Here is a 71,736-nt window from a genome sequence, read left to right as displayed (position 1 = left end):
GTGGACTCACCCGTTCCCTCGGGGCGATTACAATGGACTTTCATTATTACACTTGTTCCCCCCCTCTCTCCTCTGTGGACTATAATTGGAGCCCTGAGTCGACCAGAACATCGAAGACTCCCCCGACACGACAGACGGATCCCCATCGTCCGGAGCACTGAGGATCTCGCCTGTGTTGGTAGCTATTCCCATATCCCTCTTCTCTCTCTAACCTTTTATCTCCTTTCAGATCCCCACTATCGCGTTTACTGTTTTGGCCCCTACTAAAGGTGCATTTGTTGTGATTAACTGATAGTCCCTTGTTGTTTGCCTTTGTTGCACTTTTGGGATGGGTGAAAAGAACCATCACGACACCCCGGAAGAAGCGGATCGTGACAGAGGCGGGCTGGTTACCCCAGACCTGCTAAGCGAGAGCGGCAGTCTCCCATGCTGCGTTTCCGTCTTTTTCGCGAGAAAAGCGGCCAGTAAAGAGACGAAGCGAGTAATAAAAAGAGTGAGAGAACCCCCCTGGGACTGGGTCTCAGAGAAAGAGTGGGACCCCTTGGGGGGGGGGGGGGGGGGAGTAAAATGTAATTTATTAGAAAAAAAAATGAATTAAAAGGTAAAAAGAGGGTTTTCTTGGCATAATCTATTGGGGAAAAATAAAAGGTAAAATGTGTAGGAGGGGCCCCTAAAAATTCTGCTGGATTGAGGGATAAGAATGCCCGAGAACATCCAAGATCAAACCTGCTGGATTGAGGGATTAATATTCCAAGAGCATCCAGGGTTGATTCAAACCTGCTGGATTGAGGGATTAATGTTCCAAGAGCATCCAGGGTTGATTCAAACCTGCTGGATTGAGGGATTAATGTTCCAAGAGCATCCAGGGTTAAGTCAAACCTGCTGGGTTGAGGGATTAACATTCCAAGAGCACCCAGAATTAAGTTTGCTGGGTTGTTGAGAGCAGCCAAGATTGAGTAAAAATTTTGCCAGTTTGAAGAGAAGTCTGACAGGATCTAGAGTTGGGAACCACACAGCTAGATTGAGGGGTATCCAAGAACACTGGGACTAGCCAGGGACACCTACAAGTGTAATAGGTGTGTTGAAAAAGAAAAGGTACCTTGTTGTTGTGGTTGTTTTGTTATGTGTAAGAGTAAGTAAAATAAAGTTAAGTGAATGTAGACGAAGGAAAGTATATGTATGCATCCTGCCCTGTTAAGCAGCCTCACTGTGCTTCCCTGCTGTCACCGACAAACACAAGTTACGAACCCTCAGAACTGAAAAAGTTCCATCAAATATTGCTTCCATTGATGACCATGATATTGTCTATAATACCTTGTTCCAACTTATGTTATGTAAGTGTTAATACCCCTATCCTACCAGTTGGTAAACCTGATGGGTCATACCGGTTAGTACAGGATCTGCGGGCCATAAACAAGGTCACTGAGGATCTGTATCCTGTGGTGGCCAATCCCTACACGTTATTAACTTGCTTAACCCCCGAGCTAACTTGGTTTACCGTTTTAGATTGAAAAGATGCCTTCTTTTGCCTTCCTATCCACGAAGCCAGAAAATTTTTGCATTTGAATGGGAAAATCCTAAGAGCGGGCCAAGAACTCAACTGACATGGACCAGACTCCCACAAGGATTCAAAAACTCACCCACTTTGTTTGGAGAACAACTTGCAAAAGAATTAGAGACCTGAGAAGCCCCTCCAGAGGAAGGGAAGTTGCTAGAGTACGTAGATGACATCCTGATAGCCACACGGACAAGGGAAGCATGCACGGCCTGGACGATAAGCCTCTTGAACTTTTTGGGGCTCCAAGGGTACCGAGTATCAAAGAAAAAAGCCCAAGTAGTAAAACAGAAAGTAACTTATCTGGGTTACGAAGTCAGTGCTAGACAACGTACCTTGGGCCAAAGCCGGAAGGAGGCAATATGCCAGACCCCAAAACCTCAGACGGTAAAGGAACTACGAACTTTCCTGAGGATGACAGGGTGGTGCAGGTTATGGATCTGTAACTATGGACTGTTTGTTAAGCCCTTCTATGAACTGATTGCAACTGAAAGCAGGAACATCCAAGAGACAAAGGAAGCTACGCAAGCTTTCAACCAGCTGAAAAAAGCCCTCATGTCAGCTCCAGCCCTGAGATTGCCGGACGTGAGTAAGCCTTTCCTTTTATTCTCCCATGAGAAGCAAGGAATCGCCTTAGGAATACTAGCACAGGACCTGGGCCCATATCGGAGAGCAGTGGCTTACTTCTCTAAGCAATTGGATACAGCAGCTAAAGGGTGGCCTGGGTGCCTCAGAGCTGTTGCAGCAGTCGTCCTGAACATCCAAGAGGCACACAAATTCACCCTAGGCCAGAAAAGAACTGTGCTAGTGTCTCACACAGTGTCTGCAGTGCTAGAGGTAAAAGGTGGGCATTGGCTTTCCCCACAACGGCTCCTGAGATACCAAGCTATCATAGCGGAGCAAGATGATGTAGAGATAGTAGTGGCTAACATTGTCAATCCAGCCTCCTTCCTCAGTAGAAACCAAGGGGAACCAGTGGAACATGACTGCCTGGAGACCATTGAAGCCACCTACTCCAGCTGCCCTGACTCGAAGGACACCCCTCTCGAGAATGCAGAAGTCTCGTTTACTGATGGAAGCAGTTATATCATCAGTGGAAAACGGCACGCCGGCTAGGCAGTTCCAACGTGCAAGGAAGTAATATCATCTGGGCCCCTGCCAACAAATACCTCTGCACAGAAGGCCGAGATAATTGCTCTAACTCGGGCCCTAGAATTGGCAAGAGGGAAAGAAATAAACATATACACGGACTCAAAGTATGCATTTGGAGTAGTGCATGCTCACAGAGCCATTTAGAAAGAGAGAGGACTGCTGAAGTCTCAAGGGAAAAATATTAAAGATGCATCAGAAGTACTGCGACTTCTAGCAGCAGTCCAGTTGCCAGAGAAAGTAGCGATCATGCACATTAAGGCACATCAGAAGATCAACTCCGAATTGGAAGAAGGAAACGAGCTGGCAGATAGGGAAGCAAAAGAAGCAGCAAGACGGGCAAATTTCCCCTAAAGGTAAGCCAAGATACAACAAACCAGAAAAAAAATTAATCTATGAGCAAAAAGGAGACTATAACCAAGAGGGATGGGCCACCATAGAAGGAAAATTAGTTCTACCCTCCTATTTATGATGGTCCCTAATAAAGGAAGAACACCAGAAAACCATTGGGGTATTGATGCTCTAGCATAACTAGACATTTACAACTCGACAATGTGACCTTTGCCTCCAGACCAACCCCAAAAATACTCCCAAACCAAAGCTTAGCCAGATTAGGAAGGGTCATGGGCCGGAGCAGCAATGGCAGATTGATTGTACAGAATTGCCAAGAAAAGGGGGGTATAAGTTTTTCCTGGTGCTAACAGATACCTTTTCAGGATGGCCAGAAGCATTCCCCACCAGGACTTCTAAAGCTCAAGAAGTAACTAAGGTATTGGTACAAGAAAACATACCACGCTTTAGAGTCCTGGCCACAATCTCCTCAAATAGAGGACCACATTTTATTGTAAAATTCGTGCAACAAGTTAGCCAATACTTGAACATAGACTGAGAACTTCGCACCCCATATAACCCACAATCAAGTGGTCAGGTAAAAAAAATGAATCATTTGATCAAACAACAAATTGTACAATTGGGACAAGAAGCTAATTTGTCATGGACTCAATCCCTCCCATTAGCACTACTGCAGATCCGAACCAAACCCAAGAGTAAAGAAAAGCTAAACCACTTTGAATTGCTTTATGAAAAACCATATGGGGTGCGAAAGAGAATGTCTACCCAAGACATGTCACTAACCTCCTGTATGTTAAGTCTCTTAACTTGGTGTATCCAGCACCAATCACTAGCTAATAAACACAAGTCATAACTAGTGAAATACACTGTTTAGAAGACTTTATGTCACCCAATTATAATCCTATTAATTTTAGTTACTGTAAGTTTAATGATGTCTACTTTAACACTCATGTAGAATTCGAGGATGTTAAAACACATGGCCAGTCTGACATCACTCTCTACAACTCATAGAATCTTACTGAAAGAGGACGGTCATGATAGTAGATCAGAATTTAAATCAAGACCCCTGTAGTAAAAGAATTTAATCTATTTTAAGAAAAGGGGGGACTGAAGCAGAGATTTTTAGAGTTAGGTTAACAAAATGAATGAAGCATTTCTAATTTAGCTTGTAGAGTTATCTGTTGAATTTTCAACCTTTTACTTAAGAAACCTCTGCCTAGTACAAAGGGCATAGGAAAATGCAAATTTCTGAAGCTTCTTGCATAGAGAACAATACCAGAAGAAGGAAAGAACCCAGATAAAGAAGCTCCTCTGTCTCCAAGCCTATCAAGACTGACAGACGTACTCAGATAAGCACCAAAGGACCAAAAGCGCACGCGCAGAGAGGAAAAGTTCAAAAGTTCAATCATGAGGAAGACCACAATCTTCAGCCTCAGGACCACCAAGAGACCCCCGTACGACCACCACAGCAAACCACGCATGCCCAGAAGGGCGTGGACTTACTTCGCATGAGAAGCGAGGACAGGCGGGGCAAGGGGTGGAATATGCATGAAAATGTTGTGCAATGTATTGCATATGGAACGTCTTTAAGAATAAAAGTGTGGGTCAGACTGAGGCTCGGGGCACAAGTTTTGGAGAGCTATCTCACTTGTGCCGGGCGCTGACATACGTACCCGCTTCATAACTACCCCAGGTTATGGAGTCTATTGATTTCTTCCGCGTATCGTTTCAGAGGTTTCTTGCCTTCGCCAGGCTGCAACGTGCCCGCTAGTACCAAGAACTGGGCAGGAGTGGGCAGAGAGCACGGCCATCTGCCAGCAGGTTGCAGCTTGCCCAGGAAAATGCAGTGTCCTTGGAATGTGCAGCAAATCTTATTTCCTGGCAAGGTCGGGCTAAGTGAGCAGTGCTGGTACACTTTCTCCTTGAGAACTGGAGCGGAAAAGCTTTTCGCTAAGATGTAGGCGACTCGAGAGGCAGAATACGGAGCTCCGCAGCTGGCCGAAAGCAAGTGCCGCTTCCCGGCGTCTTTCGGCAAAAGCGGCGCTTCGGAGCGCACCGCTGCCGCTCCAGTCATCTGTGCGCGAAGTTGCCGCTTCTTCGCCTCCGGCAGCCGGAGATCGCGGTAGCTTGCAAGAGGCGAAGAACGAAGCCGCGAAGAAGCCGGCTTGTGTGCGAAACTCGCAGACAGCTGCAGGACGGTGGCTGCCGCTCTCCTGCCTCTTGAATTCACTCTTGGCATGCCAATGGGAGGTGTTCCAGGACAACCTTCCTGAGTTTTTATTTTAGTTTTCATGCATCCCACCTTGGAAATTCTTGTTGCTCCCCAGAGGCTCCGAGATGCAGAGAACACGGTGGCAGCTGCTGAGAAGAAGGGCAACTGTGAGTTGGTCAAGAAGCAAGAACACAGGCAGTTGACTGTGCTTGGCGAGGAGCAGCTGCTGGATTCTTGCAATTGCCTTCAGTGCGCACAGAAGCCCGCTGCTCTGCTGCTTGGTTTTTCGCCTTCAGTCAATTACACACTGCTGAAGTTGAGGCAGGCAGTTCAGCTTTGCTGCTTTTCAGCATCTCAGCTGCTTTCTGCTCTGTGACAGCTCTCGAGGTGAAATAGAGATTTTTAGAGTTAGGTTAACAAAATGAATTAAGCATTTCTAATTTAGCTTGTAGAGTTATCTGTTGAATTTTCAACCTTTTGCTTAAGAAACCTCTGCCTAATACAAAGGGCAAAGGAAAATGCAAATTTCTGAAGCTTCTTGCATGAAGAACAATACCAGAAGAAGGAAAGAACCCTTTCCTTCTGAATTAAAATAAAGAAGCTCCTCTGTCTCCAAGCCTATCTAGACTGACAGACGTACTCAGATAAGCACCAAAGGACCAAAAGCGCACGCGCAGAGAGGAAAAGTTCAAAAGTTCAATCATGAGGAAGACCACAATCTTCAGCCTCAGGACCACCAAGAGACCCCCGTACGACCACCACAGCAAACCACGCATGCCCAGAAGGGCGTGGACTTACTTCGCATGAGAAGCGAGGACAGGCGGGGCCAGGGGTGGAATATGCATGAAAAAGTTGTGCAATGTATTGCATATGGAACGTCTTTAAGAATAAAAGTGTGGGTCAGACTGAGGCTCGGGGCACAAGTTTTGGAGAGCTATCTCACTTGTGCCGGGCGCTGACATACGTACCCACTTCATAACTACCCCAGGTTATGGAGTCTATTGATTTCTTCCGCGTATCGTTTCAGTCGGGGCTTGCAAAGGTGCTTTAGGCGCGGCCCAGCTGATAGCGCAGCGGGCGCGCGGGCACAAGCCGCGGTTTGAGGAGCTGCTTTGAACGCCGCTAGCTGATAGCGCAGCTAGTGGGAGCGTGGTACAAGCTAGGAGTTACAAGCACCGCTTACAAGCATCGCTAGTTGGTAAAAAGCTTGCAAAAGTAGCCAGCGAGCCCGGCTGGGCTAAGAATTAAGTGTTTGTTATACAATAGCACTGCCCTTCAGTGTTAAAAGCTGTCACTGGTGCAGGGGGAGGGGTTGGGGAAGGCAGTCTAGGGTTGCCATGGGAAACAGCAGTTGTATGAGTTCTCCACCCCCTTTCGGAAGAGAATTGTACCCTCCCCCTGTCCTGTCAGTTGTTGTTCAAGTCTGCCCCTTAGCCTAGAATCTTCTCTGTTCCACGGTTCTTCCACCAAGAACACTCCTTTCCCTTTTCCCCACTGGTTAATGTTACATTTCCCCTCCCTTTAGCCTTCTCCCGATTGTACCCTCGAATGCTAAACCCTCCTACCCCTACGCAGTAAAAGAATCCTCACCCCGCCCTTCGGGGCTCTCGGAATCTGCCTCTCTACTGCTTCGTTGTCTCCCTGTTTGCCCCTTCTGCGACCCTTCAATCAACGAGCAGGATTTCAGCAGCCCGAGTGTCCCTCCCGTTCTTCTGGTGGACCCTCAGATGTACCAGCTACCCGAGCTTCGTGCCGAGCGGCTAAAAGCCCCCACGGCTCGGCAACTGGGAGATCCTTTGCATTACAGGGCGAATAAAGGGGGGATGAATGTGTGTGAATGCGAGGCTGTAAGAGCCCGTCAGAAGCCCCTCATTTTCCATTCTGCCTTCCGATTGCCACAAGAAAGAATCCCTTCCCCCACTGTAGTTCCGGCTTAGAACAGGACACAGCACAGGTGGGACCACTGAACCGTCATGCTGGCTGTTCCCAACAAGGCCTGGTAAGAACTTGGCAAGGAGTTGGCAAGGACTTGGCAAAGACCTGACATGGAGCCAGCACGGGACAGCCTGATGCGCGGCCTGCTTCTAATCTCCGTTCTTAAGCCAAATGAACTTTTGGGGTGACTCTCGCGGTCCTTCACTGAAGACCCCTCATCTGCCTCGTTACCACTGTGACAAAGAAAGAATGAGAACCCTCCTCCCAAGGACTGAGACTGAGACCCCTGCTATAGGGAGGAGGGGAAATTGGTGGTCTGACCACTAATGACATGACCTGTTTCCCTTCAGTGATTCAAATGGACTTATTCTTCATTGGATTCGTCTTGCTTTGGTGGTTTCTGTGGACTCACCCGTTCCCTCGGGGCGATTACAATGGACTTTCATTATTACACTTGTTCCCCCCCTCTCTCCTCTGTGGACTATAATTGGAGCCCCGAGTCGACCAGAACTTCGAAGACTCCCCCGACACGACAGACGGATCCCCATCGTCCGGAGCACTGAGGATCTCGCCTGTGTTGGTAGCTATTCCCATATCCCTCTTCTCTCTCTAACCTTTTATCTCCTTTCAGATCCCCACTATCGCGTTTACTGTTTTGGCCCCTACTAAAGGTGCATTTGTTGTGATTAACTGATAGTCCCTTGTTGTTTGCCTTTGTTGCACTTTTGGGATGGGTGAAAAGAACCATCACGACACCCCGCAAGAAACGGATCGTGACATTAAAATTGGCGTCACGGACAGGATTTCTGTCTAGACAGAAGGGTTGCAGCTGAAAAGGCACCCATACTGTCTTTGGCAATTCATAAAGGATCCCTTAGTGCAAAGGGCGGGACACTGTTGTTTTGTTGTTGCTGTGTGTATGTGGTCTGGGAAGGAAGGGACAACTTGAAGCAACTAAGCAGAGCCTCCCAGGCAGATGATTGTCCTTTCACCCAGCCAGGGAAGCGAAGGGCGACACAGCGAGGGCTGTGTAGTTTTGTGGAACTTAAGTTTGTAGCTCCCTGTCGTGGTTTTGGTCCCTTCACAAAATGAGTGACAATCTTAGCCTTGAAATTAAAGCTGAATTTTATGCACTACTAGCCAAACACAATGCCAAACCTTCTACAGAAGGAGAAAAATGGGCACAGAGTAATTGGTTGAACTTAGAAAATGTTATTGATAGAGTGTGTTCATTACAACATGAAACAAAATTCAAACTGGGCAAAAATAAAACTATCTTCTGCTCAGTTTTGGGAGCTTGTCTTATGGCAGCTATAGAAAATGGCTTCGAGCGAAGAAGTGAGGAACATGCTATAATAGACTCCCTTCAAAATCTAGTTGAAATTTTGCAAAAACAGTTCTATGAAGCAAAAAAAATGTGATCTATGCATTGCGAGCTGCCTTAACAGAGGAACATATTAACAAATCACATCATGCTGATTCCTCTACAGAGCTTGAGGAGAAGGAAACTCCTCACATTAAACAAATCTATCCTCATCAAGAACTTGAAGCAGCAAGTAATTGTGGGGAACATTGCTGCCATCACTTGAGACCCTTGATTAAAACAGAGTAGAACTATCTCAGTGATGATGATCTGGAACCTCACATCACAACCAAACGCATACCATCACAACTAAACACGGCCACCGAGCTAGCTAAGCTTAAAAGGGAATACGGACAGCCTCCACATGAATCAGAAACAGAATATGTTTTCCGGGTGTCCCTCACTGGTGGTGATCAAATTCAATTCACTGAACAGGAAGCCAGTGGATATTGGGGACATGGTGTCTTCTTAACAACGGGAGAGAAAGGTGACACATGGTCCCTGACACAGCGTGCAGCTTTTTGGGCCGGGGGAACAAGCCCCTTGGAAAGGGGAGATCCCATAGCTAGAATTAGTACCCCCGACCAGCTCTTGGAAAATGTGCACAAAGCTGCTTGCCTGCAAATGACTCACAAAAAGAAATGAATTCCTGGCTTTGAATCCCTGATGCAATTACCTGTGAAGCCCAAGATAATGACCCCTTGAATTTGTGGGCTTCCAGAATCACTCAAACCTACAGCAATTCTCCTTCCAAAAACGATAGCAGCTGTATCTCCTGTAGAAAGACCAGACAGATTTCCTAGTCACTGGAACGACCCATTTGTTCCCCTTTATGACTTGTTGAGGAAAGGGGTGAAATGGGATTGGAGTCTTTCTCAGGAGTCAGCATTGCAATTGCTGATTTTTGAAGCAACAGCTCATCAAGCACTGGGCCCTATCCATCCTACAGATCCTTTCCAGGTGGAATGGGCATTTGCCTCCTCAGGGCTGTCAGTACACATATGGCAGCGGGGTCCTGAGGCTCCGACAAGACCTGTTGGTTTTGATTCCCGTGGTTCCAAAGATGCTGAGAAAAGATACACTACCTGGGAAAAAGGATTGTTGATGGTTATCTTAGCTTTCCTAGAAGTAGAAAAAATTGCACAAAAACAACCAATTGTATTGAGAGGCCCCTTCAAGGTTATTAAGACAGTCACTAGTGGGAGTCCCCCTCCTGACGGGGTGGCCCAGAGGGCCTCAGTGAGAAAGTGGTATGCTCAGGTTGAACATTACTGTAACTTCTTCTCAATGACAGAAGGAGCTGTAAAAACTTTAGCAATCCAAGAAACGGAGAGCTTGGACAAACCTGCCTCTGTAATCAAAGTAACCCCTCCTTTCTGCCCCGAACAATCAGCAAACTCTTGGTTTACTGATGCTTTTGCTAAAGGGGAAGGAAAAGGATGGAAATCTAGGGCAGAAGCCCTCCACTTTTCCTCTGGTGAGCAAATGATTACAGAGGGAGAAGGTAGTACACACAGTGGGGAGCTGATAGCTGTCTGGAGTATTTTTCAACGAGAAGCACAGAATTCCTCTTTGGTCTGCATCTACACTGACTCCTATGCTCTGTACCAAATGATCCTAATAATCCAGCTCATGACCCTGGCCAACCTGTTCTGGTGGACCTCTCTTACTATAGGACTAGTAGCACTTGTGCTAAAACCCCCTCTGAAGAAATATGCATGGGAATCCTCTGGTGCTCTAGGGAAAGAGCATTGGACAAATACATGCTGGATAATTCCATCATTCTAACTTTTCTGCCTCTCGGCGGCAGAATTCTGTTGTGTTTACTTTCTCAGAAGAACTCCGAGGGACATGAAGACCACCTAATCCATGATAAAACTGGTAATACTTTTCTGCATCCTACCGCAACCCCATGGCCAGAAAGCAGCTGAGTGACCGTGGTCTGAACTAATTGTGGTAGCATGCAGAAAAAGTGAAAGGATCTCTTGAAGCACAAAAAGGTTTGTACGCAGCCAAGCATACAGGATTGTTGGCACAATTTCACATGAACACAAACTGTAGAAGTAGTTTGGTTTTGGTCCAAAAATACTGAAGCACTTTTTTTTTTGTTTTGTTTTGTTTTTGTTTTTGTTTTTGTTTTTTAAGTTGAAAGTATTGATTCAAATACTGGAGTAGGACTTGATGTTAATGTTGTGACACCTACCACCCAACCACTGGTTACACTTAGCCCGAAAATTTTTGAAATTGGACCATGTAGAATCAGGAAAACTGGCCAACAACAGATATTGTTTAATCTGTTATGGTCTCTTAAACAAGTCAAATTGCTGATGCAAAACAATATCTGAGAAATACAACCAGCTTGTTCACCCTTTTTGCAGACCTCTTTTCAGGCTTGGACAACCTGGCTGCGACAGTGGAAGCCTCCTAAAAACCGGCTGCCAAGAGACATAACTGGTCTTGTGGGAACAGGATTGGGAATCCTAAATAGTATTGATTCAGAAGTATGAATGAATAAATTGGCTTCCACAACTAAAGATTTAACCAAAATACAACAACCACTGCAATCGTCCTTATCAGCCTTGGGAACACATCAGTGGTTGCTATCAAACATTCTAGCAAATTGGGAAAAGATAAATGTAAATAATAGCAAATTGATCATTGATGCACTTAATGCCACACAAAGCAACGTTTCCTTAGCTCTTAGCCGTATCCAGGCTCAATGATGGATGCAGTCAGTTGCTGCCTCAATTATAAGAGAAGGTGAAGAAGGCACTTTTCCCACTGAAATGAGGAAAATAGTCTGGGACAGTGCCACTGACTTTGAAAGAGATTTCCAATCCTGGTGGAATTTAGTGAATTTTACCTATGACCCTAACACAAACACAGCCACAGCATTTGCGTTGACCATAAGAAATGCCTCGGTGCATTTGATATTCCCTATCATTGCACTAGGATTAAATCATGATGGACCCACTTTCTATCCTTCTGAACATAGAGAATGGGCCCGTCAAATTGATGACAAATGGCAAACTGTCAATTTAGAGTCCTGTACCATCTGAGAACAACTAGGGTTTATCTGTGAAGGTAATGCAATTGTAGCTCAAGATATTTGTCTGGAGACAGAACAAAATAGCTGTCATTTTGATATTCATCCTAACGAGACTTCTGAAACAGTCCTTGTATCTACAGACAATGGGTGTGCCTGCTTCAGAACCGCTTGGGATACTGTGTTTATAGAAAGTACAGTAGTAGCTACTAAAAATCATTCCAATTTTTGTGCTTGCAACTTTACTAAAATTGCAGGATGTGATTTTTCTTTTGTAGCTCCAGTTACTTCACATGAACTTTTAGAATCCAATCTCACGTTGATTCACAAGCTACTGCCTACTGCCATTGGGATGAACCTTTCTCTGGTAAAGCAATTATTACTTCATCAAGATCTAATAGAGATCCTAGGAAAAATCAAGGGGAATGGACAGAAAACTCTGGTAACTGTTCATCATCATGTGCAAGAAATACATCGTGTTGTAGAAAGGGTGAAAAGTGATGCCGAGCACAAGTGGTGGGATACCCTTTTCGGGTGGTCACCCACCGCCACCGGTATCCTGAAGAAATTGTGTCATCCCATTGTTGTTCTTCTGATTTTAGTTATGATTGGTTTTGTTTTATCAGTAATCTTGCTTATTGTAAATTGGAGAATGATGAAACGATGAACAAAATTAACATCTATAATTAACGCACACCACTTGGCCGACATCCTTTACACTAGAGATGTTCCCAGGACAGTAGACACAAGAAGATGATAAGGTTAGAAGATATGTTTTACATCATTTTCTTTTATGATTTGTTCTAATCGCTGTTTTAATTATTTTTGTTTATTGTTTATAAAATTGTACTGAGTAATATCGATTATACTAGGTTTATTACTTTACTGTTTAATATTGATGATACTGGTTTATTATTTGATCAATTTATTGTTTAATTGATTCATATTGATTATTATTTAAATAACTATTATTGATTTACTAATTGTATTTTGCTTATTGTTTAATTATAATTTGTTGTGATGACTAATATGTTGTGATTGTTTTAGTTTTCCTGTTTTCTCTTTCTTTCCCTTTTCCTCTTCTCTTTTCCCTGGGACCTGCTGCCAACACTTGACGAGTCCTGAAGACTCCACGACGACACCATGGAATCCTGCTGATGAAGATCTTTCGAGGGCAATCGTCAGTCACGGGGTGGTGTAAGAGCCCGTCAGAAGCCCCTCATTTTCCATTCTGCCTTCCGATTGCCACAAGAAAGAATCCCTTCCCCCACTGTAGTTCCGGCTTAGAACAGGACACAGCACAGGTGGGACCACTGAACCGTCATGCTGGCTGTTCCCAACAAGGCCTGGTAAGAACTTGGCAAGGAGTTGGCAAGGACTTGGCAAAGACCTGACATGGAGCCAGCACGGGACAGCCTGATGCGCGGCCTGCTTCTAATCTCCGTTCTTAAGCCCAATGAACTTTTGGGGTGACTCTCGCGGTCCTTCACTGAAGACCCCTCATCTGCCTCGTTACCACTGTGACAAAGAAAGAATGAGAACCCTCCTCCCAAGGGCTGAGACTGAGACCCCTGCTATAGGGAGGAGGGGAAATTGGTGGTCTGACCACTAATGACATGACCTGTTTCCCTTCAGTGATTCAAATGGACTTATTCTTCATTGGATTCGTCTTGCTTTGGTGGTTTCTGTGGACTCACCCGTTCCCTCGGGGCGATTACAATGGACTTTCATTATTACACTTGTTCCCCCCCTCTCTCCTCTGTGGACTATAATTGGAGCCCCGAGTCGACCAGAACATCGAAGACTCCCCCGACACGACAGACGGATCCCCATCGTCCGGAGCACTGAGGATCTCGCCTGTGTTGGTAGCTATTCCCATATCCCTGTTCTCTCTCTAACCTTTTATCTCCTTTCAGATCCCCACTATCGCGTTTACTGTTTTGGCCCCTACTAAAGGTGCATTTGTTGTGATTAACTGATAGTCCCTTGTTGTTTGCCTTTGTTGCACTTTTGGGATGGGTGAAAAGAACCATCACGACACCCCGGAAGAAGCGGATCGTGACAGAGGCGGGCTGGTTACCCCAGACCTGCTAAGCGAGAGCGGCAGTCTCCCATGCTGCGTTTCCGTCTTTTTCGCGAGAAAAGCGGCCAGTAAAGAGACGAAGCGAGTAATAAAAAGAGTGAGAGAACCCCCCTGGGACTGGGTCTCAGAGAAAGAGTGGGACCCCTTGGGGGGGGGGGGGGGGGGAGTAAAATGTAATTTATTAGAAAAAAAAATGAATTAAAAGGTAAAAAGAGGGTTTTCTTGGCATAATCTATTGGGGAAAAATAAAAGGTAAAATGTGTAGGAGGGGCCCCTAAAAATTCTGCTGGATTGAGGGATAAGAATGCCCGAGAACATCCAAGATCAAACCTGCTGGATTGAGGGATTAATATTCCAAGAGCATCCAGGGTTGATTCAAACCTGCTGGATTGAGGGATTAATGTTCCAAGAGCATCCAGGGTTGATTCAAACCTGCTGGATTGAGGGATTAATGTTCCAAGAGCATCCAGGGTTAAGTCAAACCTGCTGGGTTGAGGGATTAACATTCCAAGAGCACCCAGAATTAAGTTTGCTGGGTTGTTGAGAGCAGCCAAGATTGAGTAAAAATTTTGCCAGTTTGAAGAGAAGTCTGACAGGATCTAGAGTTGGGAACCACACAGCTAGATTGAGGGGTATCCAAGAACACTGGGACTAGCCAGGGACACCTACAAGTGTAATAGGTGTGTTGAAAAAGAAAAGGTACCTTGTTGTTGTGGTTGTTTTGTTATGTGTAAGAGTAAGTAAAATAAAGTTAAGTGAATGTAGACGAAGGAAAGTATATGTATGCATCCTGCCCTGTTAAGCAGCCTCACTGTGCTTCCCTGCTGTCACCGACAAACACAAGTTACGAACCCTCAGAACTGAAAAAGTTCCATCAAATATTGCTTCCATTGATGACCATGATATTGTCTATAATACCTTGTTCCAACTTATGTTATGTAAGTGTTAATACCCCTATCCTACCAGTTGGTAAACCCGATGGGTCATACCGGTTAGTACAGGATCTGCGGGCCATAAACAAGGTCACTGAGGATCTGTATCCTGTGGTGGCCAATCCCTACACGTTATTAACTTGCTTAACCCCCGAGCTAACTTGGTTTACCGTTTTAGATTTAAAAGATGCCTTCTTTTGCCTTCCTATCCACGAAGCCAGAAAATTTTTGCATTTGAATGGGAAAATCCTAAGAGCGGGCCAAGAACTCAACTGACATGGACCAGACTCCCACAAGGATTCAAAAACTCACCCACTTTGTTTGGAGAACAACTTGCAAAAGAATTAGAGACCTGAGAAGCCCCTCCAGAGGAAGGGAAGTTGCTAGAGTACGTAGATGACATCCTGATAGCCACACGGACAAGGGAAGCATGCACGGCCTGGACGATAAGCCTCTTGAACTTTTTGGGGCTCCAAGGGTACCGAGTATCAAAGAAAAAAGCCCAAGTAGTAAAACAGAAAGTAACTTATCTGGGTTACGAAGTCAGTGCTAGACAACGTACCTTGGGCCAAAGCCGGAAGGAGGCAATATGCCAGACCCCAAAACCTCAGACGGTAAAGGAACTACGAACTTTCCTGAGGATGACAGGGTGGTGCAGGTTATGGATCTATAACTATGGACTGTTTGTTAAGCCCTTCTATGAACTGATTGCAACTGAAAGCAGGAACATCCAAGAGACAAAGGAAGCTACGCAAGCTTTCAACCAGCTGAAAAAAGCCCTCATGTCAGCTCCAGCCCTGAGATTGCCGGACGTGAGTAAGCCTTTCCTTTTATTCTCCCATGAGAAGCAAGGAATCGCCTTAGGAATACTAGCACAGGACCTGGGCCCATATCGGAGAGCAGTGGCTTACTTCTCTAAGCAATTGGATACAGCAGCTAAAGGGTGGCCTGGGTGCCTCAGAGCTGTTGCAGCAGTCGTCCTGAACATCCAAGAGGCACACAAATTCACCCTAGGCCAGAAAAGAACTGTGCTAGTGTCTCACACAGTGTCTGCAGTGCTAGAGGTAAAAGGTGGGCATTGGCTTTCCCCACAACGGCTCCTGAGATACCAAGCTATCATAGCGGAGCAAGATGATGTAGAGATAGTAGTGGCTAACATTGTCAATCCAGCCTCCTTCCTCAGTAGAAACCAAGGGGAACCAGTGGAACATGACTGCCTGGAGACCATTGAAGCCACCTACTCCAGCTGCCCTGACTCGAAGGACACCCCTCTCGAGAATGCAGAAGTCTCGTTTACTGATGGAAGCAGTTATATCATCAGTGGAAAACGGCACGCCGGCTAGGCAGTTCCAACGTGCAAGGAAGTAATATCATCTGGGCCCCTGCCAACAAATACCTCTGCACAGAAGGCCGAGATAATTGCTCTAACTCGGGCCCTAGAATTGGCAAGAGGGAAAGAAATAAACATATACACGGACTCAAAGTATGCATTTGGAGTAGTGCATGCTCACAGAGCCATTTAGAAAGAGAGAGGACTGCTGAAGTCTCAAGGGAAAAATATTAAAGATGCATCAGAAGTACTGCGACTTCTAGCAGCAGTCCAGTTGCCAGAGAAAGTAGCGATCATGCACATTAAGGCACATCAGAAGATCAACTCCGAATTGGAAGAAGGAAACGAGCTGGCAGATAGGGAAGCAAAAGAAGCAGCAAGACGGGCAAATTTCCCCTAAAGGTAAGCCAAGATACAACAAACCAGAAAAAAAATTAATCTATGAGCAAAAAGGAGACTATAACCAAGAGGGATGGGCCACCATAGAAGGAAAATTAGTTCTACCCTCCTATTTATGATGGTCCCTAATAAAGGAAGAACACCAGAAAACCATTGGGGTATTGATGCTCTAGCATAACTAGACATTTACAACTCGACAATGTGACCTTTGCCTCCAGACCAACCCCAAAAATACTCCCAAACCAAAGCTTAGCCAGATTAGGAAGGGTCATGGGCCGCAGCAGCAATGGCAGATTGATTGTACAGAATTGCCAAGAAAAGGGGGGTATAAGTTTTTCCTGGTGCTAACAGATACCTTTTCAGGATGGCCAGAAGCATTCCCCACCAGGACTTCTAAAGCTCAAGAAGTAACTAAGGTATTGGTACAAGAAAACATACCACGCTTTAGAGTCCTGGCCACAATCTCCTCAAATAGAGGACCACATTTTATTGTAAAATTCGTGCAACAAGTTAGCCAATACTTGAACATAGACTGAGAACTTCGCACCCCATATAACCCACAATCAAGTGGTCAGGTAAAAAAAATGAATCATTTGATCAAACAACAAATTGTACAATTGGGACAAGAAGCTAATTTGTCATGGACTCAATCCCTCCCATTAGCACTACTGCAGATCCGAACCAAACCCAAGAGTAAAGAAAAGCTAAACCACTTTGAATTGCTTTATGAAAAACCATATGGGGTGCGAAAGAGAATGTCTACCCAAGACATGTCACTAACCTCCTGTATGTTAAGTCTCTTAACTTGGTGTATCCAGCACCAATCACTAGCTAATAAACACAAGTCATAACTAGTGAAATACACTGTTTAGAAGACTTTATGTCACCCAATTATAATCCTATTAATTTTAGTTACTGTAAGTTTAATGATGTCTACTTTAACACTCATGTAGAATTCGAGGATGTTAAAACACATGGCCAGTCTGACATCACTCTCTACAACTCATAGAATCTTACTGAAAGAGGACGGTCATGATAGTAGATCAGAATTTAAATCAAGACCCCTGTAGTAAAAGAATTTAATCTATTTTAAGAAAAGGGGGGACTGAAGCAGAGATTTTTAGAGTTAGGTTAACAAAATGAATGAAGCATTTCTAATTTAGCTTGTAGAGTTATCTGTTGAATTTTCAACCTTTTACTTAAGAAACCTCTGCCTAGTACAAAGGGCATAGGAAAATGCAAATTTCTGAAGCTTCTTGCATAGAGAACAATACCAGAAGAAGGAAAGAACCCAGATAAAGAAGCTCCTCTGTCTCCAAGCCTATCAAGACTGACAGACGTACTCAGATAAGCACCAAAGGACCAAAAGCGCACGCGCAGAGAGGAAAAGTTCAAAAGTTCAATCATGAGGAAGACCACAATCTTCAGCCTCAGGACCACCAAGAGACCCCCGTACGACCACCACAGCAAACCACGCATGCCCAGAAGGGCGTGGACTTACTTCGCATGAGAAGCGAGGACAGGCGGGGCCAGGGGTGGAATATGCATGAAAAAGTTGTGCAATGTATTGCATATGGAACGTCTTTAAGAATAAAAGTGTGGGTCAGACTGAGGCTCGGGGCACAAGTTTTGGAGAGCTATCTCACTTGTGCCGGGCGCTGACATACGTACCCACTTCATAATTACCCCAGGTTATGGAGTCTATTTATTTCTTCCGCGTATCGTTTCAGAGGTTTCTTCCCTTCGCCAGGCTGCAACGTGCCCGCTAGTACCAAGAACTGGGCAGGAGTGGGCAGAGAGCACGGCCATCTGCCAGCAGGTTGCAGCTTGCCCAGGAAAATGCAGTGTCCTTGGAATGTGCAGCAAATCCTATTTCCTGGCAAGGTCGGGCTAAGTGAGCAGTGCTGGGACACTTTCTCCTTGAGAACTGGAGCGGAAAAGCTTTTGGCTAAGATGTAGGCGACTAGAGAGGCAGAATACGGAGCTCCGGAGCTGGCCGAAAGCAAGTGCCGCTTCCCGGCGTCTTTCGGCAAAAGCGGCGCTTCGGAGCGCACCGCTGCCGCTCCAGTGATCTGTGCGCGAAGTTGCCGCTTCTTCGCCTCCGGCAGCCGGAGATCGCGGTAGCTTGCAAGAGGCGAAGAACGAAGCCGCGAAGAAGCCGGCTTGTGTGCGAAGCTCGCAGACAGCTGCAGGACGGTGGCTGCCGCTCTCCAAGCCTGTTGAATTCACTCTTGGCATGCGGGTGGAAGGTGTTCCAGGACAATTTTCCTGGGTTTTGACGTAGTCCTGCTACATCCCTCCTTGGAAATTCTTGCTGCTCCCCAGAGGCTCCGAGATGCAGAGAACACGGTGGCAGCTGCTGAAAAGAAGGGCAACTGTGAGTTGGTCAAGAAGCAAGAACACAGGCAGTTGACTGTGCTTGGCTAGGAGCAGCTGCTGGATTCTTGCAATTGCCTTCAGTGCGCACAGAAGCCCGCTGCTCTGCTGCTTGGTTTTTCGCCTTCAGTCAATTACACACTGCTGAAGTTGAGGCAGGCAGTTCAGCTTTGCTGCTTTTCAGCATCTCAGCTGCCCTTCTGCTCTGTGACAGCTCTCGAGGTTTCTTGCCTTCGCCAGGCTGCAACGTGCCCGCTAGTACCAAGAACTGGGCAGGAGTGGGCAGAGAGCACGGCCATCTGCCAGCAGGTTGCAGCTTGCCCGGGAAAATGCAGTGTCCTTGGAATGTGCAGCAAATCCTATTTCCTGGCAAGGTCGGGCTAAGTGAGCAGTGCTGGGACACTTTCTCCTTGAGAACTGGAGCGGAAAAGCTTTTCGCTAAGATGTAGGCGACTAGAGAGGCAGAATACGGAGCTCCGCAGCTGGCCGAAAGCAAGTGCCGCTTCCCGGCGTCTTTCGGCAAAAGCGGCGCTTCGGAGCGCACCGCTGCCGCTCCAGTCATCTGTGCGCGAAGTAGCCGCTTCTTCGCCTCCGGCAGCCGGAGATCGCGGTAGCTTGCAAGAGGCGAAGAACGAAGCCGCGAAGAAGCCGGCTTGTGTGCGAAGCTCGCAGACTGCTGCAGGACGGTGGCTGCTGCTCTCCAGCCTGTTGAATTCAATCTTGGCATGCGAGTGGAAGGTGTTCCAGGACAATTTTCCTGTGTTTTGAGTAGTCCTACTACATCCCACCTTGGAAATTCTTGTTGCTCCCCAGAGGCTTCGAGATGCAGAGAACACGGTGGCAGCTGCTGAGAAGAAGGGCAACTGTGAATTGGTCAAGAAGCAAGAACACAGGCAGTTGACTGTGCTTGGCTAGGAGCAGCTGCTGGATTCTTGCAATTGCCTTCAGTGCGCACAGAAGCCCGCTGCTCTGCTGCTTGGCTTTTCGCCTTCAGTCAATTACACACTGCTGAAGTTGAGGCAGGCAGTTCAGCTTTGCTGCTTTTCAGCATCTCAGCTGCCCTTCTGCTCTCTGACAGCTCTCCAGGTTTCTTGCCTTCGCCAGGCTGCAACGTGCCCGCTAGTACCAAGAACTGGGCAGGAGTGGGCAGAGAGCACGGCCATTTGCCAGCAGGTTGCAGCTTGCCCAGGAAAATGCAGTGTCCTTGGAATGTGCAGCAAATCCTATTTCCTGGCAAGGTCGGGCTAAGTGAGCAGTGCTGGTACACTTTCTCCTTGAGAACTGGAGCGGAAAAGCTTTTCGCTAAGATGTAGGCGACTAGAGAGGCAGAATACGGAGCTCCGCAGCTGGCCGAAAGCAAGTGCCGCTTCCCGGCGTCTTTCGGCAAAAGCGGCGCTTCGGAGCGCACCGCTGCCGCTCCAGTCATCTGTGCGCGAAGTTGCCGCTTCTTCGCCTCCGGCAGCCGGAGATCGCGGTAGCTTGCAAGAGGCGAAGAACGAAGCCGCGAAGAAGCCGGCTTGTGTGCGAAGCTCGCAGACTGCTGCAGGACGGTGGCTGCCGCTCTCCTGCCTCTTGAATTCACTCTTGGCATGCCAATGGGAGGTGTTCCAGGACAACCTTCCTGAGTTTTTATTTTAGTTTTCATGCATCCCACCTTGGAAATTCTTGTTGCTCCCCAGAGGCTCCGAGATGCAGAGAACACGGTGGCAGCTGCTGAGAAGAAGGGCAACTGTGAATTGGTCAAGAAGCAAGAACACAGGCAGTTGACAGTGCTTGGCGAGGAACAGCTGCTGGATTCTTGCAATTGCCTTCAGTGCGCACAGAAGCCCGCTGCTCTGCTGCTTGGTTTTTCGCCTTCAGTCAATTACACACTGCTGAAGTTGAGGCAGGCAGTTCAGCTTTGCTGCTTTTCAGCATCTCAGCTGCCCTTCTGCTCTGTGACAGCTCTCCAGGTTTCTTGCCTTCGCCAGGCTGCAACGTGCCCGCTACTACCCAGAGCTGGGCAGGAGTGGGCAGAGAGCACGGCCATCTGCCAGCAGGTTGCAGCTTGCCCGGGAAAATGCAGTGTCCTTGGAATGTGCAGCAAATCCTATTTCCTGGCAAGGTCGGGCTAAGTGAGCAGTGCTGGTACACTTTCTCCTTGAGAACTGGAGCGGAAAAGCTTTTCGCTAAGATGTAGGCGACTAGAGAGGCAGAATACGGAGCTCCGCAGCTGGCCGAAAGCAAGTGCCGCTTCCCGGCGTCTTTCGGCAAAAGCGGCGCTTCGGAGCGCACCGCTGCCGCTCCAGTCATCTGTGCGCGAAGTTGCCGCTTCTTCGCCTCCGGCAGCCGGAGATCGCGGTAGCTTGCAAGAGGCGAAGAACGAAGCCGCGAAGAAGCCGGCTTGTGTGCGAAGCTCGCAGACTGCTGCAGGACGGTGGCTGCTGCTCTCCAGCCTGTTGAATTCAATCTTGGCATGCGAGTGGAAGGTGTTCCAGGACAATTTTCCTGTGTTTTGACGTAGTCCTACTACATCCCACCTTGGAAATTCTTGTTGCTCCCCAGAGGCTCCGAGATGCAGAGAACACGGTGGCAGCTGCTGAGAAGAAGGGCAACTGTGAATTGGTCAAGAAGCAAGAACACAGGCAGTTGACTGTGCTTGGCTAGGAGCAGCTGCTGGATTCTTGCAATTGCCTTCAGTGCGCACAGAAGCCCGCTGCTCTGCTGCTTGGTTTTTCGCCTTCAGTCAATTACACACTGCTGAAGTTGAGGCAGGCAGTTCAGCTTTGCTGCTTTTCAGCATCTCAGCTGCCCTTCTGCTCTGTGACAGCTCTCCAGGTTTCTTGCCTTCGCCAGGCTGCAACGTGCCCGCTACTACCCAGGTAGTAGCTACTATCCAGCTTGCCCAGGAAAATGCAGTGTCCTTGGAATGTGCAGCAAATCCTATTTCCTGGCAAGGTCGGGCTAAGTGAGCAGTGCTGGTACACTTTCTCCTTGAGAACTGGAGCGGAAAAGCTTTTCGCTAAGATGTAGGCGACTAGAGAGGCAGAATACGGAGCTCCGCAGCTGGCCGAAAGCAAGTGCCGCTTCCCGGCGTCTTTCGGCAAAAGCGGCGCTTCGGAGCGCACCGCTGCCGCTCCAGTCATCTGTGCGCGAAGTTGCCGCTTCTTCGCCTCCGGCAGCCGGAGATCGCGGTAGCTTGCAAGAGGCGAAGAACGAAGCCGCGAAGAAGCCGGCTTGTGTGCGAAGCTCGCAGACTGCTGCAGGACGGTGGCTGCTGCTCTCCAGCCTGTTGAATTCAATCTTGGCATGCGAGTGGAAGGTGTTCCAGGACAATTTTCCTGTGTTTTGACGTAGTCCTACTACATCCCACCTTGGAAATTCTTGTTGCTCCCCAGAGGCTCCGAGATGCAGAGAACACGGTGGCAGCTGCTGAGAAGAAGGGCAACTGTGAATTGGTCAAGAAGCAAGAACACAGGCAGTTGACTGTGCTTGGCTAGGAGCAGCTGCTGGATTCTTGCAATTGCCTTCAGTGCGCACAGAAGCCCGCTGCTCTGCTGCTTGGTTTTTCGCCTTCAGTCAATTACACACTGCTGAAGTTGAGGCAGGCAGTTCAGCTTTGCTGCTTTTCAGCATCTCAGCTGCCCTTCTGCTCTGTGACAGCTCTCCAGGTTTCTTGCCTTCGCCAGGCTGCAACGTGCCCGCTACTACCCAGGTAGTAGCTACTATCCAGCTTGCCCAGGAAAATGCAGTGTCCTTGGAATGTGCAGCAAATCCTATTTCCTGGCAAGGTCGGGCTAAGTGAGCAGTGCTGGTACACTTTCTCCTTGAGAACTGGAGCGGAAAAGCTTTTCGCTAAGATGTAGGCGACTAGAGAGGCAGAATACGGAGCTCCGCAGCTGGCCGAAAGCAAGTGCCGCTTCCCGGCGTCTTTCGGCAAAAGCGGCGCTTCGGAGCGCACCGCTGCCGCTCCAGTCATCTGTGCGCGAAGTTGCCGCTTCTTCGCCTCCGGCAGCCGGAGATCGCGGTAGCTTGCAAGAGGCGAAGAACGAAGCCGCGAAGAAGCCGGCTTGTGTGCGAAGCTCGCAGACTGCTGCAGGACGGTGGCTGCCGCTCTCCTGCCTCTTGAATTCACTCTTGGCATGCCAATGGGAGGTGTTCCAGGACAACCTTCCTGAGTTTTTATTTTAGTTTTCATGCATCCCACCTTGGAAATTCTTGTTGCTCCCCAGAGGCTCCGAGATGCAGAGAACACGGTGGCAGCTGCTGAGAAGAAGGGCAACTGTGAGTTGGTCAAGAAGCAAGAACACAGGCAGTTGACTGTGCTTGGCTAGGAGCAGCTGCTGGATTCTTGCAATTGCCTTCAGTGCGCACAGAAGCCCGCTGCTCTGCTGCTTGGTTTTTCGCCTTCAGTCAATTACACACTGCTGAAGTTGAGGCAGGCAGTTCAGCTTTGCTGCTTTTCAGCATCTCAGCTGCCCTTCTGCTCTGTGACAGCTCTCCAGGTTTCTTGCCTTCGCCAGGCTGCAACGTGCCCGCTAGTACCAAGAACTGGGCAGGAGTGGGCAGAGAGCACGGCCATCTGCCAGCAGGTTGCAGCTTGCCCGGGAAAATGCAGTGTCCTTGGAATGTGCAGCAAATCCTATTTCCTGGCAAGGTCGGGCTAAGTGAGCAGTGCTGGGACACTTTCTCCTTGAGAACTGGAGCGGAAAAGCTTTTCGCTAAGATGTAGGCGACTAGAGAGGCAGAATACGGAGCTCCGCAGCTGGCCGAAAGCAAGTGCCGCTTCCCGGCGTCTTTCGGCAAAAGCGGCGCTTCGGAGCGCACCGCTGCCGCTCCAGTGATCTGTGCGCGAAGTAGCCGCTTCTTCGCCTCCGGCAGCCGGAGATCGCGGTAGCTTGCAAGAGGCGAAGAACGAAGCCGCGAAGAAGCCGGCTTGTGTGCGAAGCTCGCAGACTGCTGCAGGACGGTGGCTGCTGCTCTCCAGCCTGTTGAATTCAATCTTGGCATGCGAGTGGAAGGTGTTCCAGGACAATTTTCCTGGGTTTTGACGTAGTCCTACTACATCCCACCTTGGAAATTCTTGTTGCTCCCCAGAGGCTCCGAGATGCAGAGAACACGGTGGCAGCTGCTGAGAAGAAGGGCAACTGTGAATTGGTCAAGAAGCAAGAACACAGGCAGTTGACAGTGCTTGGCGAGGAACAGCTGCTGGATTCTTGCAATTGCCTTCAGTGCGCACAGAAGCCCGCTGCTCTGCTGCTTGGTTTTTCGCCTTCAGTCAATTACACACTGCTGAAGTTGAGGCAGGCAGTTCAGCTTTGCTGCTTTTCAGCATCTCAGCTGCCCTTCTGCTCTGTGACAGCTCTCGAGGTTTCTTGCCTTCGCCAGGCTGCAACGTGCCCGCTACTACCCAGGTAGTAGCTACTATCCAGCTTGCCCAGGAAAATGCAGTGTCCTTGGAATGTGCAGCAAATCCTATTTCCTGGCAAGGTCGGGCTAAGTGAGCAGTGCTGGTACACTTTCTCCTTGAGAACTGGAGCGGAAAAGCTTTTCGCTAAGATGTAGGCGACTAGAGAGGCAGAATACGGAGCTCCGCAGCTGGCCGAAAGCAAGTGCCGCTTCCCGGCGTCTTTCGGCAAAAGCGGCGCTTCGGAGCGCACCGCTGCCGCTCCAGTCATCTGTGCGCGAAGTTGCCGCTTCTTCGCCTCCGGCAGCCGGAGATCGCGGTAGCTTGCAAGAGGCGAAGAACGAAGCCGCGAAGAAGCCGGCTTGTGTGCGAAGCTCGCAGACTGCTGCAGGACGGTGGCTGCTGCTCTCCAGCCTGTTGAATTCAATCTTGGCATGCGAGTGGAAGGTGTTCCAGGACAATTTTCCTGTGTTTTGACGTAGTCCTACTACATCCCACCTTGGAAATTCTTGTTGCTCCCCAGAGGCTCCGAGATGCAGAGAACACGGTGGCAGCTGCTGAGAAGAAGGGCAACTGTGAATTGGTCAAGAAGCAAGAACACAGGCAGTTGACTGTGCTTGGCTAGGAGCAGCTGCTGGATTCTTGCAATTGCCTTCAGTGCGCACAGAAGCCCGCTGCTCTGCTGCTTGGTTTTTCGCCTTCAGTCAATTACACACTGCTGAAGTTGAGGCAGGCAGTTCAGCTTTGCTGCTTTTCAGCATCTCAGCTGCCCTTCTGCTCTGTGACAGCTCTCCAGGTTTCTTGCCTTCGCCAGGCTGCAACGTGCCCGCTACTACCCAGGTAGTAGCTACTATCCAGCTTGCCCAGGAAAATGCAGTGTCCTTGGAATGTGCAGCAAATCCTATTTCCTGGCAAGGTCGGGCTAAGTGAGCAGTGCTGGTACACTTTCTCTGTGAGAACTGGAGGGGAAAAGCTTTTCGCTAAGATGTAGGCGACTAGAGAGGCAGAATACGGAGCTCCGCAGCTGGCCGAAAGCAAGTGCCGCTTCCCGGCGTCTTTCGGCAAAAGCGGCGCTTCGGAGCGCACCGCTGCCGCTCCAGTGATCTGTGCGCGAAGTTGCCGCTTCTTCGCCTCCGGCAGCCGGAGATCGCGGTAGCTTGCATAGGCGAAGAACGAAGCCGCGAAGAAGCCGGCTTGTGTGCGAAGCTCGCAGACTGCTGCAGGACGGTGGCTGCCGCTCTCCTGCCTCTTGAATTCACTCTTGGCATGCCAATGGGAGGTGTTCCAGGACAACCTTCCTGAGTTTTTATTTTAGTTTTCATGCATGCCACCTTGGAAATTCTTGTTGCTCCCCAGAGGCTCCGAGATGCAGAGAACACGGTGGCAGCTGCTGAGAAGAAGGGCAACTGTGAGTTGGTCAAGAAGCAAGAACACAGGCAGTTGACTGTGCTTGGCTAGGAGCAGCTGCTGGATTCTTGCAATTGCCTTCAGTGCGCACAGAAGCCCGCTGCTCTGCTGCTTGGTTTTTCGCCTTCAGTCAATTACACACTGCTGAAGTTGAGGCAGGCAGTTCAGCTTTGCTGCTTTTCAGCATCTCAGCTGCCCTTCTGCTCTGTGACAGCTCTCCAGGTTTCTTGCCTTCGCCAGGCTGCAACGTGCCCGCTAGTACCAAGAACTGGGCAGGAGTGGGCAGAGAGCACGGCCATCTGCCAGCAGGTTGCAGCTTGCCCGGGAAAATGCAGTGTCTTTGGAATGTGCAGCAAATCCTATTTCCTGGCAAGGTCGGGCTAAGTGAGCAGTGCTGGTACACTTTCTCCTTGAGAACTGGAGCGGAAAAGCTTTTCGCTAAGATGTAGGCGACTAGAGAGGCAGAATACGGAGCTCCGCAGCTGGCCGAAAGCAAGTGCCGCTTCCCGGCGTCTTTCGGCAAAAGCGGCGCTTCGGAGCGCACCGCTGCCGCTCCAGTCATCTGTGCGCGAAGTTGCCGCTTCTTCGCCTCCGGCAGCCGGAGATCGCGGTAGCTTGCAAGAGGCGAAGAACGAAGCCGCGAAGAAGCCGGCTTGTGTGCGAAGCTCGCAGACTGCTGCAGGACGGTGGCTGCTGCTCTCCAGCCTGTTGAATTCAATCTTGGCATGCGAGTGGAAGGTGTTCCAGGACAATTTTCCTGTGTTTTGACGTAGTCCTACTACATCCCACCTTGGAAATTCTTGTTGCTCCCCAGAGGCTCCGAGATGCAGAGAACACGGTGGCAGCTGCTGAGAAGAAGGGCAACTGTGAATTGGTCAAGAAGCAAGAACCTAGGCAGTTGACAGTGCTTGGCGAGGAGCAGCTGCTGGATTCTTGCAATTGCCTTCAGTGCGCACAGAAGCCCGCAGCTCTGCTGCTTGGTTTTTCGCCTTCAGTCAATTACACACTGCTGAAGTTGAGGCAGGCAGTTCAGCTTTGCTGCTTTTCAGCATCTCAGCTGCCCTTCTGCTCTGTGACAGCTCTCCAGGTTTCTTGCCTTCGCCAGGCTGCAACGTGCCCGCTACTACCCAGAGCTGGGCAGGAGTGGGCAGAGAGCACGGCCATTTGCCAGCAGGTTGCAGCTTGCCCAGGAAAATGCAGTGTCCTTGGAATGTGCACCAAATCTCATTTCTTGGCAAGGTCGGGCTAAGTGAGCAGTGCTGGTACACTTTCTCTGTGAGAACTGGAGCGGAAAAGCTTTTCGCTAAGATGTAGGCGACTAGAGAGGCAGAATACGCAGCTCCGCAGCTGGCCGAAAGCAAGTGCCGCTTCCCGGCGTCTTTCGGCAAAAGCGGCGCTTCGGAGCGCACCGCTGCCGCTCCAGTCATCTGTGCGCGAAGTTGCCGCTTCTTCGCCTCCGGCAGCCGGAGATCGCGGTAGCTTGCAAGAGGCGAAGAACGAAGCCGCGAAGAAGCCGGCTTGTGTGCGAAGCTCGCAGACTGCTGCAGGACGGTGGCTGCCGCTCTCCTGCCTCTTGAATTCACTCTTGGCATGCCAATGGGAGGTGTTCCAGGACAACCTTCCTGAGTTTTTATTTTGGTTTTCATGCATCCCACCTTGGAAATTCTTGTTGCTCCCCAGAGGCTCCGAAATGCAGAGAACACGGTGGCAGCTGCTGAGAAGAAGGGCAACTGTGAGTTGGTCAAGAAGCAAGAACACAGGCAGTTGACTGTGCTTGGCTAGGAGCAGCTGCTGGATTCTTGCAATTGCCTTCAGTGCGCACAGAAGCCCGCTGCTCTGCTGCTTGGTTTTTCGCCTTCAGTCAATTACACACTGCTGAAGTTGAGGCAGGCAGTTCAGCTTTGCTGCTTTTCAGCATCTCAGCTGCCCTTCTGCTCTGTGACAGCTCTCCAGGTTTCTTGCCTTCGCCAGGCTGCAACGTGCCCGCTAGTACCAAGAACTGGGCAGGAGTGGGCAGAGAGCACGGCCATCTGCCAGCAGGTTGCAGCTTGCCCGGGAAAATGCAGTGTCCTTGGAATGTGCAGCAAATCCTATTTCCTGGCAAGGTCGGGCTAAGTGAGCAGTGCTGGTACACTTTCACCTTGAGAACTGGAGCGGAAAAGCTTTTCGCTAAGATGTAGGCGACTAGAGAGGCAGAATACGCAGCTCCGCAGCTGGCCGAAAGCAAGTGCCGCTTCCCGGCGTCTTTCGGCAAAAGCGGCGCTTCGGAGCGCACCGCTGCCGCTCCAGTCATCTGTGCGCGAAGTTGCCGCTTCTTCGCCTCCGGCAGCCGGAGATCGCGGTAGCTTGCATAGGCGAAGAACGAAGCCGCGAAGAAGCCGGCTTGTGTGCGAAGCTCGCAGACTGCTGCAGGACGGTGGCTGCTGCTCTCCAGCCTGTTGAATTCAATCTTGGCATGCGAGTGGAAGGTGTTCCAGGACAATTTTCCTGTGTTTTGACGTAGTCCTACTACATCCCACTTTGGAAATTCTTGTTGCTCCCCAGAGGCTCCGAGATGCAGAGAACACGGTGGCAGCTGCTGAGAAGAAGGGCAACTGTGAATTGGTCAAGAAGCAAGAACCTAGGCAGTTGACAGTGCTTGGCTAGGAGCAGCTGCTGGATTCTTGCAATTGCCTTCAGTGGGCAGAGAAGCCCGCTGCTCTGCTGCTTGGTTTTTCGCCTTCAGTCAATTACACACTGCTGAAGTTGAGGCAGGCAGTTCAGCTTTGCTGCTTTTCAGCATCTCAGCTGCCCTTCTGCTCTGTGACAGCTCTCCAGGTTTCTTGCCTTCGCCAGGCTGCAACGTGCCCGCTAGTACCAAGAACTGGGCAGGAGTGGGCAGAGAGCACGGCCATCTGCCAGCAGGTTGCAGCTTGCCCGGGAAAATGCAGTGTCCTTGGAATGTGCAGCAAATCCTATTTCCTGGCAAGGTCGGGCTAAGTGAGCAGTGCTGGTACACTTTCTCCTTGAGAACTGGAGCGGAAAAGCTTTTCGCTAAGATGTAGGCGACTAGAGAGGCAGAATACGGAGTTCCGCAGCTGGCCGAAAGCAAGTGCCGCTTCCCGGCGTCTTTCGGCAAAAGCGGCGCTTCGGAGCGCACCGCTGCCGCTCCAGTCATCTGTGCGCGAAGTAGCCGCTTCTTCGCCTCCGGCAGCCGGAGATCGCGGTAGCTTGCAAGAGGCGAAGAACGAAGCCGCGAAGAAGCCGGCTTGTGTGCGAAGCTCGCAGACTGCTGCAGGACGGTGGCTGCTGCTCTCCAGCCTGTTGAATTCAATCTTGGCATGCGAGTGGAAGGTGTTCCAGGACAATTTTCCTGTGTTTTGACGTAGTCCTACTACATCCCACCTTGGAAATTCTTGTTGCTCCCCAGAGGCTCCGAGATGCAGAGAACACGGTGGCAGCTGCTGAGAAGAAGGGCAACTGTGAATTGGTCAAGAAGCAAGAACCTAGGCAGTTGACAGTGCTTGGCGAGGAGCAGCTGCTGGATTCTTGCAATTGCCTTCAGTGCGCACAGAAGCCCGCTGCTCTGCTGCTTGGTTTTTCGCCTTCAGTCAATTACACACTGCTGAAGTTGAGGCAGGCAGTTCAGCTTTGCTGCTTTTCAGCATCTAAGCTGCCCTTCTGCTCTGTGACAGCTCTCCAGGTTTCTTGCCTTCGCCAGGCTGCAACGTGCCCGCTACTACCCAGAGCTGGGCAGGAGTGGGCAGAGAGCACGGCCATTTGCCAGCAGGTTGCAGCTTGCCCAGGAAAATGCAGTGTCCTTGGAATGTGCAGCAAATCTCATTTCCTGGCAAGGTCGGGCTAAGTGAGCAGTGCTGGTACACTTTCTCCTTGAGAACTGGAGCGAAAAAGCTTTTCGCTAAGATGTAGGCGACTCGAGAGGCAGAATACGGAGCTCCGCAGCTGGCCGAAAGCAAGTGCCGCTTCCCGGCGTCTTTCGGCAAAAGCGGCGCTTCGGAGCGCACCGCTGCCGCTCCAGTCATCTGTGCGCGAAGTTGCCGCTTCTTCGCCTCCGGCAGCCGGAGATCGCGGTAGCTTGCAAGAGGCGAAGAACGAAGCCGCGAAGAAGCCGGCTTGTGTGCGAAGCTCGCAGACTGCTGCAGGACGGTGGCTGCCGATCTCCAAGCCTGTTGAATTCACTCTTGGCATGCGAGTGGAAGGTGTTCCAGGATAATTTTCCTGGGTTTTGACGTAGTCCTGCTACATCCCTCCTTGGAAATTCTTGCTGCTCCCCAGAGGCTCCGAGATGCAGAGAACACGGTGGCAGCTGCTGAGAAGAAAGGCAACTGTGAGTTGGTCAAGAAGCAAGAACACAGGCAGTTGACTGTGCTTGGCGAGGAGCAGCTGCTGGATTCTTGCAATTGCCTTCAGTGCGCACAGAAGCCCGCTGCTCTGCTGCTTGGTTTTTCGCCTTCAGTCAATTACACACTGCTGAAGTTGAGGCAGGCAGTTCAGCTTTGCTGCTTTTCAGCATCTCAGCTGCCCTTCTGCTCTGTGACAGCTCTCCAGGTTTCTTGCCTTCGCCAGGCTGCAACGTGCCCGCTACTACCCAGAGCTGGGCAGGAGTGGGCAGAGAGCACGGCCATTTGCCAGCAGGTTGCAGCTTGCCCAGGAAAATGCAGTGTCCTTGGAATGTGCAGCAAATCTCATTTCCTGGCAAGGTCGGGCTAAGTGAGCAGTGCTGGTACACTTTCTCCTTGAGAACTGGAGCGGAAAAGCTTTTCGCTAAGATGTAGGCGACTCGAGAGGCAGAATACGGAGCTCCGCAGCTGGCCGAAAGCAAGTGCCGCTTCCCGGCGTCTTTCGGCAAAAGCGGCGCTTCGGAGCGCACCGCTGCCGCTCCAGTCATCTGTGCGCGAAGTTGCCGCTTCTTCGCCTCCGGCAGCCGGAGATCGCGGTAGCTTGCAAGAGGCGAAGAACGAAGCCGCGAAGAAGCCGGCTTGTGTGCGAAGCTCGCAGACTGCTGCAGGACGGTGGCTGCTGCTCTCCAGCCTGTTGAATTCAATCTTGGCATGCGAGTGGAAGGTGTTCCAGGACAATTTTCCTGTGTTTTGACGTAGTCCTACTACATCCCACCTTGGAAATTCTTGTTGCTCCCCAGAGGCTCCGAGATGCAGAGAACACGGTGGCAGCTGCTGAGAAGAAGGGCAACTGTGAATTGGTCAAGAAGCAAGAACCTAGGCAGCTGCCTGTGCTTGGCGAGGAGCAGCTGCTGGATTCTTGCAATTGCCTTCAGTGGGCAGAGAAGCCCGCTGCTCTGCTGCTTGGTTTTTCGCCTTCAGTCAATTACACACTGCTGAAGTTGAGGCAGGCAGTTCAGCTTTGCTGCTTTTCAGCATCTCAGCTGCCCTTCTGCTCTGTGACAGCTCTCGAGGTTTCTTGCCTTCGCCAGGCTGCAACGTGCCCGCTACTACCCAGAGCTGGGCAGGAGTGGGCAGAGAGCACGGCCATTTGCCAGCAGGTTGCAGCTTGCCCAGGAAAATGCAGTGTCCTTGGAATGTGCAGCAAATCTCATTTCCTGGCAAGGTCGGGCTAAGTGAGCAGTGCTGGTACACTTTCTCCTTGAGAACTGGAGCGGAAAAGCTTTTCGCTAAGATGTAGGCGACTAGAGAGGCAGAATACGGAGCTCCGCAGCTGGCCGAAAGCAAGTGCCGCTTCCCGGCGTCTTTCGGCAAAAGCGGCGCTTCGGAGCGCACCGCTGCCGCTCCAGTCATCTGTGCGCGAAGTTGCCGCTTCTTCGCCTCCGGCAGCCGGAGATCGCGGTAGCTTGCAAGAGGCGAAGAACGAAGCCGCGAAGAAGCCGGCTTGTGTGCGAAGCTCGCAGACAGCTGCAGGACGGTGGCTGCCGCTCTCCTGCCTCTTGAATTCACTCTTGGCATGCCAGTGGGAGGTGTTCCAGGACAACCTTCCTGAGTTTTTATTTTGGTTTTCATGCATCCCACCTTGGAAATTCTTGTTGCTCACCAGAGGCTCCGAGATGCAGAGAACACGGTGGCAGCTGCTGAGAAGAAGGGCAACTGTGAGTTGGTCAAGAAGCAAGAACACAGGCAGTTGACTGTGCTTGGCTAGGAGCAGCTGCTGGATTCTTGCAATTGCCTTCAGTGCGCACAGAAGCCCGCTGCTCTGCTGCTTGGTTTTTCGCCTTCAGTCAATTACACACTGCTGAAGTTGAGGCAGGCAGTTCAGCTTTGCTGCTTTTCAGCATCTCAGCTGCCCTTCTGCTCTGTGACAGCTCTCCAGGTTTCTTGCCTTCGCCAGGCTGCAACGTGCCCGCTAGTACCAAGAACTGGGCAGGAGTGGGCAGAGAGCACGGCCATCTGCCAGCAGGTTGCAGCTTGCCCAGGAAAATGCAGTGTCCTTGGAATGTGCAGCAAATCCTATTTCCTGGCAAGGTCGGGCTAAGTGAGCCGTGCTGGGACACTTTCTCCTTGAGAACTGGAGCGGAAAAGCTTTTCGCTAAGATGTAGGCGACTAGAGAGGCAGAATACGGAGCTCCGCAGCTGGCCGAAAGCAAGTGCCGCTTCCCGGCGTCTTTCGCAAAAGCGGCGCTTCGGAGCGCACCGCTGCCGCTCCAGTCATCTGTGCGCGAAGTAGCCGCTTCTTGGCCTCCGGCAGCCGGAGATCGCGGTAGCTTGCAAGAGGCGAAGAACGAAGCCGCGAAGAAGCCGGCTTGTGTGCGAAGCTCGCAGACAGCTGCAGGACGGTGGCTGCTGCACTCCAGCCTGTTGAATTCAATCTTGGCATGCGAGTGGAAGGTGTTCCAGGACAATTTTCCTGGGTTTTGACGTAGTCCTACTACATCCCACCTTGGAAATTCTTGTTTCTCCCCAGAGGCTCCGAGATGCAGAGAACACGGTGGCAGCTGCTGAGAAGAAGGGCAACTGTGAATTGGTCAAGAAGCAAGAACCTAGGCAGTTGACAGTGCTTGGCGAGGAGCAGCTGCTGGATTCTTGCAATTGCCTTCAGTGGGCACAGAAGCCCGCTGCTCTGCTGCTTGGCTTTTCGCCTTCAGTCAATTACACACTGCTGAAGTTGAGGCAGGCAGTTCAGCTTTGCTGCTTTTCAGCATCTCAGCTGCCCTTCTGCTCTGTGACAGCTCTCCAGGTTTCTTGCCTTCGCCAGGCTGCAACGTGCCCGCTACTACCCAGAGCTGGGCAGGAGTGGGCAGAGAGCACGGCCATTTGCCAGCAGGTTGCAGCTTGCCCAGGAAAATGCAGTGTCCTTGGAATGTGCAGCAAATCTCATTTCTTGGCAAGGTCGGGCTAAGTGAGCAGTGCTGGTACACTTTCTCTGTGAGAACTGGAGCGGAAAAGCTTTTCGCTAAGATGTAGGCGACTAGAGAGGCAGAATACGGAGCTCCGCAGCTGGCCGAAAGCAAGTGCCGCTTGCCGGCGTCTTTCGGCAAAAGCGGCGCTTCGGAGCGCACCGCTGCCGCTCCAGTCATCTGTGCGCGAAGTTGCCGCTTCTTCGCCTCCGGCAGCCGGAGATCGCGGTAGCTTGCATAGGCGAAGAACGAAGCCGCGAAGAAGCCGGCTTGTGTGCGAAGCTCGCAGACAGCTGCAGGACGGTGGCTGCCGCTCTCCTGCCTCTTGAATTCACTCTTGGCATGCCAATGGGAGGTGTTCCAGGACAACTTTCCTGAGTTTTTATTTTAGTTTTCATGCATCCCACCTTGGAAATTCTTGTTGCTCCCCAGAGGCTCCGAGATGCAGAGAACACGGTGGCAGCTGCTGAGAAGAAGGGCAACTATGAGTTGGTCAAGAAGCAAGAACACAGGCAGTTGACTGTGCTTGGCTAGGAGCAGCTGCTGGATTCTTGCAATTGCCTTCAGTGCGCACAGAAGCCCGCTGCTCTGCTGCTTGGTTTTTCGCCTTCAGTCAATTACACACTGCTGAAGTTGAGGCAGGCAGTTCAGCTTTGCTGCTTTTCAGCATCTCAGCTGCCCTTCTGCTCTGTGACAGCTCTCCAGGTTTCTTGCCTTCGCCAGGCTGCAACGTGCCCGCTACTACCAAGAACTGGGCAGGAGTGGGCAGAGAGCACGGCCATCTGCCAGCAGGTTGCAGCTTGCCCAGGAAAATGCAGTGTCCTTGGAATGTGCAGCAAATCCTATTTCCTGGCAAGGTCGGGCTAAGTGAGCAGTGCTGGTACACTTTCTCCTTGAGAACTGGAGCGGAAAAGCTTTTCGCTAAGATGTAGGCGACTCGAGAGGCAGAATACGCAGCTCCGCAGCTGGCCGAAAGCAAGTGCCGCTTCCCGGCGTCTTTCGGCAAAAGCGGCGCTTCGGAGCGCACCGCTGCCGCTCCAGTCATCTGTGCGCGAAGTTGCCGCTTCTTCGCCTCCGGCAGCCGGAGATCGCGGTAGCTTGCAAGAGGCGAAGAACGAAGCCGCGAAGAAGCCGGCTTGTGTGCGAAGCTCGCAGACAGCTGCAGGACGGTGGCTGCTGCTCTCCAGCCTGTTGAATTCACTCTTGGCATGCGAGTGGAAGGTGTTCCAGGACAATTTTCCTGGGTTTTGACGTAGTCCTGCTACATCCCTCCTTGGAAATTCTTGCTGCTCCCCAGAGGCTCCGAGATGCAGAGAACACGGTGGCAGCTGCTGAAAAGAAGGGCAACTGTGAGTTGGTCAAGAAGCAAGAACACAGGCAGTTGACTGTGCTTGGCGAGGAGCAGCTGCTGGATTCTAGCAATTGCCTTCAGTGCGCACAGAAGCCCGCTGCTCTGCTGCTTGGTTTTTCGCCTTCAGTCAATTACACACTGCTGAAGCTGAGGCAGGCAGTTCAGCTTTGCTGCTTTTCAGCATCTCAGCTGCCCTTCTGCTCTGTGACAGCTCTCGAGGTTTCTTGCCTTCGCCAGGCTGCAACGTGCCCGCTAGTACCAAGAACTGGGCAGGAGTGGGCAGAGAGCACGGCCATCTGCCAGCAGGTTGCAGCTTGCCCAGGAAAATGCAGTGTCCTTGGAATGTGCAGCAAATCTTATTTCCTGGCAAGGTCGGGCTAAGTGAGCAGTGCTGGGACACTTTCTCCTTGAGAACTGGAGCGGAAAAGCTTTTCGCTAAGATGTAGGCGACTCGAGAGGCAGAATACGCAGCTCCGCAGCTGGCCGAAAGCAAGTGCCGCTTCCCGGCGTCTTTCGGCAAAAGCGGCGCTTCGGAGCGCACCGCTGCCGCTCCAGTCATCTGTGCGCGAAGTTGCCGCTTCTTCGCCTCCGGCAGCCGGAGATCGCGGTAGCTTGCATAGGCGAAGAACGAAGCCGCGAAGAAGCCGGCTTGTGTGCGAAACTCGCAGACAGCTGCAGGACGGTGGCTGCCGCTCTCCTGCCTCTTGAATTCACTCTTGGCATGCCAATGGGAGGTGTTCCAGGACAACCTTCCTGAGTTTTTATTTTAGTTTTCATGCATCCCACCTTCGAAATTCTTGTTGCTCCCCTGAGGCTCCGAGATGCAGAGAACACGGTGGCAGCTGCTGAGAAGAAGGGCAACTGTGAGTTGGTCAAGAAGCAAGGACACAGGCAGTTGACTGTGCTTGGCGAGGAGCAGCTGCTGGATTCTTGCAATTGCCTTCAGTGCGCACAGAAGCCCGCTGCTCTGCTGCTTCGTGTTTCGCCTTCAGTCAATTACACACTGCTGAAGTTGAGGCAGGCAGTTCAGCTTTGCTGCTTTTCAGCATCTCAGCTGCTTTCTGCTCTGTGACAGCTCTCGAGGTGAAATAGAGATTTTTAGAGTTAGGTTAACAAAATGAATTAAGCATTTCTAATTTAGCTTGTAGAGTTATGTGTTGAATTTTCAACCTTTTGCTTAAGAAACCTCTGCCTAATACAAAGGGCAAAGGAAAATGCAAATTTCTGAAGCTTCTCGCATGAAGAACAATACCAGAAGAAGGAAAGAACCCTTTCCTTCTGAATTAAAATAAAGAAGCTCCTCTGTCTCCAAGCCTATCAAGACTGACAGACGTACTCAGATAAGCACCAAAGGACCAAAAGCGCACGCGCAGAGAGGAAAAGTTCAAAAGTTCAATCATGAGGAAGACCACAATCTTCAGCCTCAGGACCACCAAGAGACCCCCGTACGACCACCACAGCAAACCACGCATGCCCAGAAGGGCGTGGACTTACTTCGCATGAGAAGCGAGGACAGGCGGGGCCAGGGGTGGAATATGCATGAAAAAGTTGTGCAATGTATTGCATATGGAACGTCTTCAAGAATAAAAGTGTGGGTCAGACTGAGGCTCGGGGCACAAGTTTTGGAGAGCTATCTCACTTGTGCCGGGCGCTGACATACGTACCCACTTCATAACTACCCTAGGTTATGGAGTCTATTGATTTCTTCCGCGTATCGTTTCAGTCGGGGCTTGCAAAGGTGCTTTAGGCGCGGCCCAGCTGATAGCGCAGCGGGCGCGCGGGCACAAGCCGCGGTTTGAGGAGCTGCTTTGAACGCCGCTAGCTGATAGCGCAGCTAGTGGGAGCGTGGTACAAGCTAGGAGTTACAAGCACCGCTTACAAGCATCGCTAGTTGGTAAAAAGCTTGCAAAAGTAGCCAGCGAGCCCGGCTGGGCTAAGAATTAAGTGTTTGTTATACAATAGCACTGCCCTTCAGTGTTAAAAGCTGTCACTGGTGCAGGGGGAGGGGTTGGGGAAGGCAGTCTAGGGTTGCCATGGGAAACAGCAGTTGTATGAGTTCTCCACCCCCTTTCGGAAGAGAATTGTACCCTCCCCCTGTCCTGTCAGTTGTTGTTCAAGTCTGCCCCTTAGCCTAGAATCTTCTCTGTTCCACGGTTCTTCCACCAAGAACACTCCTTTCCCTTTTCCCCACTGGTTAATGTTACATTTCCCCTCCCTTTAGCCTTCTCCCGATTGTACCCTCGAATGCTAAACCCTCCTACCCCTACGCAGTAAAAGAATCCTCACCCCGCCCTTCGGGGCTCTCGGAATCTGCCTCTCTACTGCTTCGTTGTCTCCCTGTTTGCCCCTTCTGCGACCCTTCAATCAACGAGCAGGATTTCAGCAGCCCGAGTGTCCCTCCCGTTCTTCTGGTGGACCCTCAGATGTACCAGCTACCCGAGCTTCGTGCCGAGCGGCTAAAAGCCCCCACGGCTCGGCAACTGGGAGATCCTTTGCATTACAGGGCGAATAAAGGGGGGATGAATGTGTGTGAATGCGAGGCTGTAAGAGCCCGTCAGAAGCCCCTCATTTTCCATTCTGCCTTCCGATTGCCACAAGAAAGAATCCCTTCCCCCACTGTAGTTCCGGCTTAGAACAGGACACAGCACAGGTGGGACCACTGAACCGTCATGCTGGCTGTTCCCAACAAGGCCTGGTAAGAACTTGGCAAGGAGTTGGCAAGGACTTGGCAAAGACCTGACATGGAGCCAGCACGGGACAGCCTGATGCGCGGCCTGCTTCTAATCTCCGTTCTTAAGCCAAATGAACTTTTGGGGTGACTCTCGCGGTCCTTCACTGAAGACCCCTCATCTGCCTCGTTACCACTGTGACAAAGAAAGAATGAGAACCCTCCTCCCAAGGACTGAGACTGAGACCCCTGCTATAGGGAGGAGGGGAAATTGGTGGTCTGACCACTAATGACATGACCTGTTTCCCTTCAGTGATTCAAATGGACTTATTCTTCATTGGATTCGTCTTGCTTTGGTGGTTTCTGTGGACTCACCCGTTCCCTCGGGGCGATTACAATGGACTTTCATTATTACACTTGTTCCCCCCCTCTCTCCTCTGTGGACTATAATTGGAGCCCCGAGTCGACCAGAACTTCGAAGACTCCCCCGACACGACAGACGGATCCCCATCGTCCGGAGCACTGAGGATCTCGCCTGTGTTGGTAGCTATTCCCATATCCCTCTTCTCTCTCTAACCTTTTATCTCCTTTCAGATCCCCACTATCGCGTTTACTGTTTTGGCCTCTACTAAAGGTGCATTTGTTGTGATTAACTGATAGTCCCTTGTTGTTTGCCTTTGTTGCACTTTTGGGATGGGTGAAAAGAACCATCACGACACCCCGCAAGAAACGGATCGTGACATTAAAATTGGCGTCACGGACAGGATTTCTGTCTAGACAGAAGGGTTGCAGCTGAAAAGGCACCCATACTGTCTTTGGCAATTCATAAAGGATCCCTTAGTGCAAAGGGCGGGACACTGTTGTTTTGTTGTTGCTGTGTGTATGTGGTCTGGGAAGGAAGGGACAACTTGAAGCAACTAAGCAGAGCCTCCCAGGCAGATGATTGTCCTTTCACCCAGCCAGGGAAGCGAAGGGCGACACAGCGAGGGCTGTGTAGTTTTGTGGAACTTAAGTTTGTAGCTCCCTGTCGTGGTTTTGGTCCCTTCACAAAATGAGTGACAATCTTAGCCTTGAAATTAAAGCTGAATTTTATGCACTACTAGCCAAACACAATGCCAAACCTTCTACAGAAGGAGAAAAATGGGCACAGAGTAATTGGTTGAACTTAGAAAATGTTATTGATAGAGTGTGTTCATTACAACATGAAACAAAATTCAAACTGGGCAAAAATAAAACTATCTTCTGCTCAGTTTTGGGAGCTTGTCTTATGGCAGCTATAGAAAATGGCTTCGAGCGAAGAAGTGAGGAACATGCTATAATAGACTCCCTTCAAAATCTAGTTGAAATTTTGCAAAAACAGTTCTATGAAGCAAAAAAATGTGATCTATGCATTGCGAGCTGCCTTAACAGAGGAACATATTAACAAATCACATCATGCTGATTCCTCTACAGAGCTTGAGGAGAAGGAAACTCCTCACATTAAACAAATCTATCCTCATCAAGAACTTGAAGCAGCAAGTAATTGTGGGGAACATTGCTGCCATCACTTGAGACCCTTGATTAAAACAGAGTAGAACTATCTCAGTGATGATGATCTGGAACCTCACATCACAACCAAACGCATACCATCACAACTAAACACGGCCACCGAGCTAGCTAAGCTTAAAAGGGAATACGGACAGCCTCCACATGAATCAGAAACAGAATATGTTTTCCGGGTGTCCCTCACTGGTGGTGATCAAATTCAATTCACTGAACAGGAAGCCAGTGGGTATTGGGGACATGGTGTCTTCTTAACAACGGGAGAGAAAGGTGACACATGGTCCCTGACACAGCGTGCAGCTTTTTGGGCCGGGGGAACAAGCCCCTTGGAAAGGGGAGATCCCATAGCTAGAATTAGTACCCCCGACCAGCTCTTGGAAAATGTGCACAAAGCTGCTTGCCTGCAAATGACTCACAAAAAGAAATGAATTCCTGGCTTTGAATCCCTGATGCAATTACCTGTGAAGCCCAAGATAATGACCCCTTGAATTTGTGGGCTTCCAGAATCACTCAAACCTACAGCAATTCTCCTTCCAAAAACGATAGCAGCTGTATCTCCTGTAGAAAGACCAGACAGATTTCCTAGTCACTGGAACGACCCATTTGTTCCCCTTTATGACTTGTTGAGGAAAGGGGTGAAATGGGATTGGAGTCTTTCTCAGGAGTCAGCATTGCAATTGCTGATTTTTGAAGCAACAGCTCATCAAGCACTGGGCCCTATCCATCCTACAGATCCTTTCCAGGTGGAATGGGCATTTGCCTCCTCAGGGCTGTCAGTACACATATGGCAGCGGGGTCCTGAGGCTCCGACAAGACCTGTTGGTTTTGATTCCCGTGGTTCCAAAGATGCTGAGAAAAGATACACTACCTGGGAAAAAGGATTGTTGATGGTTATCTTAGCTTTCCTAGAAGTAGAAAAAATTGCACAAAAACAACCAATTGTATTGAGAGGCCCCTTCAAGGTTATTAAGACAGTCACTAGTGGGAGTCCCCCTCCTGACGGGGTGGCCCAGAGGGCCTCAGTGAGAAAGTGGTATGCTCAGGTTGAACATTACTGTAACTTCTTCTCAATGACAGAAGGAGCTGTAAAAACTTTAGCAATCCAAGAAACGGAGAGCTTGGACAAACCTGCCTCTGTAATCAAAGTAACCCCTCCTTTCTGCCCCGAACAATCAGCAAACTCTTGGTTTACTGATGCTTTTGCTAAAGGGGAAGGAAAAGGATGGAAATCTAGGGCAGAAGCCCTCCACTTTTCCTCTGGTGAGCAAATGATTACAGAGGGAGAAGGTAGTACACACAGTGGGGAGCTGATAGCTGTCTGGAGTATTTTTCAACGAGAAGCACAGAATTCCTCTTTGGTCTGCATCTACACTGACTCCTATGCTCTGTACCAAATGATCCTAATAATCCAGCTCATGACCCTGGCCAACCTGTTCTGGTGGACCTCTCTTACTATAGGACTAGTAGCACTTGTGCTAAAACCCCCTCTGAAGAAATATGCATGGGAAGCCTCTGGTGCTCTAGGGAAAGAGCATTGGACAAATACATGCTGGATAATTCCATCATTCTAACTTTTCTGCCTCTCGGCGGCAGAATTCTGTTGTGTTTACTTTCTCAGAAGAACTCCGAGGGACATGAAGACCACCTAATCCATGATAAAACTGGTAATACTTTTCTGCATCCTACCGCAACCCCATGGCCAGAAAGCAGCTGAGTGACCGTGGTCTGAACTAATTGTGGTAGCATGCAGAAAAAGTGAAAGGATCTCTTGAAGCACAAAAAGGTTTGTACGCAGCCAAGCATACAGGATTGTTGGCACAATTTCACATGAACACAAACTGTAGAAGTAGTTTGGTTTTGGTCCAAAAATACTGAAGCACTTTTTTTTTTGTTTTGTTTTGTTTTTGTTTTTGTTTTTGTTTTTTAAGTTGAAAGTATTGATTCAAATACTGGAGTAGGACTTGATGTTAATGTTGTGACACCTACCACCCAACCACTGGTTACACTTAGCCCGAAAATTTTTGAAATTGGACCATGTAGAATCAGGAAAACTGGCCAACAACAGATATTGTTTAATCTGTTATGGTCTCTTAAACAAGTCAAATTGCTGATGCAAAACAATATCTGAGAAATACAACCAGCTTGTTCACCCTTTTTGCAGACCTCTTTTCAGGCTTGGACAACCTGGCTGCGACAGTGGAAGCCTCCTAAAAACCGGCTGCCAAGAGACATAACTGGTCTTGTGGGAACAGGATTGGGAATCCTAAATAGTATTGATTCAGAAGTATGAATGAATAAATTGGCTTCCACAACTAAAGATTTAACCAAAATACAACAACCACTGCAATCGTCCTTATCAGCCTTGGGAACACATCAGTGGTTGCTATCAAACATTCTAGCAAATTGGGAAAAGATAAATGTAAATAATAGCAAATTGATCATTGATGCACTTAATGCCACACAAAGCAACGTTTCCTTAGCTCTTAGCCGTATCCAGGCTCAATGATGGATGCAGTCAGTTGCTGCCTCAATTATAAGAGAAGGTGAAGAAGGCACTTTTCCCACTGAAATGAGGAAAATAGTCTGGGACAGTGCCACTGACTTTGAAAGAGATTTCCAATCCTGGTGGAATTTAGTGAATTTTACCTATGACCCTAACACAAACACAGCCACAGCATTTGCGTTGACCATAAGAAATGCCTCGGTGCATTTGATATTCCCTATCATTGCACTAGGATTAAATCATGATGGACCCACTTTCTATCCTTCTGAACATAGAGAATGGGCCCGTCAAATTGATGACAAATGGCAAACTGTCAATTTAGAGTCCTGTACCATCTGAGAACAACTAGGGTTTATCTGTGAAGGTAATGCAATTGTAGCTCAAGATATTTGTCTGGAGACAGAACAAAATAGCTGTCATTTTGATATTCATCCTAACGAGACTTCTGAAACAGTCCTTGTATCTACAGACAATGGGTGTGCCTGCTTCAGAACCGCTTGGGATACTGTGTTTATAGAAAGTACAGTAGTAGCTACTAAAAATCATTCCAATTTTTGTGCTTGCAACTTTACTAAAATTGCAGGATGTGATTTTTCTTTTGTAGCTCCAGTTACTTCACATGAACTTTTAGAATCCAATCTCACGTTGATTCACAAGCTACTGCCTACTGCCATTGGGATGAACCTTTCTCTGGTAAAGCAATTATTACTTCATCAAGATCTAATAGAGATCCTAGGAAAAATCAAGGGGAATGGACAGAAAACTCTGGTAACTGTTCATCATCATGTGCAAGAAATACATCGTGTTGTAGAAAGGGTGAAAAGTGATGCCGAGCACAAGTGGTGGGATACCCTTTTCGGGTGGTCACCCACCGCCACCGGTATCCTGAAGAAATTGTGTCATCCCATTGTTGTTCTTCTGATTTTAGTTATGATTGGTTTTGTTTTATCAGTAATCTTGCTTATTGTAAATTGGAGAATGATGAAACGATGAACAAAATTAACATCTATAATTAATGCACACCACTTGGCCGACATCCTTTACACTAGAGATGTTCCCAGGACAGTAGACACAAGAAGATGATAAGGTTAGAAGATATGTTTTACATCATTTTCTTTTATGATTTGTTCTAATCGCTGTTTTAATTATTTTTGTTTATTGTTTATAAAATTGTACTGAGTAATATCGATTATACTAGGTTTATTACTTTACTGTTTAATATTGATGATACTGGTTTATTATTTGATCAATTTATTGTTTAATTGATTCATATTGATTATTATTTAAATAACTATTATTGATTTACTAATTGTATTTTGCTTATTGTTTAATTATAATTTGTTGTGATTACTAATATGTTGTGATTGTTTTAGTTTTCCCGTTTTCTCTTTCTTTCCCTTTTCCTCTTCTCTTTTCCCTGGGACCTGCTGCCAACACTTGACGAGTCCTGAAGACTCCACGACGACACCATGGAATCCTGCTGATGAAGATCTTTCGAGGGCAATCGTCAGTCACGGGGTGGTGTAAGAGCCCGTCAGAAGCCCCTCATTTTTCATTCTGCCTTCCGATTGCCACAAGAAAGAATCCCTTCCCCCACTGTAGTTCCGGCTTAGAACAGGACACAGCACAGGTGGGACCACTGAACCGTCATGCTGGCTGTTCCCAACAAGGCCTGGTAAGAACTTGGCAAGGAGTTGGCAAGGACTTGGCAAAGACCTGACATGGAGCCAGCACGGGACAGCCTGATGCGCGGCCTGCTTCTAATCTCCGTTCTTAAGCCCAATGAACTTTTGGGGTGACTCTCGCGGTCCTTCACTGAAGACCCCTCATCTGCCTCATTACCACTGTGACAAAGAAAGAATGAGAACCCTCCTCCCAAGGACTGAGACTGAGACCCCTGCTATAGGGAGGAGGGGAAATTGGTGGTCTGACCACTAATGACATGACCTGTTTCCCTTCAGTGATTCAAATGGACTTATTCTTCATTGGATTCGTCTTGCTTTGGTGGTTTCTGTGGACTCACCCGTTCCCTTGGGGCGATTACAATGGACTTTCATTATTACACTTGTTCCCCCCCTCTCTCCTCTGTGGACTATAATTGGAGCCCCGAGTCGACCAGAACTTCGAAGACTCCCCCGACACGACAGACGGATCCCCATCGTCCGGAGCACTGAGGATCTCGCCTGTGTTGGTAGCTATTCCCATAGCCCTGTTCTCTCTCTAACCTTTTATCTCCTTTCAGATCCCCACTATCGCGTTTACTGTTTTGGCCCCTACTAAAGGTGCATTTGTTTGTGATTAACTGATAGTCCCTTGTTGTTTGCCTTTGTTGCACTTTTGGGATGGGTGAAAAGAACCATCACGACACCCCGGAAGAAGCGGATCGTGACAGAGGCGGGCTGGTTACCCCAGACCTGCTAAGCGAGAGCGGCAGTCTCCCATGCTGCGTTTCCGTCTTTTTCGCGAGAAAAGCGGCCAGTAAAGAGACGAAGCGAGTAATAAAAAGAGTGAGAGAACCCCCCCTGGGACTGGGTCTCAGAGAAAGAGTGGGACCCCTTGGGGGGGGGGGGGGGGGGGAGTAAAAGGTAATTAATTAGAAAAAAAAATTAATGAAAAGGTAAAAAGAGGGTTTTCTTGGCATAATCTATTGGGGAAAAATAAAAGGTAAAATGTGTAGGAGGGGCCCCTAAAAATTCTGCTGGATTGAGGGATAAGAATGCCCGAGAACATCCAAGATCAAACCTGCTGGATTGAGGGATTAATATTCCAAGAGCATCCAGGGTTGATTCAAACCTGCTGGATTGAGGGATTAATGTTCCAAGAGCATCCAGGGTTGATTCAAACCTGCTGGACTGAGGGATTAATGTTCCAAGAGCATCCAGGGTTAAGTCAAACCTGCTGGGTTGAGGGATTAACATTCCAAGAGCACCCAGAATTAAGTTTGCTGGGTTGTTGAGAGCAGCCAAGATTGAGTAAAAATTTTGCCAGTTTGAAGAGAAGTCTGACAGGATCTAGAGTTGGGAACCACACAGCTAGATTGAGGGGTATCCAAGAACACTGGGACTAGCCAGGGACACCTACAAGTGTAATAGGTGTGTTGAAAAAGAAAAGGTACCTTGTTGTTGTGGTTGTTTTGTTATGTGTAAGAGTAAGTAAAATAAAGTTAAGTGAATGTAGACGAAGGAAAGTATATGTATGCATCCTGCCCTGTTAAGCAGCCTCACTGTGCTTCCCTGCTGTCACCGACAAACACAAGTTACGAACCCTCAGAACTGAAAAAGTTCCATCAAATATTGCTTCCATTGATGACCATGATATTGTCTATAATACCTTGTTCCAACTTATGTTATGTAAGTGTTAATACCCCTATCCTACCAGTTGGTAAACCTGATGGGTCATACCGGTTAGTACAGGATCTGCGGGCCATAAACAAGGTCACTGAGGATCTGTATCCTGTGGTGGCCAATCCCTACACGTTATTAACTTGCTTAACCCCCGAGCTAACTTGGTTTACCGTTTTAGATTTAAAAGATGCCTTCTTTTGCCTTCCTATCCACGAAGCCAGAAAATTTTTGCATTTGAATGGGAAAATCCTAAGAGCGGGCCAAGAACTCAACTGACATGGACCAGACTCCCACAAGGATTCAAAAACTCACCCACTTTGTTTGGAGAACAACTTGCAAAAGAATTAGAGACCTGAGAAGCCCCTCCAGAGGAAGGGAAGTTGCTAGAGTACGTAGATGACATCCTGATAGCCACACGGACAAGGGAAGCATGCACGGCCTGGACGATAAGCCTCTTGAACTTTTTGGGGCTCCAAGGGTACCGAGTATCAAAGAAAAAAGCCCAAGTAGTAAAACAGAAAGTAACTTATCTGGGTTACGAAGTCAGTGCTAGACAACGTACCTTGGGCCAAAGCCGGAAGGAGGCAATATGCCAGACCCCAAAACCTCAGACGGTAAAGGAACTACGAACTTTCCTGAGGATGACAGGGTGGTGCAGGTTATGGATCTATAACTATGGACTGTTTGTTAAGCCCTTCTATGAACTGATTGCAACTGAAAGCAGGAACATCCAAGAGACAAAGGAAGCTACGCAAGCTTTCAACCAGCTGAAAAAAGCCCTCATGTCAGCTCCAGCCCTGAGATTGCCGGACGTGAGTAAGCCTTTCCTTTTATTCTCCCATGAGAAGCAAGGAATCGCCTTAGGAATACTAGCACAGGACCTGGGCCCATATCGGAGAGCAGTGGCTTACTTCTCTAAGCAATTGGATACAGCAGCTAAAGGGTGGCCTGGGTGCCTCAGAGCTGTTGCAGCAGTCGTCCTGAACATCCAAGAGGCACACAAATTCACCCTAGGCCAGAAAAGAACTGTGCTAGTGTCTCACACAGTGTCTGCAGTGCTAGAGGTAAAAGGTGGGCATTGGCTTTCCCCACAACGGCTCCTGAGATACCAAGCTATCATAGCGGAGCAAGATGATGTAGAGATAGTAGTGGCTAACATTGTCAATCCAGCCTCCTTCCTCAGTAGAAACCAAGGGGAACCAGTGGAACATGACTGCCTGGAGACCATTGAAGCCACCTACTCCAGCTGCCCTGACTCGAAGGACACCCCTCTCGAGAATGCAGAAGTCTCGTTTACTGATGGAAGCAGTTATATCATCAGTGGAAAACGGCACGCCGGCTAGGCAGTTCCAACGTGCAAGGAAGTAATATCATCTGGGCCCCTGCCAACAAATACCTCTGCACAGAAGGCCGAGATAATTGCTCTAACTCGGGCCCTAGAATTGGCAAGAGGGAAAGAAATAAACATATACACGGACTCAAAGTATGCATTTGGAGTAGTGCATGCTCACAGAGCCATTTAGAAAGAGAGAGGACTGCTGAAGTCTCAAGGGAAAAATATTAAAGATGCATCAGAAGTACTGCGACTTCTAGCAGCAGTCCAGTTGCCAGAGAAAGTAGCGATCATGCACATTAAGGCACATCAGAAGATCAACTCCGAATTGGAAGAAGGAAACGAGCTGGCAGATAGGGAAGCAAAAGAAGCAGCAAGACGGGCAAATTTCCCCTAAAGGTAAGCCAAGATACAACAAACCAGAAAAAAAATTAATCTATGAGCAAAAAGGAGACTATAACCAAGAGGGATGGGCCACCATAGAAGGAAAATTAGTTCTACCCTCCTATTTATGATGGTCCCTAATAAAGGAAGAACACCAGAAAACCATTGGGGTATTGATGCTCTAGCATAACTAGACATTTACAACTCGACAATGTGACCTTTGCCTCCAGACCAACCCCAAAAATACTCCCAAACCAAAGCTTAGCCAGATTAGGAAGGGTCATGGGCCGGAGCAGCAATGGCAGATTGATTGTACAGAATTGCCAAGAAAAGGGGGGTATAAGTTTTTCCTGGTGCTAACAGATACCTTTTCAGGATGGCCAGAAGCATTCCCCACCAGGACTTCTAAAGCTCAAGAAGTAACTAAGGTATTGGTACAAGAAAACATACCACGCTTTAGAGTCCTGGCCACAATCTCCTCAAATAGAGGACCACATTTTATTGTAAAATTCGTGCAACAAGTTAGCCAATACTTGAACATAGACTGAGAACTTCGCACCCCATATAACCCACAATCAAGTGGTCAGGTAAAAAAAATGAATCATTTGATCAAACAACAAATTGTACAATTGGGACAAGAAGCTAATTTGTCATGGACTCAATCCCTCCCATTAGCACTACTGCAGATCCGAACCAAACCCAAGAGTAAAGAAAAGCTAAACCACTTTGAATTGCTTTATGAAAAACCATATGGGGTGCGAAAGAGAATGTCTACCCAAGACATGTCACTAACCTCCTGTATGTTAAGTCTCTTAACTTGGTGTATCCAGCACCAATCACTAGCTAATAAACACAAGTCATAACTAGTGAAATACACTGTTTAGAAGACTTTATGTCACCCAATTATAATCCTATTAATTTTAGTTACTGTAAGTTTAATGATGTCTACTTTAACACTCATGTAGAATTCGAGGATGTTAAAACACATGGCCAGTCTGACATCACTCTCTAGAACTCATAGAATCTTACTGAAAGAGGACGGTCATGATAGTAGATCAGAATTTAAATCAAGACCCCTGTAGTAAAAGAATTTAATCTATTTTAAGAAAAGGGGGGACTGAAGCAGAGATTTTTAGAGTTAGGTTAACAAAATGAATGAAGCATTTCTAATTTAGCTTGTAGAGTTATCTGTTGAATTTTCAACCTTTTACTTAAGAAACCTCTGCCTAGTACAAAGGGCATAGGAAAATGCAAATTTCTGAAGCTTCTTGCATAGAGAACAATACCAGAAGAAGGAAAGAACCCAGATAAAGAAGCTCCTCTGTCTCCAAGCCTATCAAGACTGACAGACGTACTCAGATAAGCACCAAAGGACCAAAAGCGCACGCGCAGAGAGGAAAAGTTCAAAAGTTCAATCATGAGGAAGACCACAATCTTCAGCCTCAGGACCACCAAGAGACCCCCGTACGACCACCACAGCAAACCACGCATGCCCAGAAGGGCGTGGACTTACTTCGCGTGAGAAGCGAGGACAGGCGGGGCAAGGGGTGGAATATGCATGAAAATGTTGTGCAATGTATTGCATATGGAACGTCTTTAAGAATAAAAGTGTGGGTCAGACTGAGGCTCGGGGCACAAGTTTTGGAGAGCTATCTCACTTGTGCCGGGCGCTGACATACGTACCCGCTTCATAACTACCCCAGGTTATGGAGTCTATTGATTTCTTCCGCGTATCGTTTCAGAGGTTTCTTGCCTTCGCCAGGCTGCAACGTGCCCGCTAGTACCAAGAACTGGGCAGGAGTGGGCAGAGAGCACGGCCATCTGCCAGCAGGTTGCAGCTTGCCCAGGAAAATGCAGTGTCCTTGGAATGTGCAGCAAATCCTATTTCCTGGCAAGGTCGGGCTAAGTGAGCAGTGCTGGTACACTTTCTCCTTGAGAACTGGAGCGGAAAAGCTTTTCGCTAAGATGTAGGCGACTCGAGAGGCAGAATACGCAGCTCCGCAGCTGGCCGAAAGCAAGTGCCGCTTCCCGGCGTCTTTCGGCAAAAGCGGCGCTTCGGAGCGCACCGCTGCCGCTCCAGTCATCTGTGCGCGAAGTTGCCGCTTCTTCGCCTCCGGCAGCCGGAGATCGCGGTAGCTTGCAAGAGGCGAAGAACGAAGCCGCGAAGAAGCCGGCTTGTGTGCGAAGCTCGCAGACTGCTGCAGGACGGTGGCTGCCGCTCTCCTGCCTCTTGAATTCACTCTTGGCATGCCAATGGAAGGTGTTCCAGGACAACTTTCCTGGGTTTTGACGTACTCCTACTACATCACTCCTTGGAAATTCTTGTTGCTCCCCAGAGGCTCCGAGATGCAGAGAACACGGTGGCAGCTGCTGAGAAGAAGGGCAACTGTGAGTTGGTCAAGAAGCAAGAACACAGGCAGTTGACTGTGCTTGGCGAGGAGCAGCTGCTGGATTCTTGCAATTGCCTTCAGTGCGCACAGAAGCCCGCTGCTCTGCTGCTTCGTGTTTCGCCTTCAGTCAATTACACACTGCTGAAGTTGAGGCAGGCAGTTCAGCTTTGCTGCTTTTCAGCATCTCAGCTGCCCTTCTGCTCTGTGACAGCTCTCCAGGTTTCTTGCCTTCGCCAGGCTGCAACGTGCCCGCTACTACCCAGAGCTGGGCAGGAGTGGGCAGAGAGCACGGCCATTTGCCAGCAGGTTGCAGCTTGCCCAGGAAAATGCAGTGTCCTTGGAATGTGCAGCAAATCTCATTTCCTGGCAAGGTCGGGCTAAGTGAGCAGTGCTGGTACACTTTCTCCTTGAGAACTGGAGCGGAAAAGCTTTGCGCTAAGATGTAGGCGACTAGAGAGGCAGAATACGGAGCTCCGCAGCTGGCCGAAAGCAAGTGCCGCTTCCCGGCGTCTTTCGGCAAAAGCGGCGCTTCGGAGCGCACCGCTGCCGCTCCAGTCATCTGTGCGCGAAGTTGCCGCTTCTTCGCCTCCGGCAGCCGGAGATCGCGGTAGCTTGCAAGAGGCGAAGAACGAAGCCGCGAAGAAGCCGGCTTGTGTGCGAAGCTCGCAGACAGCTGCAGGACGGTGGCTGCCGCTCTCCTGCCTCTTGAATTCACTCTTGGCATGCCAATGGGAGGTGTTCCAGGACAACCTTCCTGAGTTTTTATTTTGGTTTTCATGCATCCCACCTTGGAAATTCTTGTTGCTCCCCAGAGTCTCCGAGATGCAGAGAACACGGTGGCAGCTGCTGAAAAGAAAGGCAACTGTGAGTTGGTCAAGAAGCAAGAACACAGGCAGCTGCCTGTGCTTGGCAAGGAGCAGCTGCTGCATTCTTGCAATTGCCTTCAGTGCGCACAGAAGCCCGCTGCTCTGCTGCTTCGTGTTTCGCCTTCAGTCAATTGCACATTGCTGAAGCTGAGGCAGGCAGTTCAGCTTTGCTGCTTTTCAGCATCTCAGCTGCTTTCTGCTCTGTGACAGCTCTCGAGGTGAAATAGAGATTTTTAGAGTTAGGTTAACAAAATGAATTAAGCATTTCTAATTTAGCTTGTAGAGTTATGTGTTGAATTTTCAACCTTTTGCTTAAGAAACCTCTGCCTAATACAAAGGGCAAAGGAAAATGCAAATTTCTGAAGCTTCTCGCATGAAGAACAATACCAGAAGAAGGAAAGAACCCTTTCCTTCTGAATTAAAATAAAGAAGCTCCTCTGTCTCCAAGCCTATCAAGACTGACAGACGTACTCAGATAAGCACCAAAGGACCAAAAGCGCACGCGCAGAGAGGAAAAGTTCAAAAGTTCAATCATGAGGAAGACCACAATCTTCAGCCTCAGGACCACCAAGAGACCCCCGTACGACCACCACAGCAAACCACGCATGCCCAGAAGGGCGTGGACTTACTTCGCATGAGAAGCGAGGACAGGCGGGGCCAGGGGTGGAATATGCATGAAAAAGTTGTGCAATGTATTGCATGTGGAACGTCTTTAAGAATAAAAGTGTGGGTCAGACTGAGGCTCGGGGCACAAGTTTTGGAGAGCTATCTCACTTGTGCCGGGCGCTGACATACGTACCCACTTCATAACTACCCCAGGTTATGGAGTCTATTGATTTCTTCCGCGTATCGTTTCAGTCGGGGCTTGCAAAGGTGCTTTAGGCGCGGCCCAGCTGATAGCGCAGCGGGCGCGCGGGCACAAGCCGCGGTTTGAGGAGCTGCTTTGAACGCCGCTAGCTGATAGCGCAGCTAGTGGGAGCGTGGTACAAGCTAGGAGTTACAAGCACCGCTTACAAGCATCGCTAGTTGGTAAAAAGCTTGCAAAAGTAGCCAGCGAGCCCGGCTGGGCTAAGAATTAAGTGTTTGTTATACAATAGCACTGCCCTTCAGTGTTAAAAGCTGTCACTGGTGCAGGGGGAGGGGTTGGGGAAGGCAGTCTAGGGTTGCCATGGGAAACAGCAGTTGTATGAGTTCTCCACCCCCTTTCGGAAGAGAATTGTACCCTCCCCCTGTCCTGTCAGTTGTTGTTCAAGTCTGCCCCTTAGCCTAGAATCTTCTCTGTTCCACGGTTCTTCCACCAAGAACACTCCTTTCCCTTTTCCCCACTGGTTAATGTTATATTTACCCTCCCTTTAGCCTTCTCCCGATTGTACCCTCGAATGCTAAACCCTCCTACCCCTACGCAGTAAAAGAATCCTCACCCCGCCCTTCGGGGCTCTCGGAATCTGCCTCTCTACTGCTTCGTTGTCTCCCTGTTTGCCCCTTCTGCGACCCTTCAATCAACGAGCAGGATTTCAGCAGCCCGAGTGTCCCTCCCGTTCTTCTGGTGGACCCTCAGATGTACCAGCTACCCGAGCTTCGTGCCGAGCGGCTAAAAGCCCCCACGGCTCGGCAACTGGGAGATCCTTTGCATTACAGGGCGAATAAAGGGGGGATGAATGTGTGTGAATGCGAGGCTGTAAGAGCCCGTCAGAAGCCCCTCATTTTCCATTCTGCCTTCCGATTGCCACAAGAAAGAATCCCTTCCCCCACTGTAGTTCCGGCTTAGAACAGGACACAGCACAGGTGGGACCACTGAACCGTCATGCTGGCTGTTCCCAACAAGGCCTGGTAAGAACTTGGCAAGGAGTTGGCAAGGACTTGGCAAAGACCTGACATGGAGCCAGCACGGGACAGCCTGATGCGCGGCCTGCTTCTAATCTCCGTTCTTAAGCCCAATGAACTTTTGGGGTGACTCTCGCGGTCCTTCACTGAAGACCCCTCATCTGCCTCGTTACCACTGTGACAAAGAAAGAATGAGAACCCTCCTCCCAAGGACTGAGACTGAGACCCCTGCTATAGGGAGGAGGGGAAATTGGTGGTCTGACCACTAATGACATGACCTGTTTCCCTTCAGTGATTCAAATGGACTTATTCTTCATTGGATTCGTCTTGCTTTGGTGGTTTCTGTGGACTCACCCGTTCCCTCGGGGCGATTACAATGGACTTTCATTATTACACTTGTTCCCCCCCTCTCTCCTCTGTGGACTATAATTGGAGCCCCGAGTCGGCCAGAACTTCGAAGACTCCCCCGACACGACAGACGGATCCCCATCGTCCGGAGCACTGAGGATCTCGCCTGTGTTGGTAGCTATTCCCATATCCCTCTTCTCTCTCTAACCTTTTATCTCCTTTCAGATCCCCACTATCGCGTTTACTGTTTTGGCCCCTACTAAAGGTGCATTTGTTGTGATTAACTGATAGTCCCTTGTTGTTTGCCTTTGTTGCACTTTTGGGATGGGTGAAAAGAACCATCACGACACCCCGCAAGAAACGGATCGTGACATTAAAATTGGCGTCACGGACAGGATTTCTGTCTAGACAGAAGGGTTGCAGCTGAAAAGGCACCCATACTGTCTTTGGCAATTCATAAAGGATCCCTTAGTGCAAAGGGCGGGACACTGTTGTTTTGTTGTTGCTGTGTGTATGTGGTCTGGGAAGGAAGGGACAACTTGAAGCAACTAAGCAGAGCCTCCCAGGCAGATGATTGTCCTTTCACCCAGCCAGGGAAGCGAAGGGCGACACAGCGAGGGCTGTGTAGTTTTGTGGAACTTAAGTTTGTAGCTCCCTGTCGTGGTTTTGGTCCCTTCACAAAATGAGTGACAATCTTAGCCTTGAAATTAAAGCTGAATTTTATGCACTACTAGCCAAACACAATGCCAAACCTTCTACAGAAGGAGAAAAATGGGCACAGAGTAATTGGTTGAACTTAGAAAATGTTATTGATAGAGTGTGTTCATTACAACATGAAACAAAATTCAAACTGGGCAAAAATAAAACTATCTTCTGCTCAGTTTTGGGAGCTTGTCTTATGGCAGCTATAGAAAATGGCTTCGAGCGAAGAAGTGAGGAACATGCTATAATAGACTCCCTTCAAAATCTAGTTGAAATTTTGCAAAAACAGTTTTATGAAGCAAAAAATGTGATCTATGCATTGCGAGCTGCCTTAACAGAGGAACATATTAACAAATCACATCATGCTGATTCCTCTACAGAGCTTGAGGAGAAGGAAACTCCTCACATTAAACAAATCTATCCTCATCAAGAACTTGAAGCAGCAAGTAATTGTGGGGAACATTGCTGCCATCACTTGAGACCCTTGATTAAAACAGAGTAGAACTATCTCAGTGATGATGATCTGGAACCTCACATCACAACCAAACGCATACCATCACAACTAAACACGGCCACCGAGCTAGCTAAGCTTAAAAGGGAATACGGACAGCCTCCACATGAATCAGAAACAGAATATGTTTTCCGGGTGTCCCTCACTGGTGGTGATCAAATTCAATTCACTGAACAGGAAGCCAGTGGGTATTGGGGACATGGTGTCTTCTTAACAACGGGAGAGAAAGGTGACACATGGTCCCTGACACAGCGTGCAGCTTTTTGGGCCGGGGGAACAAGCCCCTTGGAAAGGGGAGATCCCATAGCTAGAATTAGTACCCCCGACCAGCTCTTGGAAAATGTGCACAAAGCTGCTTGCCTGCAAATGACTCACAAAAAGAAATGAATTCCTGGCTTTGAATCCCTGATGCAATTACCTGTGAAGCCCAAGATAATGACCCCTTGAATTTGTGGGCTTCCAGAATCACTCAAACCTACAGCAATTCTCCTTCCAAAAACGATAGCAGCTGTATCTCCTGTAGAAAGACCAGACAGATTTCCTAGTCACTGGAACGACCCATTTGTTCCCCTTTATGACTTGTTGAGGAAAGGGGTGAAATGGGATTGGAGTCTTTCTCAGGAGTCAGCATTGCAATTGCTGATTTTTGAAGCAACAGCTCATCAAGCACTGGGCCCTATCCATCCTACAGATCCTTTCCAGGTGGAATGGGCATTTGCCTCCTCAGGGCTGTCAGTACACATATGGCAGCGGGGTCCTGAGGCTCCGACAAGACCTGTTGGTTTTGATTCCCGTGGTTCCAAAGATGCTGAGAAAAGATACACTACCTGGGAAAAAGGATTGTTGATGGTTATCTTAGCTTTCCTAGAAGTAGAAAAAATTGCACAAAAACAACCAATTGTATTGAGAGGCCCCTTCAAGGTTATTAAGACAGTCACTAGTGGGAGTCCCCCTCCTGACGGGGTGGCCCAGAGGGCCTCAGTGAGAAAGTGGTATGCTCAGGTTGAACATTACTGTAACTTCTTCTCAATGACAGAAGGAGCTGTAAAAACTTTAGCAATCCAAGAAACGGAGAGCTTGGACAAACCTGCCTCTGTAATCAAAGTAACCCCTCCTTTCTGCCCCGAACAATCAGCAAACTCTTGGTTTACTGATGCTTTTGCTAAAGGGGAAGGAAAAGGATGGAAATCTAGGGCAGAAGCCCTCCACTTTTCCTCTGGTGAGCAAATGATTACAGAGGGAGAAGGTAGTACACACAGTGGGGAGCTGATAGCTGTCTGGAGTATTTTTCAACAAGAAGCACAGAATTCCTCTTTGGTCTGCATCTACACTGACTCCTATGCTCTGTACCAAATGATCCTAATAATCCAGCTCATGACCCTGGCCAACCTGTTCTGGTGGACCTCTCTTACTATAGGACTAGTAGCACTTGTGCTAAAACCCCCTCTGAAGAAATATGCATGGGAAGCCTCTGGTGCTCTAGGGAAAGAGCATTGGACAAATACATGCTGGATAATTCCATCATTCTAACTTTTCTGCCTCTCGGCGGCAGAATTCTGTTGTGTTTACTTTCTCAGAAGAACTCCGAGGGACATGAAGACCACCTAATCCATGATAAAACTGGTAATACTTTTCTGCATCCTACCGCAACCCCATGGCCAGAAAGCAGCTGAGTGACCGTGGTCTGAACTAATTGTGGTAGCATGCAGAAAAAGTGAAAGGATCTCTTGAAGCACAAAAAGGTTTGTACGCAGCCAAGCATACAGGATTGTTGGCACAATTTCACATGAACACAAACTGTAGAAGTAGTTTGGTTTTGGTCCAAAAATACTGAAGCACTTTTTTTTTTGTTTTGTTTTGTTTTTGTTTTTGTTTTTGTTTTTTAAGTTGAAAGTATTGATTCAAATACTGGAGTAGGACTTGATGTTAATGTTGTGACACCTACCACCCAACCACTGGTTACACTTAGCCCGAAAATTTTTGAAATTGGACCATGTAGAATCAGGAAAACTGGCCAACAACAGATATTGTTTAATCTGTTATGGTCTCTTAAACAAGTCAAATTGCTGATGCAAAACAATATCTGAGAAATACAACCAGCTTGTTCACCCTTTTTGCAGACCTCTTTTCAGGCTTGGACAACCTGGCTGCGACAGTGGAAGCCTCCTAAAAACCGGCTGCCAAGAGACATAACTGGTCTTGTGGGAACAGGATTGGGAATCCTAAATAGTATTGATTCAGAAGTATGAATGAATAAATTGGCTTCCACAACTAAAGATTTAACCAAAATACAACAACCACTGCAATCGTCCTTATCAGCCTTGGGAACACATCAGTGGTTGCTATCAAACATTCTAGCAAATTGGGAAAAGATAAATGTAAATAATAGCAAATTGATCATTGATGCACTTAATGCCACACAAAGCAACGTTTCCTTAGCTCTTAGCCGTATCCAGGCTCAATGATGGATGCAGTCAGTTGCTGCCTCAATTATAAGAGAAGGTGAAGAAGGCACTTTTCCCACTGAAATTAGGAAAATAGTCTGGGACAGTGCCACTGACTTTGAAAGAGATTTCCAATCCTGGTGGAATTTAGTGAATTTTACCTATGACCCTAACACAAACACAGCCACAGCATTTGCGTTGACCATAAGAAATGCCTCGGTGCATTTGATATTCCCTATCATTGCACTAGGATTAAATCATGATGGACCCACTTTCTATCCTTCTGAACATAGAGAATGGGCCCGTCAAATTGATGACAAATGGCAAACTGTCAATTTAGAGTCCTGTACCATCTGAGAACAACTAGGGTTTATCTGTGAAGGTAATGCAACTGTAGCTCAAGATATTTGTCTGGAGACAGAACAAAATAGCTGTCATTTTGATATTCATCCTAACGAGACTTCTGAAACAGTCCTTGTATCTACAGACAATGGGTGTGCCTGCTTCAGAACCGCTTGGGATACTGTGTTTATAGAAAGTACAGTAGTAGCTACTAAAAATCATTCCAATTTTTGTGCTTGCAACTTTACTAAAATTGCAGGATGTGATTTTTCTTTTGTAGCTCCAGTTACTTCACATGAACTTTTAGAATCCAATCTCACGTTGATTCACAAGCTACTGCCTACTCCCATTGGGATGAACCTTTCTCTGGTCAAGCAATTATTACTTCATCAAGATCTAATAGAGATCCTAGGAAAAATCAAGGGGAATGGACAGAAAACTCTGGTAACTGTTCATCATCATGTGCAAGAAATACATCGTGTTGTAGAAAGGGTGAAAAGTGATGCCGAGCACAAGTGGTGGGATACCCTTTTCGGGTGGTCACCCACCGCCACCGGTATCCTGAAGAAATTGTGTCATCCCATTGTTGTTCTTCTGATTTTAGTTATGATTGGTTTTATCAGTAATCTTGCTTATTGTAAATTGGAGAATGATGAAACGATGAACAAAATTAACATCTATAATTAATGCACACCACTTGGCCGACATCCTTTACACTAGAGATGTTCCCAGGACAGTAGACACAAGAAGATGATAAGGTTAGAAGATATGTTTTACATCATTTTCTTTTATGATTTGTTCTAATCGCTGTTTTAATTATTTTTGTTTATTGTTTATAAAATTGTACTGAGTAATATCGATTATACTAGGTTTATTACTTTACTGTTTAATATTGATGATACTGGTTTATTATTTGATCAATTTATTGTTTAATTGATTCATATTGATTATTATTTAAATAACTATTATTGATTTACTAATTGTATTTTGCTTATTGTTTAATTATAATTTGTTGTGATTACTAATATGTTGTGATTGTTTTAGTTTTCCCGTTTTCTCTTTCTTTCCCTTTTCCTCTTCTCTTTTCCCTGGGACTTGCTGCCAACACTTGACGAGTCCTGAAGACTCCACGACGACACCATGGAATCCTGCTGATGAAGATCTTTCGAGGGCAATCGTCAGTCACGGGGTGGTGTAAGAGCCCGTCAGAAGCCCCTCATTTTTCATTCTGCCTTCCGATTGCCACAAGAAAGAATCCCTTCCCCCACTGTAGTTCCGGCTTAGAACAGGACACAGCACAGGTGGAACCACTGAACCGTCATGCTGGCTGTTCCCAACAAGGCCTGGTAAGAACTTGGCAAGGAGTTGGCAAGGACTTGGCAAAGACCTGACATGGAGCCAGCACGGGACAGCCTGATGCGCGGCCTGCTTCTAATCTCCGTTCTTAAGCCCAATGAACTTTTGGGGTGACTCTCGCGGTCCTTCACTGAAGACCCCTCATCTGCCTCGTTACCACTGTGACAAAGAAAGAATGAGAACCCTCCTCCCAAGGACTGAGACTGAGACCCCTGCTATAGGGAGGAGGGGAAATTGGTGGTCTGACCACTAATGACATGACCTGTTTCCCTTCAGTGATTCAAATGGACTTATTCTTCATTGGATTCGTCTTGCTTTGGTGGTTTCTGTGGACTCACCCGTTCCCTCGGGGCGATTACAATGGACTTTCATTATTACACTTGTTCCCCCCCTCTCTCCTCTGTGGACTATAATTGGAGCCCCGAGTCGACCAGAACTTCGAAGACTCCCCCGACACGACAGACGGATCCCCATCGTCCGGAGCACTGAGGATCTCGCCTGTGTTGGTAGCTATTCCCATAGCCCTGTTCTCTCTCTAACCTTTTATCTCCTTTCAGATCCCCACTATCGCGTTTACTGTTTTGGCCCCTACTAAAGGTGCATTTGTTGTGATTAACTGATAGTCCCTTGTTGTTTGCCTTTGTTGCACTTTTGGGATGGGTGAAAAGAACCATCACGACACCCCGGAAGAAGCGGATCGTGACAGAGGCGGGCTGGTTACCCCAGACCTGCTAAGCGAGAGCGGCAGTCTCCCATGCTGCGTTTCCGTCTTTTTCGCGATAAAAGCGGCCAGTAAAGAGACGAAGCGAGTAATAAAAAGAGTGAGAGAACCCCCCCTGGGACTGGGTCTCAGAGAAAGAGTGGGACCCCTTAGTGGGGGGGGGGGGGGGGAGTAAAAGGTAATTAATTAGAAAAAAAAATTAATGAAAAGGTAAAAAGAGGGTTTTCTTGGCATAATCTATTGGGGAAAAATAAAAGGTAAAATGTGTAGGAGGGGCCCCTAAAAATTCTGCTGGATTGAGGGATAAGAATGCCCGAGAACATCCAAGATCAAACCTGCTGGATTGAGGGATTAATATTCCAAGAGCATCCAGGGTTGATTCAAACCTGCTGGATTGAGGGATTAATGTTCCAAGAGCATCCAGGGTTGATTCAAACCTGCTGGACTGAGGGATTAATGTTCCAAGAGCATCCAGGGTTAAGTCAAACCTGCTGGGTTGAGGGATTAACATTCCAAGAGCACCCAGAATTAAGTTTGCTGGGTTGTTGAGAGCAGCCAAGATTGAGTAAAAATTTTGCCAGTTTGAAGAGAAGTCTGACAGGATCTAGAGTTGGGAACCACACAGCTAGATTGAGGGGTATCCAAGAACACTGGGACTAGCCAGGGACACCTACAAGTGTAATAGGTGTGTTGAAAAAGAAAAGGTACCTTGTTGTTGTGGTTGTTTTGTTATGTGTAAGAGTAAGTAAAATAAAGTTAAGTGAATGTAGACGAAGGAAAGTATATGTATGCATCCTGCCCTGTTAAGCAGCCTCACTGTGCTTCCCTGCTGTCACCGACAAACACAAGTTACGAACCCTCAGAACTGAAAAAGTTCCATCAAATATTGCTTCCATTGATGACCATGATATTGTCTATAATACCTTGTTCCAACTTATGTTATGTAAGTGTTAATACCCCTATCCTACCAGTTGGTAAACCTGATGGGTCATACCGGTTAGTACAGGATCTGCGGGCCATAAACAAGGTCACTGAGGATCTGTATCCTGTGGTGGCCAATCCCTACACGTTATTAACTTGCTTAACCCCCGAGCTAACTTGGTTTACCGTTTTAGATTTAAAAGATGCCTTCTTTTGCCTTCCTATCCACGAAGCCAGAAAATTTTTGCATTTGAATGGGAAAATCCTAAGAGCGGGCCAAGAACTCAACTGACATGGACCAGACTCCCACAAGGATTCAAAAACTCACCCACTTTGTTTGGAGAACAACTTGCAAAAGAATTAGAGACCTGAGAAGCCCCTCCAGAGGAAGGGAAGTTGCTAGAGTACGTAGATGACATCCTGATAGCCACACGGACAAGGGAAGCATGCACGGCCTGGACGATAAGCCTCTTGAACTTTTTGGGGCTCCAAGGGTACCGAGTATCAAAGAAAAAAGCCCAAGTAGTAAAACAGAAAGTAACTTATCTGGGTTACGAAGTCAGTGCTAGACAACGTACCTTGGGCCAAAGCCGGAAGGAGGCAATATGCCAGAGCCCAAAACCTCAGACGGTAAAGGAACTACGAACTTTCCTGAGGATGACAGGGTGGTGCAGGTTATGGATCTGTAACTATGGACTGTTTGTTAAGCCCTTCTATGAACTGATTGCAACTGAAAGCAGGAACATCCAAGAGACAAAGGAAGCTACGCAAGCTTTCAACCAGCTGAAAAAAGCCCTCATGTCAGCTCCAGCCCTGAGATTGCCGGACGTGAGTAAGCCTTTCCTTTTATTCTCCCATGAGAAGCAAGGAATCGCCTTAGGAATACTAGCACAGGACCTGGGCCCATATCGGAGAGCAGTGGCTTACTTCTCTAAGCAATTGGATACAGCAGCTAAAGGGTGGCCTGGGTGCCTCAGAGCTGTTGCAGCAGTCGTCCTGAACATCCAAGAGGCACACAAATTCACCCTAGGCCAGAAAAGAACTGTGCTAGTGTCTCACACAGTGTCTGCAGTGCTAGAGGTAAAAGGTGGGCATTGGCTTTCCCCACAACGGCTCCTGAGATACCAAGCTATCATAGCGGAGCAAGATGATGTAGAGATAGTAGTGGCTAACATTGTCAATCCAGCCTCCTTCCTCAGTAGAAACCAAGGGGAACCAGTGGAACATGACTGCCTGGAGACCATTGAAGCCACCTACTCCAGCTGCCCTGACTCGAAGGACACCCCTCTCGAGAATGCAGAAGTCTCGTTTACTGATGGAAGCAGTTATATCATCAGTGGAAAACGGCACGCCGGCTAGGCAGTTCCAACGTGCAAGGAAGTAATATCATCTGGGCCCCTGCCAACAAATACCTCTGCACAGAAGGCCGAGATAATTGCTCTAACTCGGGCCCTAGAATTGGCAAGAGGGAAAGAAATAAACATATACACGGACTCAAAGTATGCATTTGGAGTAGTGCATGCTCACAGAGCCATTTAGAAAGAGAGAGGACTGCTGAAGTCTCAAGGGAAAAATATTAAAGATGCATCAGAAGTACTGCGACTTCTAGCAGCAGTCCAGTTGCCAGAGAAAGTAGCGATCATGCACATTAAGGCACATCAGAAGATCAACTCCGAATTGGAAGAAGGAAACGAGCTGGCAGATAGGGAAGCAAAAGAAGCAGCAAGACGGGCAAATTTCCCCTAAAGGTAAGCCAAGATACAACAAACCAGAAAAAAAATTAATCTATGAGCAAAAAGGAGACTATAACCAAGAGGGATGGGCCACCATAGAAGGAAAATTAGTTCTACCCTCCTATTTATGATGGTCCCTAATAAAGGAAGAACACCAGAAAACCATTGGGGTATTGATGCTCTAGCATAACTAGACATTTACAACTCGACAATGTGACCTTTGCCTCCAGACCAACCCCAAAAATACTCCCAAACCAAAGCTTAGCCAGATTAGGAAGGGTCATGGGCCGGAGCAGCAATGGCAGATTGATTGTACAGAATTGCCAAGAAAAGGGGGGTATAAGTTTTTCCTGGTGCTAACAGATACCTTTTCAGGATGGCCAGAAGCATTCCCCACCAGGACTTCTAAAGCTCAAGAAGTAACTAAGGTATTGGTACAAGAAAACATACCACGCTTTAGAGTCCTGGCCACAATCTCCTCAAATAGAGGACCACATTTTATTGTAAAATTCGTGCAACAAGTTAGCCAATACTTGAACATAGACTGAGAACTTCGCACCCCATATAACCCACAATCAAGTGGTCAGGTAAAAAAAATGAATCATTTGATCAAACAACAAATTGTACAATTGGGACAAGAAGCTAATTTGTCATGGACTCAATCCCTCCCATTAGCACTACTGCAGATCCGAACCAAACCCAAGAGTAAAGAAAAGCTAAACCACTTTGAATTGCTTTATGAAAAACCATATGGGGTGCGAAAGAGAATGTCTACCCAAGACATGTCACTAACCTCCTGTATGTTAAGTCTCTTAACTTGGTGTATCCAGCACCAATCACTAGCTAATAAACACAAGTCATAACTAGTGAAATACACTGTTTAGAAGACTTTATGTCACCCAATTATAATCCTATTAATTTTAGTTACTGTAAGTTTAATGATGTCTACTTTAACACTCATGTAGAATTCGAGGATGTTAAAACACATGGCCAGTCTGACATCACTCTCTAGAACTCATAGAATCTTACTGAAAGAGGACGGTCATGATAGTAGATCAGAATTTAAATCAAGACCCCTGTAGTAAAAGAATTTAATCTATTTTAAGAAAAGGGGGGACTGAAGCAGAGATTTTTAGAGTTAGGTTAACAAAATGAATGAAGCATTTCTAATTTAGCTTGTAGAGTTATCTGTTGAATTTTCAACCTTTTACTTAAGAAACCTCTGCCTAGTACAAAGGGCATAGGAAAATGCAAATTTCTGAAGCTTCTTGCATAGAGAACAATACCAGAAGAAGGAAAGAACCCAGATAAAGAAGCTCCTCTGTCTCCAAGCCTATCAAGACTGACAGACGTACTCAGATAAGCACCAAAGGACCAAAAGCGCACGCGCAGAGAGGAAAAGTTCAAAAGTTCAATCATGAGGAAGACCACAATCTTCAGCCTCAGGACCACCAAGAGACCCCCGTACGACCACCACAGCAAACCACGCATGCCCAGAAGGGCGTGGACTTACTTCGCGTGAGAAGCGAGGACAGGCGGGGCAAGGGGTGGAATATGCATGAAAATGTTGTGCAATGTATTGCATATGGAACGTCTTTAAGAATAAAAGTGTGGGTCAGACTGAGGCTCGGGGCACAAGTTTTGGAGAGCTATCTCACTTGTGCCGGGCGCTGACATACGTACCCGCTTCATAACTACCCCAGGTTATGGAGTCTATTGATTTCTTCCGCGTATCGTTTCAGAGGTTTCTTGCCTTCGCCAGGCTGCAACGTGCCCGCTAGTACCAAGAACTGGGCAGGAGTGGGCAGAGAGCACGGCCATCTGCCAGCAGGTTGCAGCTTGCCCAGGAAAATGCAGTGTCCTTGGAATGTGCAGCAAATCCTATTTCCTGGCAAGGTCGGGCTAAGTGAGCAGTGCTGGTACACTTTCTCCTTGAGAACTGGAGCGGAAAAGCTTTTCGCTAAGATGTAGGCGACTCGAGAGGCAGAATACGCAGCTCCGCAGCTGGCCGAAAGCAAGTGCCGCTTCCCGGCGTCTTTCGGCAAAAGCGGCGCTTCGGAGCGCACCGCTGCCGCTCCAGTCATCTGTGCGCGAAGTTGCCGCTTCTTCGCCTCCGGCAGCCGGAGATCGCGGTAGCTTGCAAGAGGCGAAGAACGAAGCCGCGAAGAAGCCGGCTTGTGTGCGAAGCTCGCAGACTGCTGCAGGACGGTGGCTGCCGCTCTCCTGCCTCTTGAATTCACTCTTGGCATGCCAATGGAAGGTGTTCCAGGACAACTTTCCTGGGTTTTGACGTACTCCTACTACATCACTCCTTGGAAATTCTTGTTGCTCCCCAGAGGCTCCGAGATGCAGAGAACACGGTGGCAGCTGCTGAGAAGAAGGGCAACTGTGAGTTGGTCAAGAAGCAAGAACACAGGCAGTTGACTGTGCTTGGCGAGGAGCAGCTGCTGGATTCTTGCAATTGCCTTCAGTGCGCACAGAAGCCCGCTGCTCTGCTGCTTCGTGTTTCGCCTTCAGTCAATTACACACTGCTGAAGTTGAGGCAGGCAGTTCAGCTTTGCTGCTTTTCAGCATCTCAGCTGCCCTTCTGCTCTGTGACAGCTCTCCAGGTTTCTTGCCTTCGCCAGGCTGCAACGTGCCCGCTACTACCCAGAGCTGGGCAGGAGTGGGCAGAGAGCACGGCCATTTGCCAGCAGGTTGCAGCTTGCCCAGGAAAATGCAGTGTCCTTGGAATGTGCAGCAAATCTCATTTCCTGGCAAGGTCGGGCTAAGTGAGCAGTGCTGGTACACTTTCTCCTTGAGAACTGGAGCGGAAAAGCTTTGCGCTAAGATGTAGGCGACTAGAGAGGCAGAATACGGAGCTCCGCAGCTGGCCGAAAGCAAGTGCCGCTTCCCGGCGTCTTTCGGCAAAAGCGGCGCTTCGGAGCGCACCGCTGCCGCTCCAGTCATCTGTGCGCGAAGTTGCCGCTTCTTCGCCTCCGGCAGCCGGAGATCGCGGTAGCTTGCAAGAGGCGAAGAACGAAGCCGCGAAGAAGCCGGCTTGTGTGCGAAGCTCGCAGACAGCTGCAGGACGGTGGCTGCCGCTCTCCTGCCTCTTGAATTCACTCTTGGCATGCCAATGGGAGGTGTTCCAGGACAACCTTCCTGAGTTTTTATTTTGGTTTTCATGCATCCCACCTTGGAAATTCTTGTTGCTCCCCAGAGTCTCCGAGATGCAGAGAACACGGTGGCAGCTGCTGAAAAGAAAGGCAACTGTGAGTTGGTCAAGAAGCAAGAACACAGGCAGCTGCCTGTGCTTGGCAAGGAGCAGCTGCTGCATTCTTGCAATTGCCTTCAGTGCGCACAGAAGCCCGCTGCTCTGCTGCTTCGTGTTTCGCCTTCAGTCAATTGCACATTGCTGAAGCTGAGGCAGGCAGTTCAGCTTTGCTGCTTTTCAGCATCTCAGCTGCTTTCTGCTCTGTGACAGCTCTCGAGGTGAAATAGAGATTTTTAGAGTTAGGTTAACAAAATGAATTAAGCATTTCTAATTTAGCTTGTAGAGTTATGTGTTGAATTTTCAACCTTTTGCTTAAGAAACCTCTGCCTAATACAAAGGGCAAAGGAAAATGCAAATTTCTGAAGCTTCTCGCATGAAGAACAATACCAGAAGAAGGAAAGAACCCTTTCCTTCTGAATTAAAATAAAGAAGCTCCTCTGTCTCCAAGCCTATCAAGACTGACAGACGTACTCAGATAAGCACCAAAGGACCAAAAGCGCACGCGCAGAGAGGAAAAGTTCAAAAGTTCAATCATGAGGAAGACCACAATCTTCAGCCTCAGGACCACCAAGAGACCCCCGTACGACCACCACAGCAAACCACGCATGCCCAGAAGGGCGTGGACTTACTTCGCATGAGAAGCGAGGACAGGCGGGGCCAGGGGTGGAATATGCATGAAAAAGTTGTGCAATGTATTGCATGTGGAACGTCTTTAAGAATAAAAGTGTGGGTCAGACTGAGGCTCGGGGCACAAGTTTTGGAGAGCTATCTCACTTGTGCCGGGCGCTGACATACGTACCCACTTCATAACTACCCCAGGTTATGGAGTCTATTGATTTCTTCCGCGTATCGTTTCAGTCGGGGCTTGCAAAGGTGCTTTAGGCGCGGCCCAGCTGATAGCGCAGCGGGCGCGCGGGCACAAGCCGCGGTTTGAGGAGCTGCTTTGAACGCCGCTAGCTGATAGCGCAGCTAGTGGGAGCGTGGTACAAGCTAGGAGTTACAAGCACCGCTTACAAGCATCGCTAGTTGGTAAAAAGCTTGCAAAAGTAGCCAGCGAGCCCGGCTGGGCTAAGAATTAAGTGTTTGTTATACAATAGCACTGCCCTTCAGTGTTAAAAGCTGTCACTGGTGCAGGGGGAGGGGTTGGGGAAGGCAGTCTAGGGTTGCCATGGGAAACAGCAGTTGTATGAGTTCTCCACCCCCTTTCGGAAGAGAATTGTACCCTCCCCCTGTCCTGTCAGTTGTTGTTCAAGTCTGCCCCTTAGCCTAGAATCTTCTCTGTTCCACGGTTCTTCCACCAAGAACACTCCTTTCCCTTTTCCCCACTGGTTAATGTTATATTTACCCTCCCTTTAGCCTTCTCCCGATTGTACCCTCGAATGCTAAACCCTCCTACCCCTACGCAGTAAAAGAATCCTCACCCCGCCCTTCGGGGCTCTCGGAATCTGCCTCTCTACTGCTTCGTTGTCTCCCTGTTTGCCCCTTCTGCGACCCTTCAATCAACGAGCAGGATTTCAGCAGCCCGAGTGTCCCTCCCGTTCTTCTGGTGGACCCTCAGATGTACCAGCTACCCGAGCTTCGTGCCGAGCGGCTAAAAGCCCCCACGGCTCGGCAACTGGGAGATCCTTTGCATTACAGGGCGAATAAAGGGGGGATGAATGTGTGTGAATGCGAGGCTGTAAGAGCCCGTCAGAAGCCCCTCATTTTCCATTCTGCCTTCCGATTGCCACAAGAAAGAATCCCTTCCCCCACTGTAGTTCCGGCTTAGAACAGGACACAGCACAGGTGGGACCACTGAACCGTCATGCTGGCTGTTCCCAACAAGGCCTGGTAAGAACTTGGCAAGGAGTTGGCAAGGACTTGGCAAAGACCTGACATGGAGCCAGCACGGGACAGCCTGATGCGCGGCCTGCTTCTAATCTCCGTTCTTAAGCCCAATGAACTTTTGGGGTGACTCTCGCGGTCCTTCACTGAAGACCCCTCATCTGCCTCGTTACCACTGTGACAAAGAAAGAATGAGAACCCTCCTCCCAAGGACTGAGACTGAGACCCCTGCTATAGGGAGGAGGGGAAATTGGTGGTCTGACCACTAATGACATGACCTGTTTCCCTTCAGTGATTCAAATGGACTTATTCTTCATTGGATTCGTCTTGCTTTGGTGGTTTCTGTGGACTCACCCGTTCCCTCGGGGCGATTACAATGGACTTTCATTATTACACTTGTTCCCCCCCTCTCTCCTCTGTGGACTATAATTGGAGCCCCGAGTCGGCCAGAACTTCGAAGACTCCCCCGACACGACAGACGGATCCCCATCGTCCGGAGCACTGAGGATCTCGCCTGTGTTGGTAGCTATTCCCATATCCCTCTTCTCTCTCTAACCTTTTATCTCCTTTCAGATCCCCACTATCGCGTTTACTGTTTTGGCCCCTACTAAAGGTGCATTTGTTGTGATTAACTGATAGTCCCTTGTTGTTTGCCTTTGTTGCACTTTTGGGATGGGTGAAAAGAACCATCACGACACCCCGCAAGAAACGGATCGTGACATTAAAATTGGCGTCACGGACAGGATTTCTGTCTAGACAGAAGGGTTGCAGCTGAAAAGGCACCCATACTGTCTTTGGCAATTCATAAAGGATCCCTTAGTGCAAAGGGCGGGACACTGTTGTTTTGTTGTTGCTGTGTGTATGTGGTCTGGGAAGGAAGGGACAACTTGAAGCAACTAAGCAGAGCCTCCCAGGCAGATGATTGTCCTTTCACCCAGCCAGGGAAGCGAAGGGCGACACAGCGAGGGCTGTGTAGTTTTGTGGAACTTAAGTTTGTAGCTCCCTGTCGTGGTTTTGGTCCCTTCACAAAATGAGTGACAATCTTAGCCTTGAAATTAAAGCTGAATTTTATGCACTACTAGCCAAACACAATGCCAAACCTTCTACAGAAGGAGAAAAATGGGCACAGAGTAATTGGTTGAACTTAGAAAATGTTATTGATAGAGTGTGTTCATTACAACATGAAACAAAATTCAAACTGGGCAAAAATAAAACTATCTTCTGCTCAGTTTTGGGAGCTTGTCTTATGGCAGCTATAGAAAATGGCTTCGAGCGAAGAAGTGAGGAACATGCTATAATAGACTCCCTTCAAAATCTAGTTGAAATTTTGCAAAAACAGTTTTATGAAGCAAAAAATGTGATCTATGCATTGCGAGCTGCCTTAACAGAGGAACATATTAACAAATCACATCATGCTGATTCCTCTACAGAGCTTGAGGAGAAGGAAACTCCTCACATTAAACAAATCTATCCTCATCAAGAACTTGAAGCAGCAAGTAATTGTGGGGAACATTGCTGCCATCACTTGAGACCCTTGATTAAAACAGAGTAGAACTATCTCAGTGATGATGATCTGGAACCTCACATCACAACCAAACGCATACCATCACAACTAAACACGGCCACCGAGCTAGCTAAGCTTAAAAGGGAATACGGACAGCCTCCACATGAATCAGAAACAGAATATGTTTTCCGGGTGTCCCTCACTGGTGGTGATCAAATTCAATTCACTGAACAGGAAGCCAGTGGGTATTGGGGACATGGTGTCTTCTTAACAACGGGAGAGAAAGGTGACACATGGTCCCTGACACAGCGTGCAGCTTTTTGGGCCGGGGGAACAAGCCCCTTGGAAAGGGGAGATCCCATAGCTAGAATTAGTACCCCCGACCAGCTCTTGGAAAATGTGCACAAAGCTGCTTGCCTGCAAATGACTCACAAAAAGAAATGAATTCCTGGCTTTGAATCCCTGATGCAATTACCTGTGAAGCCCAAGATAATGACCCCTTGAATTTGTGGGCTTCCAGAATCACTCAAACCTACAGCAATTCTCCTTCCAAAAACGATAGCAGCTGTATCTCCTGTAGAAAGACCAGACAGATTTCCTAGTCACTGGAACGACCCATTTGTTCCCCTTTATGACTTGTTGAGGAAAGGGGTGAAATGGGATTGGAGTCTTTCTCAGGAGTCAGCATTGCAATTGCTGATTTTTGAAGCAACAGCTCATCAAGCACTGGGCCCTATCCATCCTACAGATCCTTTCCAGGTGGAATGGGCATTTGCCTCCTCAGGGCTGTCAGTACACATATGGCAGCGGGGTCCTGAGGCTCCGACAAGACCTGTTGGTTTTGATTCCCGTGGTTCCAAAGATGCTGAGAAAAGATACACTACCTGGGAAAAAGGATTGTTGATGGTTATCTTAGCTTTCCTAGAAGTAGAAAAAATTGCACAAAAACAACCAATTGTATTGAGAGGCCCCTTCAAGGTTATTAAGACAGTCACTAGTGGGAGTCCCCCTCCTGACGGGGTGGCCCAGAGGGCCTCAGTGAGAAAGTGGTATGCTCAGGTTGAACATTACTGTAACTTCTTCTCAATGACAGAAGGAGCTGTAAAAACTTTAGCAATCCAAGAAACGGAGAGCTTGGACAAACCTGCCTCTGTAATCAAAGTAACCCCTCCTTTCTGCCCCGAACAATCAGCAAACTCTTGGTTTACTGATGCTTTTGCTAAAGGGGAAGGAAAAGGATGGAAATCTAGGGCAGAAGCCCTCCACTTTTCCTCTGGTGAGCAAATGATTACAGAGGGAGAAGGTAGTACACACAGTGGGGAGCTGATAGCTGTCTGGAGTATTTTTCAACAAGAAGCACAGAATTCCTCTTTGGTCTGCATCTACACTGACTCCTATGCTCTGTACCAAATGATCCTAATAATCCAGCTCATGACCCTGGCCAACCTGTTCTGGTGGACCTCTCTTACTATAGGACTAGTAGCACTTGTGCTAAAACCCCCTCTGAAGAAATATGCATGGGAAGCCTCTGGTGCTCTAGGGAAAGAGCATTGGACAAATACATGCTGGATAATTCCATCATTCTAACTTTTCTGCCTCTCGGCGGCAGAATTCTGTTGTGTTTACTTTCTCAGAAGAACTCCGAGGGACATGAAGACCACCTAATCCATGATAAAACTGGTAATACTTTTCTGCATCCTACCGCAACCCCATGGCCAGAAAGCAGCTGAGTGACCGTGGTCTGAACTAATTGTGGTAGCATGCAGAAAAAGTGAAAGGATCTCTTGAAGCACAAAAAGGTTTGTACGCAGCCAAGCATACAGGATTGTTGGCACAATTTCACATGAACACAAACTGTAGAAGTAGTTTGGTTTTGGTCCAAAAATACTGAAGCACTTTTTTTTTTGTTTTGTTTTGTTTTTGTTTTTGTTTTTGTTTTTTAAGTTGAAAGTATTGATTCAAATACTGGAGTAGGACTTGATGTTAATGTTGTGACACCTACCACCCAACCACTGGTTACACTTAGCCCGAAAATTTTTGAAATTGGACCATGTAGAATCAGGAAAACTGGCCAACAACAGATATTGTTTAATCTGTTATGGTCTCTTAAACAAGTCAAATTGCTGATGCAAAACAATATCTGAGAAATACAACCAGCTTGTTCACCCTTTTTGCAGACCTCTTTTCAGGCTTGGACAACCTGGCTGCGACAGTGGAAGCCTCCTAAAAACCGGCTGCCAAGAGACATAACTGGTCTTGTGGGAACAGGATTGGGAATCCTAAATAGTATTGATTCAGAAGTATGAATGAATAAATTGGCTTCCACAACTAAAGATTTAACCAAAATACAACAACCACTGCAATCGTCCTTATCAGCCTTGGGAACACATCAGTGGTTGCTATCAAACATTCTAGCAAATTGGGAAAAGATAAATGTAAATAATAGCAAATTGATCATTGATGCACTTAATGCCACACAAAGCAACGTTTCCTTAGCTCTTAGCCGTATCCAGGCTCAATGATGGATGCAGTCAGTTGCTGCCTCAATTATAAGAGAAGGTGAAGAAGGCACTTTTCCCACTGAAATTAGGAAAATAGTCTGGGACAGTGCCACTGACTTTGAAAGAGATTTCCAATCCTGGTGGAATTTAGTGAATTTTACCTATGACCCTAACACAAACACAGCCACAGCATTTGCGTTGACCATAAGAAATGCCTCGGTGCATTTGATATTCCCTATCATTGCACTAGGATTAAATCATGATGGACCCACTTTCTATCCTTCTGAACATAGAGAATGGGCCCGTCAAATTGATGACAAATGGCAAACTGTCAATTTAGAGTCCTGTACCATCTGAGAACAACTAGGGTTTATCTGTGAAGGTAATGCAACTGTAGCTCAAGATATTTGTCTGGAGACAGAACAAAATAGCTGTCATTTTGATATTCATCCTAACGAGACTTCTGAAACAGTCCTTGTATCTACAGACAATGGGTGTGCCTGCTTCAGAACCGCTTGGGATACTGTGTTTATAGAAAGTACAGTAGTAGCTACTAAAAATCATTCCAATTTTTGTGCTTGCAACTTTACTAAAATTGCAGGATGTGATTTTTCTTTTGTAGCTCCAGTTACTTCACATGAACTTTTAGAATCCAATCTCACGTTGATTCACAAGCTACTGCCTACTCCCATTGGGATGAACCTTTCTCTGGTCAAGCAATTATTACTTCATCAAGATCTAATAGAGATCCTAGGAAAAATCAAGGGGAATGGACAGAAAACTCTGGTAACTGTTCATCATCATGTGCAAGAAATACATCGTGTTGTAGAAAGGGTGAAAAGTGATGCCGAGCACAAGTGGTGGGATACCCTTTTCGGGTGGTCACCCACCGCCACCGGTATCCTGAAGAAATTGTGTCATCCCATTGTTGTTCTTCTGATTTTAGTTATGATTGGTTTTATCAGTAATCTTGCTTATTGTAAATTGGAGAATGATGAAACGATGAACAAAATTAACATCTATAATTAATGCACACCACTTGGCCGACATCCTTTACACTAGAGATGTTCCCAGGACAGTAGACACAAGAAGATGATAAGGTTAGAAGATATGTTTTACATCATTTTCTTTTATGATTTGTTCTAATCGCTGTTTTAATTATTTTTGTTTATTGTTTATAAAATTGTACTGAGTAATATCGATTATACTAGGTTTATTACTTTACTGTTTAATATTGATGATACTGGTTTATTATTTGATCAATTTATTGTTTAATTGATTCATATTGATTATTATTTAAATAACTATTATTGATTTACTAATTGTATTTTGCTTATTGTTTAATTATAATTTGTTGTGATTACTAATATGTTGTGATTGTTTTAGTTTTCCCGTTTTCTCTTTCTTTCCCTTTTCCTCTTCTCTTTTCCCTGGGACTTGCTGCCAACACTTGACGAGTCCTGAAGACTCCACGACGACACCATGGAATCCTGCTGATGAAGATCTTTCGAGGGCAATCGTCAGTCACGGGGTGGTGTAAGAGCCCGTCAGAAGCCCCTCATTTTTCATTCTGCCTTCCGATTGCCACAAGAAAGAATCCCTTCCCCCACTGTAGTTCCGGCTTAGAACAGGACACAGCACAGGTGGAACCACTGAACCGTCATGCTGGCTGTTCCCAACAAGGCCTGGTAAGAACTTGGCAAGGAGTTGGCAAGGACTTGGCAAAGACCTGACATGGAGCCAGCACGGGACAGCCTGATGCGCGGCCTGCTTCTAATCTCCGTTCTTAAGCCCAATGAACTTTTGGGGTGACTCTCGCGGTCCTTCACTGAAGACCCCTCATCTGCCTCGTTACCACTGTGACAAAGAAAGAATGAGAACCCTCCTCCCAAGGACTGAGACTGAGACCCCTGCTATAGGGAGGAGGGGAAATTGGTGGTCTGACCACTAATGACATGACCTGTTTCCCTTCAGTGATTCAAATGGACTTATTCTTCATTGGATTCGTCTTGCTTTGGTGGTTTCTGTGGACTCACCCGTTCCCTCGGGGCGATTACAATGGACTTTCATTATTACACTTGTTCCCCCCCTCTCTCCTCTGTGGACTATAATTGGAGCCCCGAGTCGACCAGAACTTCGAAGACTCCCCCGACACGACAGACGGATCCCCATCGTCCGGAGCACTGAGGATCTCGCCTGTGTTGGTAGCTATTCCCATAGCCCTGTTCTCTCTCTAACCTTTTATCTCCTTTCAGATCCCCACTATCGCGTTTACTGTTTTGGCCCCTACTAAAGGTGCATTTGTTGTGATTAACTGATAGTCCCTTGTTGTTTGCCTTTGTTGCACTTTTGGGATGGGTGAAAAGAACCATCACGACACCCCGGAAGAAGCGGATCGTGACAGAGGCGGGCTGGTTACCCCAGACCTGCTAAGCGAGAGCGGCAGTCTCCCATGCTGCGTTTCCGTCTTTTTCGCGATAAAAGCGGCCAGTAAAGAGACGAAGCGAGTAATAAAAAGAGTGAGAGAACCCCCCCTGGGAC

This window comes from Vidua macroura, chromosome 22 (genome assembly GCF_024509145.1).
Source record: "Vidua macroura isolate BioBank_ID:100142 chromosome 22, ASM2450914v1, whole genome shotgun sequence".
Taxonomy (NCBI): Eukaryota; Metazoa; Chordata; class Aves; order Passeriformes; family Viduidae; genus Vidua; species Vidua macroura.
The sequence above is the reverse complement of the archived record's forward strand: the minus strand, read 5'-3'. Positions refer to the sequence as shown.